The sequence below is a fragment of the Protopterus annectens genome, chromosome 3.part0 (assembly GCF_019279795.1).
Source record: "Protopterus annectens isolate FY-2018-M chromosome 3.part0, PAN1.0, whole genome shotgun sequence".
Lineage (NCBI taxonomy): Eukaryota > Metazoa > Chordata > Ceratodontiformes > Protopteridae > Protopterus > Protopterus annectens.
The window spans coordinates 1,486,090,575-1,486,162,663 of NC_056731.1; positions in this window are offsets into that span (position 1 = coordinate 1,486,090,575).

The window sequence follows — 72,089 nt, forward strand, 5'->3', positions numbered from 1 at the left end:
TTTCTACATTTACTGTTTTTAGTACATTTTCAAATTTTACCATTGTAACTTTTTCTTCAATACTTTTATTTTCTTCTTCAATTAGCTAATTTAACTGCCATTTATCTTTTATTATAATGTCACATATTGAAAAAGTTTTCAGCATGTGTTTTTTGATTATTTTCATAATTTCTTATTGTGCATTCACTAGCTCACCTTCTTTATTTTTCAAGTCTCTTATTATTCTTAACTTTTCTTTTGCCATGTTATTTAAGTATGGTTCTACTTCTTCTTTTCTCCCTTGTAGAAAGTATATTTGTTTAAATAACCGTTCTTTATTTTTTCCTTGATTCATTTGGTACAAACTTCTTTCTTTTTCTATGAACTCTTATCTATTATCTGTTATGTTTTTAAATACTTGATTATTGATTTCCTTGTATTCATCACTATCTTATAATATGTTACACTTTTGCCATTCTAGTACTTCTTTTCTGTATTTTGTTTCAAACCAATCCACCAACTTGTCCAATCTTCATAAAATTCACTAATGTTTATATGATCTTGCTATAATTGTATTGTATCCTTTGCATCCTTATTCAGTTCTGATTTTTTAATTTGTTCTATTCCTTTACCTATTTATATGTAATTTATGTTCCCCTAAATCTCTATCCATATAGCTAAGGGATCTGAGAATCATGTAATTTCACATCCTTGATGTAATATACTTGACCTGCCTGAAACCATAAAATAATTAATTTCCATGCTCAAATTACTTCTTTTATATGTCCATTTCTTATTGTGACATAAATACATCTTATTATTTTTAATTATGTTTGGGATATCTTTAACATCTGCTCTTTCATTTTGTCTATGTCTTAAATCACAGTTGAAATCTCCTATTACTATTATTTGCATGTTCATGCATACATAATCCAATATTTTTCTAAACATGATTTCTCTTTGCTTTTATAAAATATATGCATAAAGCATGATTATTCTTTACATTTGATTTTTATGTCTTATATCTAGTACTTTTCTTGCAATCATCACTATTGTATAATCAAACATTTCTATGCATTTTTCTATAAGATAGCTATACCTAAACAATTTTCACTACCTAGGTTCCATATTACTTTACCTTCCCATAATCCATTAATTTGTGTTCTTTCTTCCTCTGTTATTCTATTAGTGTTATGACATCAATATTTAATATTTTGCACCATTTCAATACTCCTAGCCTGTTTTGAATATTCTTTATGCTATTAACATTTATAGCTAAGATTTTCACTATAAAGAAATGTTTTTGTTTTTATCCTTTCCCTTTTTTATGTTCCCCTATGGTTACATTTTTTTAAATTTAGGCTTTCTGTCTTTCACTTTTACCTATAGAACTTCTTTTATTTCTTGCTTTGACCTATTTGTTTTCTTCTTCATAACTCAAGTTACTAATTTCTGCCGACTCATATCCTTCTCCTTTTGTTTCATTCATACTCTCTCTCACATTCATTCGTACATCTTTTTCATCCATGTTCTCATTTTGTGCCTCTTCTATAGTATCTAATGCTACCTTTTCCTTTTCCTGATTTTGTTCTACTGCTTTTTCTTGTGTTTGATGTTCTAAAATTATGCACCTCATCCAAGAGTCACATATCTTTTCACATTTTATACATTTTTGCTCACATTTCTTTGTTTCATGACCAATTTTACCACATACAAAACATTTCCTTTTATCACAGTTATTAATGAAATGATTGTCTGTACCACATAAAAAAAAAAAAAAAACATGTATTTGGTTATCTCCAAAACTTCACCATTACTTTACTCCCTTCCACATTGATTATATTAGGTAAATATACAATTTTCTCATTTTGCATTTTCAATATTACACCCCATTCCCATCCTCCAATCCATAAACCTCTGTTATTATATATTTCTGAACATACATGACATCTCTACATACCCTTTTTAAATAGTTCTGTAAACCATTTCTTTCAATTTCAGTTCAAAACTGTATAAACACTTTTTTTCTTGCTTCTCTGTTGAATGCATGTATTACATATAAATTCCTTAGTTTAATGCGTTTTTTCCTGTCATATCGTTCTATGAATTTTTCCATATATTGTGTTTCCTCAAAAAAGATATCATAAAATGTCTATAAATACAGATGAAAGCTCTTACCTCTCTGGGTATTATACCCAGTGGTGCTATGATACTGTCCCATATGTCATACCTGTCTAGTTTTTTTTATGCTTTGGTGATTATTCTCACTCGATAACCTTTTTTTTTTGCTTCTGTCCTTTTTGGGTCTTTTCTTTCACCCTCCTTTAATGTCTGTGCATACAATTACTTTTCATCTTTCTTCTCTTCCTGTTTTTCACTTGCCTGAATTCTGTCCATTATCTCTCCCCACAATGCTGCTATTTCTCTCTCAAGCTCACTTTGATCAGTTAGCTCTTTTAAATAGGCATCCCTCAACCCTCCTGATTGGAAGGCAGTAACAACACATTCAGCTACAACAATATCCGTAATGAAAAGATTATGTTGAGACACATCTTTGGAATCAAGCATTTCTACTCCTCCTTCCTATTCTTTCCCTTCACTCCCCTTTCTCATGTTACTATTTGCTTTTTGCTGTCCTCCTTCTTCCTTACATCATCTGACTTGTTCTTCATTATGTTTCCCTACTTAGCTGTCCGATTAACAACGCTTTCATCTTCTCTACAAACTGTAACATTTTCTTTCTCCTCCTTGCTTCCTACTTCTCCAAGCCACCTACAAGCCTGGAATGGAAGTCAGGAAGCTTAACAGTTAATTGTGTCCCAGTATGTTTGTTCAAAGAGTAAGGTTTTTTATTGATATATACATAACATATTATTTATATATTTACATTATTTACATCTATTTACAACTCTCCATACATTATAAACTTCTATTTAAGCATTCCTCCAACTCTTTTATCCAAAACCAAAAAGTTATTTTCTCCAGAATCTTTGTCAGAGTCCATTTACCATTGTATTTGATTTCATTTTCTCTCTCATTCCATATAGTCCATGAAACATAAAATATTACTCTATTTTCTTCACTTTTTCCTGTTTTCATGATCCATAATAACCAAATTCTATTATGTCCATATTTATTTTCTCAAATTTTAACAAACTTTTTACCCTATTATATTTACATATTTAGAAACTAAAGAAAGTATCTTAACTTGCAACATTTATTGTATATACTCTTGATAATCAATATCTTGTTATTGTATTAAAGCCAACAAATTTACTATTGCTGTAATTTTGTATCTCTATTTATCATGTATATGATGTGGAGCTTTTCTCCCCGGGCATATACTGAAAAATGACCTGCATCCAGTCAGAATTTCCCAGTAAACAAATGTAACTAAATAAATAAATAACATATTTCTTTCCACAAATTACTAATTCTTTCACATTTCAAAAACACATGCTCACTAGTCTCAAACTCTTCACATTTATTACATATTCTATCTTATTTTTTTCTTGTATGGCATATTTGCCTTAACCTGCAATTTTCTAATAGACAATCTCCATAAACATCATTACATTCTTTAATCTTTTATAGTTATTATATCTCCTCATTATGGCTTTTTTATTATCTATGTCTAAATATTTCTATGGATCAATGCAATAAAATGCTTTCATAATATTTAAGTACCATTGCTTTCTATTTTTTTCACATATTTTCTTTTTTATTTTTCATAACACAATTTTGTTTTGGTACTTTTTCATTTATTCATTCACAGTTCCTATAGTTCTTTATTTAACTTCAATTCCTCCCCACAGTTCTTTGTATTTATAACATAGTATCATTTCTATTAAGATTTTACTTCCCTTCATAATTCCTTGTAATACCGTATATAAAATTAAAGATGCTGCATGTACTATTGGGTTTATTAAATCCAAGCCTGCTTGCTCATCTTTCATATATAGAATCCCTCTCTTGACTGGATTCAATGTAGAGCCCCATATAAAATATAATCATCATTAGTTCCTTTTTCTACTTAACAGGAATCATATAGATGTAGCAGCATAAGCATTTTTCCTATTACCATAGTATTCAACAAATGTCCTTTTTTCTATATGAAAATCTATATGATTTCCAAAAATTAGTCATATCCTTTACTTCTTTGAGTACATTATTGCATTGTTTTTGTCTGTATTCACTCCTTCCAAATATTATTCCTAATATATCTATATATTTTTTCATTGAACTCAATAACTCCTATCATACCTTCAAAACCAAATCCTTTACTTTTCTCTTTATTTATACTTAAACCATTTTTTTAAATTTATACTTAATTTTTCATTTACTTCTTCTATCCATACTTTATTTTTAACAACTAGTACAATATCCTCGGCATAATTATACATTATTGGCAATTGTACTTCCTTCATCATTTTGTGTCTACAGATACTTGACATTTTATTAATTACCTTCACTATTACATTCATAACTAATGAGAAAATTACACTACTAGCTGGGCAGCCCTGCTTTATTCCACATTCTATTTTTATTTCTTCCCCAATCCAGCCATTTAGATTTAGTTTCACATAGTTACTTTCATAAGCAGATTTTATTACATGTAATATTTTTTACTTACATTATATCGCCTATCATAAGCTTCACTTCTGCATTTTTATTTATGATGTCATCAATTATTTCTCTTATTATCCATAATAACTCTTGACTTCCTTTTCCTTTCCTTCCAAATAAACTTTGGTCATATATTCTATCTATGTTTTGTAACCTTTTGTTATTATTCTCATAACAATTGTATAATCTGTATTATTCAATGTTATATGTTTTCAATTTTTTATCTCCTCTTTATTTCCTTTTTAAATATACATTTTATAACACTTGTACATATCTCTTTCTCTTTAATGCCATTTTCTAACCATTCATTCATAACTTCTATAAAAAATATTTTTTGCTATTCCTTCATTTCTTTATACATACCGTATTCAATTCCATCTAGTCCTGTTGCAGAATTCATCTTAATTTTTTTAGAATTTCATTCAATTATTTCATAGTTATTTTTTGTTGTAAGTACTCATTTATCTTCATTATTTAATTTTCACTTTTATGTATTTGTTTCATGTTTTCATCTCTTTTAACAAATAATTCCAATACATATTCTTTAATCATTTCATATGTTTATTTTTGTTGTCTTATTTGCTTACCTTCCTTATTATTTAATTCTCTTATTATTTTTCCTTCTATTATCAGTTTACTCAAATATGGTGCTTCCCCTTTTTTCTTTGCTTGTAAACAATATTTATATTTATACAAGTTGTTAATTTTAATTTCATTCATTTTATATATTTCTCTTTCTTTTTCATAAAGGAATTTTTCTTCCCTAATAAGTCTCTGAATGTTTCTTGACTTAATATCTTATATCTCTCGTTTTATTTTTTATTTTGTTCCTTTTACATTCTAAAAACACATTTTTATATTTATCTTTAAAATTAAGCCACCAAACAGTTCAATTCTCACAAAACTCGCCCATACTCATATGATATTTCCATAATTGCATATGTTTCTTTCTCTTCTAAATTGAATTCCTTTTCATGAATTCTCTTTATTCCTTTTCCTATTTACATATTTTTCATTTTCTTGTACTTTAACCCATATAGCCACATGATCTGAAAATCCAGAATACTTATTTTTTTAACTTTTAAATTATCTGATATAAAATAATCAATTTATGTCCTAATTTAATTCCTTTTGTAAGTCCTGTGGTTATTTTCCCATACACTTAACTTTACACTTCTCATAATTTCTTTAACCATTTTAGCATCACCATTGCTCTTATTTTTTTCTTAAACTACAGTTAAAATCACTCACCACTATAATGTCCATATTTACACAAACATATTCAAGAATATTTTAAACATAATTTCGCTCTCTTTTTTGTTACATATGCATATAAAGCTATAATTCTATACACATATTTCCATCTCAAGTCTATTACTATCATTCATCCTAGTTCCATTATGGTTACATCTAATATTTTAATGATTTCTTGACATAATATAAATATGCCTGAGTATGTTCCTTTCCCCATATTCCAAACTATTGCACTATTCCAAAGTTTTTCAGTGTGTGTTCTTTCTTCCTCTGTTAATAATCTGATATCTTCTAAAAACAATAATATGCACATCTACTGCAGCACACCATTGTAATATACCTATTCTCCTCTTAACATTTTCCATACTTTTCACATTTAAAGCTATGTTCAGCTTTTAAGAACAGTTAGTATAATAAAGTTTGTATCCCTTTCCTTTCTTATTTTCTCTAAGCATTTTGTTTTCAATTTTTTTTTTGATTTCATTAAACAACAAAGATTCCAAAGTGCAATATTAAGTTAAATGCAGTAAAAACAGCTTCAATGTAACAGAAAGGCAGGCGAAATACAGTTGCTAGGTATTCAGATGTGGAAAGCAACTATCAGATTCTTTTTATTTTTTACTGATTGCAAACAAATCTGTTAAGCATTAGTATATATTATTTGCATCAGTTTTGTTTATTCCACTCAACTATGTTTATGATTACAATGTGCTTTTTATTTGCCTATTTGGCCCAGGTTGTGGCTGAAAAGAGTCCTGAGCCAGTCCACTTAACCAACTAACAAATGTAAAATAAATAAAAGAAATGAAGGCAAGTCTTCTAAATGAAGCCATAAAAGTAAAGACAGTAACAATGAAGTGGTGGATCTGATAAAGCAAAGGTCTGATAGCTTAATCCTGCCATACCATGGTTGTCAGAAGTGCTCAAGACAATGAGTAAGACCTCAGGTAAAAAAACAGTAGCTAGGAATTTATTTATTTATTTTATATTTGTTAACCGGGGAAAGTCTGACTTGGAATGAGCCAATTTTCAGCATCGGCTTGGGGAGAAACACTCCAGACGCATGTCTTTGTAACATGGGAGGAAACCGGAGCACCCAGAGGAAACCCACATGAATGCAGGGAGGACATGCAGACTCAGCACAGAAGGTACCTCAGCCAAGTATTGAACCAGAGAACCTTTTGCTGTGAGACAACAATGCTACTGCTGCACCAAGAATATTAGGGACAGAAAGAGAGTTCCCTGTGGAAAATGTAGTTGCTGCAGATAGAAAAATCTTGATGATTGGATGGGAGATAGGAAATTCACCCCAGGGATCACGTCTGTGGCTTTGCTTGACAGGGGCACAGGGAAATCATTTTCTTGGGTGGCAAAAGCCAGGGTACCATTTGACTAGGCTTATATAGGCCCTAGGGCCAATAGCCTAGTACCTACCTATGAACCTATGACCCTATATGTAGTTAAAAGTTTTCATAATATTATTGGTAGAAAATATGTAGCACAGGGTAGCTATAGTTGTGAAACAGTGGGAATTGTTCATGCGTTGAAATACCTGTGTGGAACATTTTATATAGGGGAAAGCAAAACAGTATTTAGAACACAATTGAACATGTTAGGGATATAAAGAAAGTAGAATAGAAAGCACAGTGGCTACACATTATAAAAAGTATCATGATGGTAAAGTGGATGGACTACAATATGACAATGTTAATGTGAAGAATAAACTGTTCTGTAAGGAGTCAATTTTTATTTTAAAATATAATATCTTGGTTCCCAAGAGTTTGCAATGTGAATGTAATTGGAGATTTATAATTTAACTTAATAGGATAATTATATAATTATTTAATTGGATTGTTATGTAATTACTTTTGGTATAAAAACTCAGGAACTGTGGACGGAAGTGTCTACTCTTGAAAGGTTGTTTAGCTGAGGTGCTAGAGAGATTTTCTTTTTGTGATTTTACATAAATTTTACCTAGTTTCTGTGATGATTACTGGCCTTTGTTTTATATATATATATATATATATATATAGAGAGAGAGAGAGAGAGAGCACTTCCCTTAATAATGGATTCTAATGGTCTCAATTCATAATGTGTTATCAAAGGCAATGAGACAAGACTGTGTGTACTCACCCTTGATTTCTGTGTTAACAATAGATGTCTGGGGATCCTACCTCAGATAGTATTTTTCTTCTCTTGATATCTGACCTATAGCTCAGGAATTGTTTCCTCTAGCTGATTTGTATGTATTTTAATGTTATGGTTGTACCACACATGTGAGCCTTGCCAAAGGCAATAACCGTTCTGAAAAAAAAAATACCAAATGCCTGTGCCCAAAGGTGTATTACATTAAGTCAAACCTGTTTGTGTTCAATGGAGTATATAAGGATTTGCAAGTTATATAGAAATTCAACAAATATGGAGAAACCACTCTCACCTCAGGCAAAAGTAAGTTGATAAAAAAATAAAAAACTAACAAAAAGTTTTTAGAAAAAAAATAGATCCTCATTTTAAATCAGTTAGATACAAATTAAATAAAGTCCATTGATATAAAACCTATAACCTCTCCCCTTTTAGCAATATTAAAGGTAAGTAAGAATAGTACTTATCCCAAGCATCTGATTTCCTTTTAAAATGCCTTCCCAACATTTTCCTGCATAACAGAAATAAAATCTTCAGAAATTAGTGACAGATTTTATATGGGATTCTAAATCAACTCAAATGCCTGGAAAGAAAGTTGTAACCTTATTGAAAAAAGGAGGTTGAGTGTAACTAGTTTCAAATGCAATGTGCTTGTTACCATCTTGACTAATTTTTTGTGAAGCTGCCAAACTGTATATCCTTTTTGGGGCAGGATGAATGCCATGCAGCGCATACTTTGTAAAATTCATTAGATAAGGAAGATAGAAAGATATGCAATCTTGGGAGCTACATATGGTTTTAAGGAAAAAGAGTGATTAGGTCTACTACAGTGGATTGTTGTCACATTGATGAATGGCAGTGGAGTTTTACAGTGTCAGTTGCCAGCCCAGCCCCAACCTTCCACAGAGAGGCACTCACACCACGCACTAGGGGCCCAATTAGAGTGTCCAATCAACATATGTAAATCCTTAATGACTTGAACTGATCAACATAACACATATAACACATGGCATCTAGAGTACGTAATGAATGATACATTGTTTGGAAATTATCTATGTAACCACAATATAGAAGAGTGTGTGTTTGCAAGTTCTTAAGGGGATAACATCTGTGGTCACACTGAAAATGTTTTGCTTTGATCTATCTCTTTGCCAAACAGTTTGGCCATAAACCCATTTAGAATGAATCACCCCCCCGCCCCATTTTTATAGGCAAAACTGTCAATTGCTTTTAATTTCAAGGGAAATCACATTTTCTTTTTTATTAATTATGTGCTTATTTATTTGGTTACAGTTTGTTAACCAGGTAAGCAGACTGGTCTGAGGATCCTTTTCAGCATATATCCTTTTTGGCTTAAAATATTTTATTAAACAGTTACAAAATATAACAAGACTTGAAATATAATAAAATAAAATAATAAATTGAATCATATTATTTAAACATGACATAACATTGCAAATATTTATAGCATATGCAGAATGCCTGAGACCAAATTATTAATAATTAACACAAGGCATGTATAAAAATTCCAAAAACAAATTAGACTGATTATAAAAATTATGAGAATGATTCAGTGATGGATAATACCTTCAGTCAAGGATTATTCTTAAAATTGTTAGGGTAAATCCTATTCTCTTTTACTGCTGTTTGATTGTTGTAACTTTCAGAAGAATAAAAACATGTTCAAATTTTGATTCTGATGAATTTTTCCAGTGTCTTGTTATAATTTTCCTTGCCACAGCTAGAATTTCCAAGTTAAATAAGAAAAAAATATTTTTTTAAGTATTTATTTATTTGTTTGTCTGTTAGTTTGTTTCCAGTATATTAAAGAGAACAACCTCTATTTTAAATGAAGGTGTCATTCCATAAAGCTTTAAAAAACTTGCACCATTTACCAAAATTTATAAGCCATAAAACATTCATAAAACATATGTAACCAGTTAGCCTTAGTATGCTTTTACATGTCAAACATTCGGAAGTACTTTCTTATCTCATTCTGGCAACACTTACAGGAGTTAAACAGCTTTAAGCAAAATACATAAATAAATCAATAAACTCCAATTTAAGGTCCAAAATGTGTTTTTAATAGCTGAAAGAAGTTATGTTTTATTTATCTATATTTTGTTCATTTCAGTAATCCTATATGATACTCTTTAAAGAAAAAGAAAATCCAAAAGTTCACATTTAAGTGATAACTATCTTTAGCAAGTATTGAATGTAATTTAGAGATTAAATTATCAGACTTTCAATGTTTTAAATAATTTCATTAAAATGTTTAATCCATTTTGGCATCTCAACACATCTTGTATTAGATAGAAGAGAGAACTCATCTTGAATTGATGTTAAAACTAATGTGTATACATTGTATCATTATTATTAGTACTAAACATAGAGTGTGTAGATTTAATTGTAATTTCTTGATATCCTCAATAAAATTGTCAGCTTTTACAAGAGAAGTATGTACGTTGGTAGATTATTATTACTTTTTTGTTAAAGAGAATGGAGCAAAGGGATTCATACCAAACTCTATACTTTGGCTTGATCAATATCATTTTCTTAAATATTTTTAAAATTGAATTTGTATAATTAGAATTATATGGGGAATATATAGACATTTGAATATATTTACAAGGGTCTACTTCTAAAGACCGAACCAACGATTCCCCGACACAGAAATCACTACTTCTAAAACCTAACTCACTTACACACCCTGAACCACCCTAACCTACCTGCACCACTCACCTATCACACACCCTAACCCTACATCCCTGAGTATTGCACACTACATATTCCTCTTCCGTCTGTTGTGTTGTCGGTCATTTGATTTCACTGTCGTCGGTCATTAGAAGTAGACCCATTTACAAATATGAAACCAGAAAGGGTTATATGATTTAATCTTTCTTAAGAATGAAAAATTCAGTTTATTCACATTAAACTGGTGATAATACAAGATTTTCCAATTAGTTATGCAATTATTGTCTATCCAACTAAAAATCATTTTCATAATTGTTGCTTTTTTCATAGATTTCTGTGTTTGGAAAGATTACATCTCCAGATTTCTAATGTCTAAAATGATGATTTATAAGTGATATAGGTTTATTTGGATACCATAGAAAATTAATAAGTAATTTATTTATTGTGTTCATTTGTTTCTTATCAGGTGGCATTATAAGAGATCAACTTATACACAATATCTTCAGAAATAAAATAATTTTAATAATTTGTAATCTAACTTCAAATTAAACAAAAATTTTATTCCAGGAATTAATTAAATTAGTTGAAGAGTTTATTATTTTTTTCATAATTAAAGTTTATAGTCTCCTCTTTATTTTTTTAAAATATGAATTCCTAATTATAATAAGCTAGTACATTCTTTGCCTATCGAATAATAATCTGTATTTAATGAATCTGTCTTTTTGATACGATATTTAGATTTAGAATTATTAAAATGTAAATTAGACATCTTTTGGAATTTTTTTATAATTTTTTTAAGTTCTAATGTTTCAGAAGAATGTTTTTAAGTTAATAGTATATCATCAGAAAATAACATAATTTTGGAATTATATCTCTGATTAATCTCTAAACCTTAATTTTTTGTATTTGAATCAATAATGATTACAAGTATCTCAATAGCTAAATTAAATAACAAAGGGGAAAGAGGACAGGCTTGTTTAGTTCCTTTTGTTAAATTTATTAAATTTGATGCAAATGGACCTTACTTTACATATGCTTTATTATTATTGTAGCTAGATGTTAACATTTTAACAAAATAAGAAGGAAAATCAAACATATATAACACTTCAAATAAGTGATCCCAATCAAATAAATCAAAAGCTTTTTCTAGACTAAGTAAAGATTTAGCTTTCCTATTACTCATCACATCTATAAAAGTATTTAATCTTTTAATATTATCAGAAGTTTGCCTTTTATAAATAAACCTAGATTGATCTAAACTAATTATATTTGGTAAGATTATTCTCATTCTTTCTGCAAAGTAGATATACAAATGTTATAATCTACATTAAGCAATGATATAGGCCTATATAAAAACATTTCTGAGGATATTTACCATCTTTTATAACTGGAGTAATCAAGGAATAATTCCAAGAAGTTGGCAACTGATCTAGATTTTGTACATTTATCAAAACGTTATGTAAATTTGTTATAATTTTTTATGAATAATTGTATGATTCTGGTATAATACCATCATTTCCAGGGGCTTTATTAGATTGGACAATTTTTTTTATTAAGTTCTTGTAAAGATATAGGATTTAATAGATTTATTTTTTATGAAGATTTTTTTTTACTAAGGATTGATCAATAGTTGTTCTGAATATTTCTAATATATCAACAATGTTTAAATTTAACTCATCCAATATATGATTTTATCAGCTATTTAATATTATTGTTATTTGTTAGAAATGTAGTTATTTTTGTTATTTTATTATATGTTTAGGAGATCTTGAATAAGATGCTATCTTTAGGTTTTCTAAGGCTAATTCAATTTTATGAGATAATTCACTATAATAATTATTATTAAGGGTTTCTATCTATTTCTTAATAATCTAATTTTGTTCTCTTCTTTTTATACTTTCTTTTAACTTTAATTTGGTTTCTAACAATTCTTTATTCCATTATTTTATTTGAGTTTAAACCATGATATTGTCATACCATAAACATATGCTTTAAATTAGTCCCATACCCTTTTAAATTAGAATCAGGAGTATCAGTAAATAATAAAAAGTTGTCTATCTCTGCAAATAGCCATGTTTTATATTCCTTTATTTTGGTAATATATGCTAGAATTCTGGCAATATATATGTCAGTCCTTCAAATTATGTTTCTATATTTAAAACTAATGCATTATGATCTAAAAAAGGAAAACGTATTATATTGAAATAGATTATTTTAGATGTCATATTTTGAGAAATTGGTATGTTATAAATTCTTCTTTGAGTACTATATTTGAAAGAATAATGGGTGAAGTCTAAAGAATTTTTTATTTTTGAAGTTAAATGAGTCCTTAATATTAAAATAATCTTTCCTTTTTTTAAAGATTTAGCAATAGGGAGTAATTTAAATTTTCTACCTGAGTTGGATTCAGAATCATCTAAAAGACAGTTAAAATCACCATGCAGTATTAATTTTCTCTATAATTATTTATTATAAAATCAATGTGTTTTTAGCAGTTTAATCCCCATTTCAGGACACCAGTATCAATTGACTATAGTCCATCTCCTATCTCTATATTTTATAATAACTAAAATGAATAAACTATCTTTTTCTTCATGTTTAAATACAACTTGATTTGAAATACCCTTTTCTATAAAATAGTTACCCTACTATTTTGAGATTTAGAAGAAGATTGAGCTAAGGTCAGATATTTATTGAAATTCCAATAGTGATTATCATTTCTATAAGATAAATGTGTCTTGTGGAGGAATATGACATGTGATTTATTTAATTTTGAATATTTTAGTAGATTTGCCCTCTTTTTATTATTTAAACTGTTATTTAATGAGGGAAAGATTAATTCCATATTATAGTATAAAGAAGAATTTTATTAAAATGAAGTATATTAATGCTAAGAAAAAATAATTTGACAAGGTATAAGTTTGCATTTAATGTATACACACACACACACACACACACACACACACACACACACACACACACACACACACACACACACACACACACACACACACACACACATATATATATATATATATATATATATATATATATATATATATTTATATATTTATATTATAAACAAATGGGGTCTCAGGCAAAAAGAAAAAAAAAAGATTAATAAGAACAGAAAAATTTTCATTCCATAGAAACCTCTACAAATTCCTAGCATTCATCAGAAAAAAATCTCAAGATTAACTCTATTTAATCACCCAAGAAATAGGAAAAAAACTTTTTTATATCATATTGTGACAGCTCTGCAGTAAAATATTAATATTTTGGGAATTAAGAATAGTAGTGTATATACAATACAATGACTGAAAATGTAACACTCTATAAATAGATAATATCAGTGTATTAAAGCTAATACTTATATATCAGAATTTACAAATGAATGTAGTATTTTCCATATAAAATGAATATAGGACAATATTTTTAATTTTTACTGTTCTCACCCCCCCTTGATATAATTTCAACAGGTGCAAAAATGGCTCCCTATCACATTGTCGAAAGTTCAAATCTCTGAAGATGATATGGCAGAGATCATATTACCAAATATTTGAATTGCAGGTAATTGTGTATTGGGATCGCCATACAGTGCAGAAACTGGGATTTGCCATTTTCCTTACTGTAGTGCGATCGAGGAATTGGTATATTTAAGTTGTAGGGGGTGCAGCTGCAGGGGGGGTTTGCCTCCTTGCAAAAACGTACAGGTAAGTTGTTCTGTGTTTTTATTACTTTTTTGGCAATTCAAATCTTTGGCGATATGGTCTTGGCCATATTGTTTCCAGAGATTTGTACTGTCAGCAAAGTTATAGTGATCCGCAAAAACATATAAAAATATGCAATGTTATTACTAGCATAACAGAAACTGAAACCAAATAAAGTTATAATATTTTCCTACTTATACTCATGTGTAAGGGTATAAAAATCTGTAATACAGGTTGTCATTTGAACAATAAAATGTCAACCTTACAATTGCATAACTGAACAATATTGAAAGTAATGCATTGAATATATTAAATACAAAATTTTATAATTTGTATAAGATAAAATATAAACTATTGTTGAGTTATAACTTTTAATAAATTATTAAGAAAGTCTGAATGTATGCTATCATTATTACACCACTATTTTTCAGAATATCTCATTTACGACTGCATAGAAATGAGAATGAAATGAATGAATAAACTGTTGAAATACCTCAAAGTGATTTGGGTATATTGCAAAATCAGCTGACACATATTATCTGCAGTATCAAATAACTATTTGTTGTTAGTTAATAGTAATAAAAATGACTTATAGGACATGAAAACTCTGCCATTACCTTGAAGCCGGTCATTAAAAACATATTAAGTTAAAAGCACTTAAAAATTAAAGGAAACTCATATGTAACTTACATGTTCTCCATTTTCTAATAACACCATTTTGTGAAAATAAGATACCACATTTAAAAATAATACTAGCGCAGACTATATTTCCATACTGTATTAAATCTCAGTTAATTAAAAACTTTACTTTTTAGACATACCATCTGTTTTGAAACATGTTGTAGAATTCATATGTGCTTTATATAAAGCACTAACTGATAAACGTTCAATTTTGTTAAAATGTAATTATGTAATAGTTTATTATAAACTATAAATTTAAACATTTATACTAATATAAAAGAAAACAGTGCCATATTATTCTAATAAAGAGACTCCATAGAATATCAATTTATAAACTTATATCTAGATTATTTTTTAACTACCAAATGGCAGTTTACAAAGTTCTTATGTACAAATAACCACATCATCAAAAACATCCAATTGCAACTTTCCAAATTCTAATATTAACTAAAAAATACAAAATATCCATCCCCTCACAATGAGTGTAGAGCATCAATCTCAAAGCAACAAAGAAAAGTCAAAATCTTGCCTTGAAACTGACCATAAAGAAATAAATAACTAATTCAAGATGTGTCTCACCATCACCCATAAAACAACCATCACATACACATATTCTCATCCAACACACATTCCACACATCCTTCACAATCTGATTATCAGCTCATACAAATCCAATATATAGCATCACATCCCTTCTCTCTCCTCCCCCAATCCAATACAGCTCCAATAGAAACTGTGCTTAAACAAGTACATCAAGCATATCTAAATGGGGTTTTATAAAAAAAATGAAAACAAATCTGTAAAGAAAAAATAATTCTATTTATAAACAAAAAAATCTAATATACTGCCTTTATTAAATGATGGATGGAGTTAGGTGGAACTTGCCTTTATACATCTCCAAGAGCTTTGAAAACACATATCCAAGAGCTTTGAAGACACAACACCTATTCTTTAAAACCATATATGAAATAAACTTACTTAAATTACATTTAATTACTATCAATTTCCATTCAATCATAATGTAGATGGATTTCTAGTATTATCTGATAAGTGAAAAAGTCAAGTGTTGAGAATACAATTGACCACATCAATTATTTTACTAAGAGATTTATTTTATATTTTCTTAAATAGTAACATCCAGCAGTCAATGTAATGTAATGGTCTTCATAATCTCATCGGCATGGCTTTACATGGAAAACTTTCAAGTTTACTAATTCATTCGATTTAAATGCCTTTTCTGAACCAAGCTATGTTAATTGGGAAGAGCTGTGTATGCACTAAACAACAATAGCTTCAGCAACTCCACAACAGGCACCAGCTAATCATTCATAACAGAAAGAGAAAAAAAGCTGTTAATTCATGACAATACAAGAAGTCTGGAACTAAACAGAAACACACACCAGTGAATAGAAAGACACAACATTAAATCAGCCTGTAAATGAAAGAGAAAAAAACAGTATGAGACTTTAAAGAAAAAAAAAATCTCTACCACCCTCCTCTTTACAAACTCTTCAAGCCTTCAACTAATATGTCACCTAAAACACAATAATCTTATAGCAAAATCCTTCAGCAAAATCTCACATACAGACATGATGGCTCACAACAGAATGTGCCACACAGCTATATATATATTTAAAAATCAAAGCCTCTCCAAGTCTCACCCATATGTGGCACCTTATTACAAGACAACAAGAATATAGATGCTAAGAGTTAAAGAATATTAATTAAGTTAGAGGTGTAATACTTACATAATTTGCCACATAAATATGAGAAGCAGGAAGGAAGTGAAATCAAGAACTTGTAAAAATCCCTCCAACTTTCTGTCCTATTTGTATGACATTAATAGAACTACTAACAAAAACGTCAGTTTAATATTCAAAGGAAAAAAGCTAGAAGAGACATGTTCCTGGAGCCATAATTTGTATAAGTATAATATAAAAATAAAGCAAAAAAGACTTAGTAAATGCAAATACATCTAAAAGAAGAGTGAATGAGAAGAAAGAAAAGACAAATTTATAGAGAAAAAAGAAAGACGTAACAAGATTATTATATTAAAGGAGAGGCAAAATGAGAGTATCTTCAAATATGTGTAAAATATTGAACAATATGTTACGTATACTAATGTATAATCTAAGAAAGCAAATATAATAAAAACTTTACCTCATATGGGATAGAAGAGGAATGTTAATGCAGCAGACATTACTTTTAATGATACAATAAAACAGTATAGTGATAAGTCTTTATAATGTTTTAATAGATGAATATTTGGAAAGTCTGTTTTCTGCTTCTTTTTTAACATAGGACCAACTATCTTTTTCTAATATTTTTTTAGGGGTAGAATAATCCAGTCTATATCCTCTGTAATAGAAATGATGTTATTATTTTAAATGAGAGTGTTTCATCTATAGTGCTGAAGATTCTAGTACCAGAAGACAGTTGGGGTTTTGTTTTTGCAGGGAAGACTAATTGAGCTTTGATATTATTTTGCTTAAGAAGTTTGATTAATGGCCAAGTTTTCTTACTTACAGCCATAGTCTTAGATGAATAGTCATTGTCAAATCTGATAGTTGAGTGGACATGTTTTACTGGAGCTTTAGACTAAGCAGATTTTAACTCCAATTCTTTGTCCAAACATGATAAAACATAACTAGAATAGATCTGGGATAGACTGAATAGCTGGAAAGGGGTGTTTTCAAAATCGATCCTTGAGCTCTTTCTATGCCATATGACAAACTTTCCTGAATATTAGGGGTCTTTGGAATCCAAGCTGTTAAGAATTAGACCACATTATTTCCCCCTGACTATTCTGGCAAACCAAGCATTCTTATTCTTCTCTCGGTTTTCTAGATCATCCATTTTTTTTCCAATAACCAGAAATTATGATTTTTTTTAATGTTTCTGTTTGAGAGCCATTTTCTTTAAGTCTTTTATCTATGTCAGATAGTGCATATTCAAGATCCAAAATATTTTATTGTAGTTGTTGAAATAAGTCTTTAAGAATATTATTTTGCTTAACACTATTTTCTTTAACTTCCAAGACATTTTCCTGGAATCCATCTATTTTAATAGATACGTTTTGAAGAGTTGACATGGCTTGATGTAATTCCTTCTTAAGTGAAGAGTCTGTATGATTGTTTTTAGAGTTGCTCATCTTTCAGTATATAAGAATGCATTATCTTAAATTGTTTGACAGGAATTTATTTTTGAAAGACTCCAAACTTGAGAATAAACAAAAAGAGGTACTCAAAAAAACAAAAAATGGAGTTAAAAAATATAGTATTGTTTTTTTTTCTGCCAAATTTTATAATTTTATGCACAGCTCTGAAAAGAGCTGTTATCGACATGCCGTCTTGACTCTGCCTCCTGGGACATCACATCTTCTATAGTCCAGTTTGGGTTACTCTGGAGTAAATGACTGTAACTTTTGTTCTTTTGATTTTTACATTCAGCAGACATATACCATAAGATTTTTTTCCAAGTATTTAAATGTATATCAGAACAAACTATGTAAAACATTGAGATTAGGACCAGATCACAACAGTTTACATGATCTGGAGAATATTCTCTATATCACTTAATGAAACATGTTTACAGTTGTATTTAATCTGTTCAAGGATATTATATAGCCATATATTGGTATCCATACATTTCTGAATGTAGCAAGTGTTATACAGAAATGTTCTCTTTGGGTATCATGGGAATAGAAGTTTTACTATGTTGCTTCTCAAGTAACTGTCTCTTAACTCATTACATCTGAGTGACTCCTCCAGATGCATCTGCAGTTACCTCCTACTGACACTTGTAGGCATCAAATTTTCATATTTGCATCAATAATTCCAAAACCATGCTATGTACAAGGTTTTAAAAGATTTCAACTTAAAGCTTATACAGTGGCAAACTCAACTGCATTAATATTTGACTTTTATCTAGTGCATGTCAAGTGATATTAACTGTTGTTTTTATTATATTGTTTTATATAGATATCATGTTCTCATTTTTCCACATATCCCAACAACCAAGTAACACAAACAGAACTCCTTAGTCTCATAGGAAAACTCTCAGCTAGATGAATAAAATGCTGCTGACAGTATGTGTGTAACTTGAGTGGTTGCTGAGATTTTGTAAGTAGTTTACAAAAGATTACAAATGTAATAATTACTGTGTTTACTATGACTTATAAAATTCAGTTTAAGACCTAGGACCTAAAGAATACTATCACTATGAAAACTGTTTGTGCTGAAGAGTTTGCCACTTATACTTTTTTCATAACCTCTATAGTTCCAAAGATATGAACATTTGTTTGAAATATGATGACACACTTTGATTCTGTCAAAAGGCTTAGTCTCCACCCATTGGAAGTTACAGTGCAAACTTCCTGTTCTCCATTGGAGTGAATGAGTAAATGCATGCATTACAAATGTTGCATATACATAATTTTGACAAAATAAAGAATTTGTTAAAAAAATATGTAGCTAGGTACTTTGGCAAATTGATAATCTTTTTTTTGTCATCCTCACTCTGTCTTAATATAGTACTGTATTATTGGATTTTGATTACATCTGCAGTTACTTTCACTTTTAGAATCTGTTAGGTAAGCTAAAAGCTTATGTCATTGATCATATGAAGTCAGTAATGTATAAATGTCATGTGGAAGTTGAGACAAATCCCCAACCAGTCTCCAAAACACATTTTTTTTATTGGCTTATGATGGCTACTAGATCCTGTAACATATCCTGTTGTTAAGGTATTCTGAAATGTGTGAATGACATCTATATAAAGTGCTGTCACACTACTTCTTGAATTATCTCCTATTTTTAAATTCTGGTTGTATTTATCTAATTTGGGCATGGTTGGTTTATTCAGATTGCTGTGCTAAAGAATTGTTTGTCTCAAACTAGAAGGATCCACTTGCAGTGTCTGTGATGTTAAATCCCAAAAAAGCATATATTTCAAGACTTTTTAATTAGTTTAGACTAGGCAGAGCATCAGGTCGGGATAGGAAGAAGAAATTAAGTCATTAATCGGCAAGTTTAGCACATATAATTAAAGCAGATATTATGAATTTTAGTGAGAGGGAAGGGAGGGTTAGCATAATTGTTAAGGTATTTACCTCACAGACACAAGCTAAAGGATTTGATTCTCACATTTATGGGACATTGGCTAGACTTAAAATGGCCCACAAGGGCAGCAAGGCAATATTTATCTATGAGGCTATGAACCTATGGAAGTGACTATTGTAAACATGCTCTGTTAAGGTCATTCTTTTTTGTCAGTATTTGTTAGAAAGACTGAAAGATAAAGATGAAGCATATGATTAACAATCCAATATGTCTTGAATATGTGCAGTTTAGAAACTCCTTTGCAAAAACTGATAAAATTGTTTAATTCCAGTCTGCCTACTATTAGGACTGCATTAGATGTTATTATTTTGCAAACTGTGCTAGCAAACTTGCAAAAATGTAAAAAGAAGCTTAAAACTAAATATCTACCTAAAACGTGGATTTTATTTCATTGTACATTCCCCTACATACCTCTTTTAGGCTACTGTTTCCCCTACAATCACAGCCAGTGTCAATATTATTTGGAGACAATGCTAATAATCCATTTTTGCTTAAAAATACCTTTCTCCTTTATTTTCCAGATTTACTGAATTATATCATTTTCTAAGCATACTGCTTGGATTTGTTTGGTTTAAATAACCTTGTTTTGCATAATATGTTTCTCACTGTAAGTGAATAAAAAACGTCTGATTTCAAGATATGTGAAGAAAGCAACTATGTGCCTGTATAAATTACAAAAACAATATAAAAAGGGGATATATATGTCTTACACCCATGTTATTCTGTGGAAGAAAATAATATGCTTTGAAAATGAATTATTTCATCCCACATAAGGACTTCCTTGCAACTTTAACAGGGCAGCCAGAAAAAAAAAAGTGTCCTGACTTTACTCACAAGAAATGTAGAAGCATACCTAATCACATTATGAATCATAACTTTATTAGGCAGTACAGTCTTCACCCAAGGTATTAATTATTTAGCATTACGATCATTTCTATGCCTTCTGAACATTCCTGTGTAGTTTTAATCAATCCATTTCTGTCTTAAGTATTCAACATTGTCCATAACTAAATGTTGTCAATTGCACTAAGAAATGCAGAATCAAATGTTCTTAATTTCATATTAGCCAATTGCATGGAAACCATGGCCATGTATTTTATAACCTGTGTTTTCCACCAGTTCATATTCATCCAATTATCAGTAACCTTAACCATCTGGATATGCCCAACACAGACTATGCATGTGATAACTGCAGAACACAGCCCAATGTCCTTCCTAATGTGAGACCATAGCTTTTTTTTTACTTCATTTATTATATCTTCTCAAGAGAGTCTACTGCTAATGGCCAAGGAGCACAGCTTTCTTCTTTTATACTGCAACATCCAGTGTGGTATACTCTCACCCCTAGTAATGTGTGAGAACTGTTATCCCCATGCACATTTCTTCAACTCATCTAGGTAAAACCTTACCTGCATCATCAAGAAATTTCTTGTGAAATATTCCTAGGCCATACCCATTATAAAGGATCAGCTAACAGGTGTAGAATTCATAGGCCATAATGAACAGAAATCATCTGCTATCCCACAGGCCTCATTAGCATCTTCAATGGCATCACCCTATCAGATCACAATAAAATCCTAAAATCACAGCATCTGCATCATTCACCAGGGCATGACAGAGGACCAGAATCTTCTGTAGTGAAGTAATCTTCCTAAAGCCTTCCCCTCACCAAATAAGGGTATGAGGGGCAGTCTTTTTGGTAATTGTCAGAAATCTCAGGACTCACATTGCTGAGTCCTGGAATGTGGAGACTGAATGACCGAAATTTCAACCTTACATATACTAAATCTGAAGTTACCATTTCTTAGAATAATTCATTATCTCTGAGCTATGGTGATGTCAGCCTGGGTGTGTGTGTGTGTGTGTGTGTGTGTGTGTGTGTGTGTGTGTGTGTGTGTGTGTGTGTGTGTGTGTGTGTGTGTGTGTGTGTGTGTGTGTGTGTGTGTGTGTGTGTGTGGGTGGGGAGGGTTGCCACCAACATCAGGTGGTGCAGGGGACCTTGTCCATGTAAAAAGCATGTATAAAGGAGAAGACCAATGTTTAGTATTCTCTCTTCCCCTGTATTTTCTGTCCTTTTTTGATGTTTTGGACTTGGTGTTTTAAGTTCCAACATTTTACTAGGAACCAGTCAATACACTTTACAGGATCTTGGGTGAAGAGGCCTACTTTGCCTGAACAACTGTTTTTATTGCCTTAGGATAATACAGCTATGTTGGCCCTTATTATGACATTTGGTGTTTGAATAAAGCCTTGTTGAACTATTAATTGCTGGGACTTCTCCCATAAAAAGCCTGACACCCAGCCTGACTTCAAGAATCCAGCATCTTTTTCCCCTCTAAACCTGGCAGATGTATACAATTTACAGACTCCAGTGCGCTCCCTGCATAACACAAGCATCCGCCTATATCACTTTGACCTTTCTTACAAAGACCACAACAGGCTACCTTATCCTAGGCATGGTTCTAATTAGCGTAAGAAGGTACACCCATGTAGCCTTCATGAGCCAGGAACATAAGAGAAACACAGAAACACACCACCCCTACCCTATCAACTTCTAATGAAAAACTTCCAGTCAAGGTTGCCAATTCCTTCTATAGCTTCTATACAGAAACTATCCAGCATCTAGCTAGTCAATTATCCCCCAGCGACCCAAATCCAACTACTACTGCACCCAGTGCCTAATCTACCTTTAACTTCCAACCAGTCTCAACATTATTTATCCAAAAACTAATCAAGAAATTAAAACCAACTACCCTAGCTGCAGATCTCCTCCCAGCAGAGTACTTACAAAAAGCAGCTAATGCCATAGCCTACTCAATATCCATTCTGATCAATAGAACTATATCTAAAGCTTCCATTCCCTCCATCTGGAAGATATCCCATTTTATCCCACTCCATAAAGGAGGCAGCTCCACTGAGCTCTCAAATTACAGACCCATAGCCATTCTGTCACCACTAGTCAAAATTATGGAAAAATGCATCCATAGACAACTCCTGAACCATCTTACCAAAAACAATCTCCTAACAAACTCTCAACATGACTTTAGACCATACCACAGTACCACCACTGCCCTTCTCTCCTTCACTCACATTATAAATCAAAACCGAAACAGTAATAAACTTTCCTCAGCCATCATTTTAGATATTTTCAAGGCTTTCAACATGGTAAACCACCAACTACTTATACAAACACTGGAAACAATTTCCCTAGACACCCAGGTTATCCAATGGTTCCAAATTTATCTGAGTGGTAGACAATAGGCAGTCCTGGATAGGAAATGGGAAATTCACCCCGGGGATCACTTCTGTGGCTCTGCTCGACAGGGGCACAGGAAAACAATTTTCTTGGGTGGCGAAAGCCAGGATACATTTTTTGGCTAGGCTTGTATGGGCCCTAGGGCCGATAGCCTAGTACCTACTTATGAACCTATGAACCTATGGAAAGACAACCTATCCACACTTTTACCTATCGTGCTTTGAGTCCTCCAAGGCTCTATCTTAGGACCCCTCCTATTTTTCATATTTATTAATGACCTGCACAAGGTCATCCCAGATGCCACCCGTATTCAATACGCCGATGACTCGACCCTAATATTTTCGTCCACAACCCCAACAATGCCGCAGTCTTTATCCCAAAACACTTTTAATGCTGTTGAAAATTGGCTCCTTAATTGCTGTCTCATATTAAATCCCAATAAAACTAAGGTGCTGCTGTTGCTTCCATCTTGAAGGTCCACCCCCCCAACCTTCTCCATACAGTCCAACAACAGCACCATTATTTCTCCAGATCCCTCTACCAAGCTCCTAGGTGTAATAGTTGACAATAACCTGAAGTCTGACTTGCACATTAACCATATAATTAAAGCAGTTAATAAAAAACTTGCTCTCTATATAGGATTAAACCCTTCCTAACTCCCCTAGCTAGGACTGTTATTGCTCATACACACCTACTCTCTATGCTCCTCTATGCCTCCCCCTTATTCACAAACTTGAGTAAAACTGACAGAAATAAGTTCACTAGCTGCTATAATCACATTGCTAGATTTGCCACTGGTACACCCTATAGAATGCACCACTGCCTTAACCTTAATCTTCTTGGGTGGCTTGAACTACCTAACCTACTTCAAGTCAACCAACTAGTAATTGTCCATAAGATTCTCTACCAGTCCGAATATTCACCTGTTCTTAAAAGTCTTATCACTCCCTACCAGAATCTCAAGACACTCCAATCATCCAACAAAATGTTAGTGTACATGTTAAAAACTAACAACTCAGCTGAGGAAGCTCTGTTTGCCAACTCTGTTGGTAAAACATGGAATTCACTTCCTGCTGACCTAACTTCAGAATCCTCTTTAGCCAAATTAAAAAAAAAATCTTATACAACACTTTAAAATACGATGGCTATGTCCTTGCCTTACCCTCGTCTACCTTCTACCCCATCAACTGCGTGCCTAACGAGGACTTTCTCACCTCTAAGTGACTATATCTTATTCAGTTAATAACCTAATAGCTTTGTGTGAATGTGTGATGCTTAGATCCTTATAATGAATGTAAATCTGTATGGAATTTGTAAAATGTGATTTACATGTATATATGTAAAAGTTTTTGTAATATGTATGGATCTTTTCTCCGCGGGCCTCCCCTGAAAATGGACATGTTTCCAGTTGGACTATCTTGGTCAAAAATGTAAAATAAAAAATAAATTAAGCTAGACCCCCAACAGCTTGACTTTGCCAAAGACCAAATCTGCCTCTTGAATCTAGTTAACTTCTTTGAGAGGCTCACACATGCTGTTGATAGTGGTCATACTGTTCATGCAGTGTATATTGACCAAGTCATATCATCTGACATCATACCCCACGTGGCCACTGTAAGTTAGTTAAATGCTTTAAATACAGATTTTTATGTGATATGATGGATAGCTTAGTGGCTAAAAGACAGAACCCATATATGTAGTGTGGTGTGCCTCATGTTAAAGTATGGAAGTGACAAGTGGAATTTCACAGGACTCTGTACTGGCACTGCTCTTTTTTCAGCATTTGCTTCTCTGATCTTTAATTGAGAACCATCTAAGAATGCAGATGTCTGAATACAGGGTATTTTCAAGAATCCCTCTGATGTTGGCACCCTTAACACACAGCTTACCTTAGATGATACTATACTAAAATTGACTCAGATTAAACATGAAGATGTATAGTATAATTTTATATGGCTAAATATCCTTACCATTAATATATACTATAGACAATACACAGTCATTATATAAAATTGTAGCTGGGGGCCTGGAGACCCAGGATGACAGTCCCTGCTCCTTTGTTCATCATGTGGCTACACTTGTCAGAAAATCCTACTACTTAGCACAGATAATAGCCAACAATATATCACCAATACCTAAACATGTCATTGATCCCTTACATTCAGCACTAAGTAAACTAATTATAAAGTACTAAGCCACCTTTGGGATGTACCCAATGCTGCATGCTATATGACCAACAGGGTCTGTATTAGATCACCGACCACTTAAAGAAGAGAATGGTGATTAATCGACCCTATGTAAGCGAAGGCTTACAATCTCAAACTGTCAGAACAGCGATTTTTTTCCTAGGGAAAAAAATCACTGTTCCAAAACACATACACACAACACAAGCACACCAAACAAACAGCTAAAATCTTACGACTAACCCTACACTAAACTATACACACACCACTAACTATCCACTTACCTTAACCCAAACCCTAACCCAAAGGTCCGTCCGTATCGCAAACCCTAACCCAAAGGTCTGTCCGTATCGCACACTCACCTCACCCGCTCCCTAAACGTAACTCATCTAACCCACCCTAACCCTCATGTCCACACAATTGCACACATACCTAACCTGCGCCCTAAAACTAACTCACCTAACCCGCCCTAACCCTCACATCCACACAATCGCATACTTACCTGAACCTGACCCATAACTTTCCACCATAGCACTGAAAATACCAAAGCAACAGAAACAGACAACCAAAATATTTCCCTAGGAAAGAATTCGGGTTTCTGTTGCTTCGATATTTGAAGCTTTCACTCCATAGGGTTCGATATTAGAACATTCAAAGGTTTTAAACCTTGATGTTCTAATCTTGACCTGACCAAGGGTCTATATTAGATCACCGATGACTTAAAGAAGCGAACGGTGATTAATCGACCCTATGTAAGCGAATGCTTACAATCTCGAACTGTCAGAACAACGATTTTTTTCCTAGGGAAAGAAATCTCTATTCCAAAAACACATACACACAACACAAGCACACCAAACAAACAGCAATCCACACACATACACCTAAAATCTTACAACTAACCCTACACTAAACTATACACACACCACTAACTATCCACTTACCTTAACCCAAACCCTATCCCTAAGGTCCGTCACTATCGCACACTCACCTCACCCGCTCTCTAACCCTAACTCACCTAACCCGCCCTAACCCTCATGTCCACACAATTGCACACATACCTAACCCACACCCTAACCCTAACTCACCTAACCCGCCCTAACCCTCACATCCACAGAATCGCACACTTACCTGAACCCGACCAGTAACTTTCCACCACAGCGGTGAAAATACTGACGCAACAAAAACGGACAACCAAAATATTTCCCTAGGAAAGAATTTGGGTTTCTGTTGCTTCGATATTTTAAGCTTTTACTCCGTAGGGTTCGATATTAGAACATTCGAAGGTTTTAAACCTCAATGTTCTAATATAGACCCGATCAACAAATATCCAGTGGTTCCTGTCTTAGACACTCTTGAGGGGCAATCTGTGTCTCATTTACTGCTTCATTATAGACCCTGTTATCCTTGATTTATATCTAAGCAAGTCTAAAATCTTAGAAAACATCATAACCAGGGTCCCAAATCTTCACAAGCAGATATATAGAGTAGGATGGAGAGACAGATATATTACACAGTTCCTCCATCCTCTCTGTAATAAGCTGCATCTGCAGGTTAAGAAGTGAGATACAGTGTTACTCTTCAAACAAATGGATACCCTCAAATTTTCCCCAAGTTCTAACTTGCCTAGCCCTCCCTGAGAAAGATGGTATTATCAAGGCAATGATGGCCGGTAGAATAAATTGCCTTGAAACTCCTATGAATCTTATACAGTTACATTACGTATAGAGCACCATTATAGTAGTAGTAGTAGTAATAATGACTACTGGGAAGATTCTAAGAGCTCAAAAGTATGGCATGTGAACAAATAACTTTGGTTTTGCTGTAACAGGTCCTGCACAGTACATGCATGCCCTGGAAATAGTGTCTATGCTGTAGGTTTTAAACAAGTGTGGACTCTAAACCAGGTAGCTGCCTCTAATGAATAGAAGACATGAGTTGGTGTAGACCACTAGCATTGTGGGCTATCACAGTCCCTTCCAAATCTTTCTGTGAGAAGAATAACACGAGTTTATAGTCCAGCAACTTTGAACCAGTTTTTTTGGAGATTACTTTTCCTTCCTTCTTGTATGTAAAAGACATGACCGACTGATCAAAGATTCTGATGCCTTCGGTTTTATCTAGATAATATCTCACTCTTCTGTATTTACTAAAGCATCATAGCATTCCTTCCCCCTTGTTTTGAGACCTTGAAAAGAAAACAGACAGTTGAACAGAATGGAGAAGGAGAGCTTGCTACTTTGGTTTAAAGAAGGGGGAAGTCCTAAGGCTGACCCTGTTAATGTGAAAAAAAAAAAATAGAAAAGACATATTTATATATAAGGGTCTGTAGCTTTGAAATCCTTCAAGATGAGATGATAGCCAGGAACAGAGCAGTATTCTGGGTTAGGTAGTTAATGGAGGCTAATGCAGCAGGTTTCAAAGGAGGCTGTGTATTTTATTTTTTTCTGGTCATAATTCAAGTATCTTGTAGGAGCATCCAGACTTCTAGGTGGTTTCAGATATAGATCTCCTTTAAAGAACTGCTAACCAGGCTACAGTGGTGCACAATGGGGATCCACAGGTATGCAGGCTGAATGAGCTGAGAAATGTAGCTTTAAATAATTCTATGGCAGGTCTGATTTGAACAGCTCAGTTAGTCTTTTTTTTTTTTTTTCAATTAATAACACTGATGCTATAAGGAGGACCTGATTCTTGCTGGAGCAGGAGACAGAAGACTTCTTCTATTTGGCTAAGTAGGATTTCATTGTGGAATGCATCTTGGCTTTCTTAATGATAGTCAGCATATTCTCAGTGTACTAGTAGATGAAGGGCAAATGAACTAAATCATCCACACATTAGGCTGCAAAGACATCAGGATGAGATGGAGCATGGCTCCCTTGTCCTGTGTGAAGAGGTCAGATAGCAAAGGCAGTGTGATATTGTTTGATCATAAACAGATGAATGAAGAGGGGAAAACAGTGTTGTCGGAGCCAGAAGGTTGCCCTCTATTCTTTACTTTCTAGATATATCTAAGATGAAGGGGAATAGCAATGAATGATTACACAGAGAGAGGTGTTCATTTGAATGAGGGGATCTACTACCTAAGGTTCACTAAACAGTGCTCCAGGATGAAATGTTCTCAGCTGTGTGATAATCAGAGAAGTCTATCTTTAGGACATCCCTCCCATGTGTAATATGAAGTAAAACATTCCTGTTTTACATCAACTCATGGGGATCTGCATCTGATTTATTTAGTTGGTGATATACTAAGTTTCACTGGGTTGGGATGTAGACTACAGTTACCACCATCTAAGATGGAAAACTAACTCTAATGGAGTCATCTCCTGCCTGCACATGAGATGAGTGACTCTTCTTGTTTGTTTATCTCCTAGGGAGTCATATCCTTCAGCACAGGGGATAAGAGTGAGTCCCCATTTCTTGTCTATTTGCCACACTGCAATAGTATTCCATCTTTTCACTTGCAAGACCCCTTCTTTCCCAATAAGTTTGAAAGTTTTGTGTGCATGGATCAAGACCATCATGTTTTATAGTTATATGCCTCTTTCTGTGTTGGGTTCCAAGTGACATGCACCTTGAAGTTCCATTTGTGGGATTACCATGCTAGGTCTGAAGCATCTGTGATTTGTGTCTGATTGTGACATTCTTATTTAAAGGACACTACCAGATTCTGTCTGACCAGGTTGGGCCACCATTCTAGCTTTTGCATGATGCAAGGATCAACAGTGTTGGCACTGAGTACTTCTTAAGGACCATTAGAACTTTACTATATCCATCTTTGCCAGAAGGACTCATACTAATTATGGAGGCTATGGCACATAAACAGTTACCTGAGCTTAACTAAAGTCTCAGGGCCTGAAAGTACTGAGTAAGGGAATCTTCCTTGTCATGAGGAAGGTAAGCCAACATGCCTTCTGATTGCTGTACTATAATAAACTATCCAGGGGCATCATCATCATTGTTTTTGAAAGGGTGAGGTTTGACATTAGAATGTTGAATGGAAATCCAAGATTTTGAAAACAATCTATAGTGAACTGCACATCTCTTCCCATCTTCTCTTGGGATAGTTTTGAAATGAGGTAGCTGCCCAAGCAAATGTGAGTGCTCTTTGTATTGCAATAAACAATAACTGGAGCCTGGCACTTTGTAAATACCCTGGGCTCTGTAGTCAATCCAAAGGTCAATGAAGTAAAGTGAAAGTGGGAGCCCTACTTAAAAATCTGAAAAAAAACACCTATGGTGCCTGGGAACTTGTAGCATTGGTAAGACCAGACACAATTATTGTTTTGGATTGGTGGATTTGAGAATCCATGACATATTTTGTTTTCTTTAAGTCTGTAGCTGTTAGAAATTACTTGGCACACCCTTCTGAGATACTTTTCTGTCTTTTTTTGTAATGTGGGTTAGCATTCTTGCTTCCTTTTAGATGAATGGGTGGTTGGAAATGGCTAGGGTGAGGATTTGAGGAAATGAATAGTGTAGGGAGAAATCCTTGGGGGTAACAAGGTAGGAGCACCAGAACTCTTTTTCTCATCTCCCTGTCATTTCTGTTTGCATTGTTTCCATGTCTGCAATAGTCGGCCGAGATTTTGATGTGATGGGTAGTTCCTCTCATTCTTAAGCACGTGTGCATTACCCAGATGAACTAGGAAGCTGTACATTGGCATATTCTGGCAGCAATAGCACTTCAGCCAGTGATACCTCTTAATCATGGACCCCATAGCAGACACAGTAGAGACAGCATGCACAGCATCATAGCTTCATTTAATGGGGTACTTAATCTCCTGACTAGTAGTCTGGTTGAAGCCCCGTTTTTCCTTCATCAGATCATAAGGAACATTTTTCTTTTACCTGTAACTTAGGAGAGTACTGGGCGAATGAACTAATGCAGTACCCTTCTTTGTATCCATAGATTCCACCAATGGACCCACAATTGAATGTTTGCAAAATAATGTTTGAGATTCCTGAACTCTGTAAAACCCATCAAGCTTTTCTGGTGTAGAAGGATGTGTGAGAGAATCATTGCAGGCAGCCACAAAAGCCCAAACGCATTGTCATTAGCTAGCAGAACTGAAGGATTAGCTATAGGCCTAGGGCCATTCATGCCCAACAAATCATAATACTATTTATGAGTGTCTGATAACTTTTTTGCTTCTCATTTGATGTGTTCTTTGATTCTTCAAAAATAGTGCCTCCTAATGATATTTTTCTGTGTGGGAAAAGTAGAGGACACAGTGTCATCAGTATATATGCCATACCCTAAGCAGGAAGAAGTAATATAAGCAAAGTCTGATGTGTCCCCATCACAGTCTGAGAAGTCAGACTTCTTCCTTTGGGGAGGGTTCCTGAGTACCCTTAGCAGAAGGGATACCAGATAATGAAAGCTAATCAGCCCATAGCTACAAGTTCTAAAATACGTGAATGAACTCATTAGTTAAGGAGGTCTTTTCCTGGGAAATGCCCTATGTGGGTATAGGAACTGAGGCCATGGCAGTTACCTTAGGCACAGACAACAGCAGGGAGCTAAAAGGGGCATGTGACCTATACTTGGATTTCTAAGTCCATTTGGCTGGGCATCCACCCTGGAAGCCTAGGCCCATCAGCACATCTTAAACAGTGATGTCTTTCCTAGTTAAAACTGTCAGGTGATTGTCCTACACTTCAAGAATGATGACATGAGCTTTGGTAATGTACATCCTTGATGGGTCATCTGATCTAGGCCTACACAAGGGCATTCAGCTCAATGGGGTGGGCCATGATCCACAGTTATGGCAGCATCTGAAAGGGCTTTGCCAGAAGCACTGGAAACTTGTGCTGTCTGAACTATGAGTTACAAAAATGCCTCACTGCAATCCATATCCTTGAATTTTGTAGGGATGCTGGATGCATTGCGTCTGTCTTCTGAGTGCCAGACCTTCTCTATTTTAAGTCATTTTTTGCATTGTCTACTTATAGAGGATGGCCAAGATTGGGATTGAACTTAAAGAAATCATGGCAGCATGGGTTAATGCCTCGAGTCTCTTCCTGTCTAACATTTCCTTCCTGTAATCATTTGGGAATAAAGACCTGGCAAACAATACAACTTCTAACAATCTGTTCATGTCCTAGGCACAAAACACAAGAATTATGGAAAGTGTTAAGTAGAATTTGTCTACCACAAGAAAATTCCCTTCCTTCATAAGAGTAGGCATACTGTAAGGCATTAATTGGTCATCCAGCTTCCTAAGCAGTAAAATACAAGTGCCTTTAGCAAACAAGGACACTGAAGAAAAGGTTTTCCAGAGCTGCAGTTATTTGGACTGAGCTCTGGAGATGACTAAATGATGCCAGACTACATATGCCATTCTGTGTTCATTCAAAATGTACTGCAGCAAGAAAGATCTAAGATGGTGTAGGCAGATACCAGCTTTATATAGGGAATGTACAGATGACCCTAAGGGGTAGATGTCTGCTCAGCCTGTAGAGTGAAGTGTGTTGAGTTGTCCAAAAGTTGAGCCTTCTGCTACAGAGGTCCCAGTAGAAATAACTATTGCAACAGTTATGTATACATAGAGCTTTCAGACCTCTCTGCTTGGCCATACCCCTCCTAACCATATGTCTGATTGGCATCTGTACCCTCATTCTGCTAGAACTCTGGCCCCTTACCATGAGCCTTTCCCACCTATCATTTCTAGTAGGAGGTGAGCCAGGAAAATATATGTTTCCAAACTCAAACTGTGTAGTTATAATATTGGGGAAATTAAATGAACATCCAGAAAGATAGACATTACTTTAATATTTTTTATGTAAGCTATAGAGAGTTATTTTAGCAAAATTGAAAACCAAAAAGTAGACTACTGTAATTACGTAAACGTTATTTTACTTACCTATTGCTACATTTATTGTTTTGCCCTTAAAAATCACAATAAAACAGCTTGTGCATGTGTATTAGGGAACTTTTACTGAAAATGGTATGCTCATATACCAGGATTTCTTTTATCTCACTTTATAGCCTATTTATATTCTTTCTGTTCACCACAGAGCAGCGTAGTGTTATGAAATGTTTTTTTACAGATATCTTGTACTGCAGTAGATTACTTTTAGGTGACTAAAGAATGCAAAAGTACTGCATTGATTTCTTTCTTCCTTTACTCTGGCACTCGGTGATATTTAGGATATGTTTTATATGCCAATAGACTGTATTTCTTTACAGGAGAATAGATATTTTAGCATTATTTGTAAAGAGCTTTTGACATTCATAACATTATATTGTGATGAACAGTAAACCATGCTCACATTTTATTCCATAGGAGGTTGTAGATACAAATGCTGAGGCCATTTTAAGGGAATGGAATTTAGATGTGGCATATAGTACTTAGCTTAAACAGAACAAAAAGAAGAAAGCATTTTGAAAACTACTATACAATGCACTTTAAGAAGAAGGCACAGCTGCATCAGGCATAAACTTGAGTTTAGAATTTGACAGACAAGATGTATTAATTTCAATTTCAACCTAATAAATACATGCAACATGTGACAAAGCAGCTCTTTTTTTTTTCTTTCTGAAGTGATACTTGCTAAGATGGCTGTATCTCTCCAGCTCACTTTCTCCCAGTACCTCCCATATCTATGCATCCACATACCCATTGACTTCATATGCTGGCATGCGGTGTGAACCATCCAACTCCATACCTGTTATCGGCAGTAACCCAACATTAATTTTGAAGTCAATGGTACAATGACTGACCCTTCTTATCTCCTCCAGGATGGGTAAGTTAGCAAAGGTTGCTCACCCCCACCCTATCCTGTCGTCTTCTAGTTAATCAAACTCAGATCACTAAGACTGTCTTAACAACTGCAGTTACACTTTCTTTGAATTTCCATTTTTAAAATGATCCTTCATGGTTAGGATTACAATCATAGAGACTTTAAATAAGCCCAATATGCTTTGCTCCTTTTTAAATTTTTATTGAAACATTCACCTTATAAACTTTATTGAAGACATATATTTTGCTGCATTTATGTACACTTTGGAGCTACTGGCCAGTTTTACCCACATTTTATCACTTAGACACACAGATAACCCACATCCCAGAGTCAGTTTCTTTTTGACAAAGCAGTAACATTTTTGTTTTTCAGATTCTTGGGTTTACTATGATTAATCTCAACTCATCTCGTATAATTGATGAACAATTATTAAAACACAAAACATATAATCACGGGGTGTTGCTACTTAACACACTGACACTCAAACATTTGCAAGCTGCAAAAACATGTATTTTTTGTAGTAGTGTAAGCCTCCTGCACCCACTCAGCATACATGTAAGCCACCACACTCTGAAATATATACATTCTTATTCTAGTACTGCACTTACTCAGAGGAGAGGATGGAATGCAACTCGTCTTCTCACTTTTCTACGAGTTTTCTCTGAGTTAACTGTCATTACAGTATGCCAGTGACCCTGTAGTGATAACTCTCTGAGTGATGAATAATAGGTCACTGAAAAACAGTAAGTTTCACCAGAGTTTTCCCTTGATATACGCAAGTTTGTTGATATTATCAAAACAAATACCCCTGGAGTCAATAAACAATGTGTAGGTTGCATGCAGAGCCAACAGAGAGTGTTTTTGCCTATGTGATATTGCTCCTTCCGTGACATCATGCCATGCATATTAATGATGTGCAGCATGCATAAGCAAGGTTTCGAGGCTCACACTAGTATTGCTGACTGCGGAACCTCTAATACAAAGGTAGGTCATACTGCTCAACCTTTTAGTGCAGAAATCTGGACAAAGACTAAAATAATGGGGAGACAAAGACCCAGAAATAAGGACAGATGTACCATATTGTCTTATAAATGTAGAAAGTAGGTAGAATAATAGGATTTGTGTTAGCATGCATGTTCTGAAGGATATGAAGTATGAAACTGAAATATATGTCATTATGTATTGACTTCAATCTTCAGTGATTTCCTAGTAAATCACACATTTTACAAGGAATAGTTCAAAAATATGATGCAAACATCTGGACATTCTGCAAAATTCTTGACAGTTGAAAGGTATGGTGCATATAGCATTCCTGTGTAAGGTTGCTGGCCATGAAAATGGATTGTAAGGCAGCATGGCAATTGTTTTTCCCTTATTTGAGTTTTCTTCATTAAAATTTGTTTGGGGTACTGCCATAGACTGATTTTCTTCATGTCAACTATATCTCCATTTTTTTATGAGGCCAGTGTTTGTGAGATGCACTGCTTAACACAATTGCATTTGGCTGTGTTCATCTGGTTTGTGCGAAGTGCAGCAGTGCAGAAACAGGAGGAATGGACCACTCAGGTTGCTGACTTGACCCAGACAGCCACAAACATAACCTGGATGCATTCAATTAATACTATTGGCCATCACACAAACATGGTAAGCAGCATTGCATTGTGATTAACAGTGAGAACTTTACAATGAATACTAAGATACAGCATATCATGTCACTAACCCTGTGATAGCAGGTGTTAACTGTAGGTGTGTAGTGCAGATGGTCCAGAGTTCTAGTACATGGTGTGCAAATTTTATTTTACTGTTGTGAGATTGCAGATTACAGAAATGAAGTGCAACACTACAACATACACAATTGTTTTCTGAACATTCTTGTGGCAATAGCTGTAAGTGTAGGAGAACTGTAGACATGGCCAGTTTGACTAGCACATTTACCCAAGTGCCTGTATACCAAATAATCTTGAAATTGCACAGCTTGCTACTGTTATACATCAATTAACATTGAGCAGACATGGTGCCTGCCAGCTGATACCCTCGCCTACCTTGTTTGAGTGATGGTAAGTGATGTGCAATGTTTTCAAATGTTGCAAAACCAAAATGTGCGCGCTCTCAGTAAGCATAGAGCATGCAATTAATAGGAAAACAACAGGATACAAAATGCAATTGGTGCACAATGCTCATTCTACATTGAGCTTCAGCTATGGGTAGACATGTCTGGTGTTGCTGGTGAGGGAGTACACTTCTGAGAAAAGAGGTGGGGTTTTCAGATGTTCAAAGTCTTTATTGAACTCCTAGTTAAGGAGCATGGACCCCATTGCTGCAGGGGGACTATTCAGGCTCAGAATACAAGTCTGAAGCCTGGAATAATACTGTCAGGGCTTTGACAAGTGCTACAGGTATCCCCTACACTGGTGAACAATGCAGATATTATTTTGATGACCTCCAGAAGAGGAAGTGGGATACCCTCGACCATTGGATCAGGAAATTTGTTATGGGAGACACCACACCGATGTGTACGTATCAATTTCAGTGAGTAAACATAAGAGTTAAAAGCTGAATATAGTCAAGACTGGTATTGATAATGGTATTCTTTTCTGCTTTTTTTCACAGCTGCCACACTGCCACACTGCTACATAGTGAGCCTCAAATATGAGGTAAACCTCCAACAATTCATGCAAGTAAGGCCAGGTGCACTGCAAAAACACCAATTAATATACACCAACACACCAGCCAGCACTCCCACCACTATGGTGAATAGATAGTTAATAAATAGCACAAGTCCTTATTATGTAAACATAACTTTTTTTCTGCCATAACACCATACCAGTTTTGGCTTAATTAGACTTCATCAGTACTTCAATACCAACAAACAATGTTACAAGACTTAAATACACACCCCTCGCAAATGATTGGCCTCCTACAAATTCTCATTAAGTTCAAGAGGGAACAAGGCTCCCAGCCTAATAATCCAACCTTTCTCTTTATTATTTAACATTGTTTGCCAGCTTCCTTTGTTGTCCCTGTTTAACACAATCTTATCAGTAATAACAAAATAAAACATTGCAGTTTTGTGTTGTAAAATATGTTTATATAAAGCATTGGATCCTCTGGCACATCTAATGTCACTAAGATGTTCAGAAATCCTGAGTTTCAATGAACATGAAGTTTGTCCAACATAACTGATTATTAAATCTGAAATTATATTTTCTGGGCAGACGTGATCAAGAGGGCATTACTTCTAGATTCAAGTTCAAGCCCTCCACTTTTGCACCCCCCAGTAACAAATTTGTGGCCAGCTTTCAGCAACAGTTGTTGATGGAATTGCATTATACGTATCATGCTCATTCTATCATTAGGATGTTGTTGTTGTGTCTTTCAGCTTTTCCCAGTTAAGGGTCGCCACAGCGGAACTCCGGTCTGCTAATGATTGGCAGTAGATTTTTACATGCCAAGTTGCTGGTTCTGACGCACAGCCTTCAACGAAGGTACGCCCATTCACTCATGTCTCCACACAGAAGACGCTCTAGCTGAGAATCGAACAGGACAACGTCTTACTGTGAGGCGACAACGCTACCGCAGCACCACCACTGCAGTCTCATTCTATCATTAGGACAGCCTGCCATTCCACCTTAATTAAGTAATTTATCCTCATTCTATCATTAGAATAAATAACTTAATTAAGGTGGAATGGCAGGCTATGAAAGATTTGGCTTCTAATAAACAAGTTGTAATTAATAAGGTGGATAAAGGGGGTACTGCAGTTGTATGGGACTGGGCCATGTGCTATGCAGAAGCCCAAAATCAGTTATCAAACCACCGATATTATCAAATAATGTACTTGGATCCCACTTCAACATTTAAGATGGAAATGAACAGTATTTTTGAGGTTAGCAGTAGAGGAGGGTATTATCTCCATTTAAATATTTCATCAGTTGGCAGTACAGGATCCTATGAGACAGTATCTTTATCTTTTACCTACGATTCATAAGAATCCAAATTGTCCACTTGGTAGGCCCATTGTTTCTGGTAAGGGGTCTTTGACAGAACCATTATCTGAATTCCTTACGTATTATTTGAAACCTTTGTTGGAAATGGTACGATCTAGAATTCAAGATTCTACTGAATATTTGAACATTATTGAATATATGCAGTTAGATCATGGTTGGTTATTTTCAACACTGGATGTGAAAGCTCTGTATACTAACATTCCTCACTGGGCAGGCTTGTTTGCCTTAGAATATTTGCTGAATAGAGCCTTAATATATAGCCCGCGTTTTAACACAGTCATTATGTTTAGCTGAACATGTTTTAACAAAAAATGTGTTTTATTTCAGAGAGCAATGTCATTTGCATATTAGGGGTACAGCTATGGGTGCATCATTTGGGCCCATTTATGCTGACCTCTTTATGGGTTTTATTTCAGCACAGATAATTTATGATGCGAGTCCCACAATATTTATTTATAGTCTATGGACATCTGGAGATGTTATTTGGATGATTGTTGGTTGGTCTGGAGGTCTGATTTTACATATTTGTTGGAGTTTGCAGAATACCTTAATGATAATAAATGGGGTATCCAATTCAGTATACATCATGACCCCAGATAGCTTACATTCCTGGATGCCTTAGTTATTGTTGAGGAAGATGGGACTTTGAGTAGTCATATTTTTATGAAGTTGCCCCATGTAAATACTCTTTTTCAAGTGAGTAGTTGTCACCCCCAACATGTTATAAGAAATATACCAAAATCTCAGTTTATGAGATTAAAAGGAATATCTTCTTTTGAATCGGTATATAATGCTGACATTCAGGACATGGGGAGAAGGTTTTCTGACAGGGGATTTAAGCAATCCGATATACAGAATGTCTAGGATTCAATAAAGAAAGTTGGCAGGGAGAAATTATTACAATACCAACCAACAAATGATTTGATTGGGACCCCCCCCCAGGCTTACCATGAATTTTGGTTGTGATACAAGTTTTTTTTATGGATCTGGTTCAAAAATACTGGTACATTCTACTGATGGATGTTCGTTTAAAAAACTTATTACCTGGCTGCTGGTTTAGCTTAGTGGTATGGTGCTCTGACTGTAGTGCACAGAGTTCTGGGTTCAAGACTTGGTAGTGAAATGCATGGCTGTAATACATTTTGGTGGGTGGTTGGCATAATGGTTAAGGTATTTACCTCATAGACAAAAGGTGCAGGGTTTGATTCTCACATGGGGTAATGGCTAGGCTTAAAATGGCCCTCAAGGACAGTTAGCCTAGTGCTAATCTATGAACCTAATCTATGTCTTTTTTCTTTTAGAAGAGGCAAGACTTTGAGTGCATGGTTTAATCACTATAAAAAAGTTAATTTAGATAAACAATCTTTGGGACAGTTGACTTTAAGGGGCGCAGTAGTGAAAGGTTGCCCTCCATGTGGTCATTGCAGTTTTTGTAAATATGTTCCTAAGGCTGGATGCTTTTCATCTTCTGATGCATCAAAGATGTTTTAAATTAATATTTTTGGGAATTGTAATACAGACTGGGTCATATATTTGGCCGCATGCAGTTGTTCAGCATTTTATGATGGACAAATTTCGCGTTCATTGAAACTCAGGCTTTCTGAACATCTTAGTGACATTAGATGTGCCAGAAGATCCAATGCTTTATATAAACATACTTTACAGCACAAAACTGCAATGTTTTATTTTGTTATTATTGATAAGATTGTGTTAAACAGGGACAACAAAGGAGGCTGTCACACTATGTTTAATAAAGAGAAAGGTTGGATTATTAGGTTGGGAGCCTTGTTCCCTCCTGGACTTAATGAGAGTTTGTAAGAGACCAATCATTTGCAAAAGGTGTGTATTTAAGTCTTGTAACATTGTTTGTTGGTATTGAAGCAGTGATGAAGGCTAATTAAGCCAAAATCGGTATGCTGTTATGGCAGACTAAAGTTATTTTTACCTAGTAAGGAATTGTGCTATTTATTAACTATCTATTCACCACAGTGTGAGGAGTGCTGGCTTGAATATGAGGTCCCATGCTGCTCATTTGTTAAGGATGCGAAAAGCATGTGGTATGTATGCATCCAAACAGTACTGTTCTAAATAATAATAATCATAATAATAGTAATAATTATTTTAATAGCAATTTAGCAACATTAAAAGTTAAGGATGGCTTATTTGTAATTTAATGCAGCTGTATCAAATTAAGCATGTGTATCTCAACTGTAAAAGAAAGAGTATGCATGCCTTAGTCTGTAGCACAAAGCAACATTTTCATATTCTCAAAAAACAGTGAGCATGCATCTCTAAACTGTAAAAGGAAAGCATGCATGCAGTACTCTGTATGACAAAATAATAGTACAGTATTAGAGAGTAGGCAGCTGATGTGGGTTCGGAAAACATACTTCTTAAATATACTTTACTCTTAGGTTTTAATTATTATTTCAATGTAACTTCAGACCTCTTTACCAGTGGCACATATGGCCTGATGTAAAATGTAATCAGTATAACTGGAACATGCATATAGGCAATATATGCACACATCAAGGATTACTGATTGCAGGCTGTACTATAATCTACCTCTGTTATGAACTGGGTAGTCTTAAAAGAAATGAAGAAATGTGTTAAGAGTTCATCATGTTAAAAGTAAAGGTAACAGAACGGAATCAAATAATTGCACCAATGCTTTGCATGTCACATATGAAGTTACTAATATTCTCCCTTTTTTGGTATCACCGCAACTCTTATCTTCTCTATTTTCCCCCTACAGCACAGAAGGGTAGGCCTGTCCCATGGGATCCTCCTGCCCCCACTCCACTGGCTACAGCACCACTGCCCAGTGCGACAGGTGTGTGACAGGTCAGCACCCCCTTTGTTGCCCCTGCACTACCTGGCTCCTTAAGTAGTTCTGCCCTGGAGGATAAACCTGTGGAGCCATCTGGGAGCATTGGCAGAGCTGGTGACTTTATCACCAGAGAAGAACTGCCAGGGATGGTGCATAGCATTGTGCACTGCACAATGGATACATGCCTATGCCAGATGAAGTGCCTGTTCTCCATCCTGGTTCAGAACCCATAGGAGATGCAGTCATCAGGCACTGCAGCCAGTAGTGCAGTGAGGTGACACGGACAACAGTCCACTAGCTGAGGACTCGATTCTTACTGTCACCCAGCTTGACATCCATGGGACCTCAATTTCCCCAACCTCTCCCCAAACATGATTTTCAGCCAACCCTTGTGTCCTTCACCGTCCCTGTCTCTTGTCTGGTTTGTCTTGTCTGTCTACAATTGCTTCCTCACCTACCCAACTTACCTCACCTAGACATTCCTATATCCCATCCTTATATTCCCTCCTCTCTCTCTCAAAAAAAAAAAAAAGTAGACACCTGTCCCACAGGAAAAAAAAAAAGTCCCATACATAGCTGTTTATTTTGCACATATGTCTTCATGACACACTTGATTCAGTCCAATTGGCTATACAATATGATTGTGTTGTGGTCACTCCTCTCTCTCTCTGGAAGTGACAGTCCAAATTCAGCTAATATTTTGCATATATGATCATGTTTTATTCTTGAAGAAATAGTTAGCTATGGTTCTTTACTACATCTCTCCTGCATATTGCTGCCTTCCTTTCACTTTGTTTTTCCCACTGCTTGCTCCCCATTTCAACACTTTCTGTCTTCCCCATCTCTTTTCTTTAAAGAATATTGCACGATTGTGTGCATCGTGCACCAACACAAAGCAACGGTGAACAGCAGCAATACAAGTAAATGCATTTAAAAGTATCATACACAGTTGTAAAGTTACTACTTAACACCTGTATTTGAACCCAGTAACATCTGCCTCCAACAGCACTGCATTACACATCCTACTACAGAGTCAGTTAGGTAGCAGATGTATTTTATACAATCAATAGTAACTAACACAGGTTAACAAGGCTTTCCCTTTATACTCCCTCATGCTTGCTTCCCATATCAATACCAATGTCATATCTTCCCCATTAATTTTGTATGAAGCATCATTGCGTGATTCCCAGTACTGTTTTATCAAGCATTATTGTGTGATAGCCATTTAGTTTAATAAAGCATTAGTGCATGATGGAGCGCAATGGTATGCATTGAACAACATTATTAAACAATGGTAATACAAAAGTAGCTCAATGTTCAATGTATTAGGTACAACTATATTCAGAATCAGTACCATCTGACCCCAAAAAGGAATGTATTACTGCATTAAAGGAATTAATACCTGCAGCCAGACACTCAGTTAAGTAGTAGGTGTATGCAACAGCAGTTAAGTCTGCCAATTGGTATTCATTGTCTAAAATACAACTCCTACATAAGTGAGTCTGTAGCACCATCTGTTAATGCATTGACCTATTCATTTTTGGTGTCAGATGGTACTGGGTTTGATTCCAGGTATATGTAACAGTTTCAAATTTGTTTATGTGTAAATCCAAAATCTGAAGTGTGATAGCTGGCACAGAGTCTCTAAAGTATTGCTAGATGGCAGTGGTTTCCAATACAGCTGTATATAACACTTGTAACTGTTTTTTGCCATAGCTGCACAATAGTGAGCGATGCATACCATTGTGCAATTATGCTTTTAAGAAAAGAAATGGGAAAGATAGGAAAGTGGGGAAATGGGAGCAAGCAGGGGGACAAACAATGTGAAAGGAAGTAAAACTGTACAGGAGGGATGTAGGACAGAATAGCTATCCATTTCTTCTACAGTAGAAAATGTTCAGATGTGCAGAATATTAGCTGCATTTGCAGTGTCAACTACTGAGACAGGGGTGACTACAACAAAATCATGTTGTATAGCCAATTGGACCAAATCAATTGTGTCAAGATGGCATGTGTGTGAAATGGAGAGCAATGTATGGGACAACATTTTTTTAGGACAGGTGCCCTTTTTTTTGAGAGAGAGAGAGAGAGAGAGAGAGAGAGAGAGAGAAACATAGAGGAAGGGACATAGGTATGGCTAGGTCAGGTAGGTTGGGTAGGTGAGAAAGCAATCACAGACAGACAGATAGACAGGATATATACAAGACAAGACACCGGAATGGTGAAGGACACAAGATGTGGGTGAACACCATGGTTGTGGTGAGGGTGGGGACATAATGAATCCATGGATGTCAAGCCTCAGTGAGAATTCAGTTATCACCAGCTGGACTGCGATGACTGTCACCTCAATATGCCGCTGGCTGCAGTCACTTATGTCTGTGTCTCCTTGTGTTATTCAGTACAATGATGGAGAGCAGTGACTCCATCAGCGTAGGCATGCACCAACTGTGTGGTGCACAATCCTATGCACCAACCCTGGCAGTTCATTGCAGGTGATAAAATCACCACCTCTGCCACTGCTCCTGGAGGGAACCACTGGCCTATCCTGGAGGTCAGAACTACCTGAAGGGGCAAGTAGTGCAGGGGCAGCAGAAGGGGTGCTACCAGGTTGCATCCCAGACATGCTGGGCCTTGGTGCCTTAGGTGGTGTAGTTGGGGCAGGTGGATCATGTGGGGCAGACCTATTTGACTGTGCTCTGGGGGAAAAAAAAAAAGATATGGCTTGGGGTGAGAGAAAAATAAGGGAGATCATTACCAAGTTCTTATGTGACATGCAATGCTTTGATACAATTATTTGACTCTATTCTGTTACCTTTGCTTTTGACACTACCAATTCCCAACAAATATTGTTTTTACTGTTAAGACTACCCAGCTCATAGCAGATATACAATTTACTACAGATGGCAGCTAGCAATCCTTAATGTGTGCATATATTGCACATATGCTTGTTTGAATTATACTGATTACAGTTTACAATAGGCCATTGGTGCCACAGCTTTAGAGCTCTGACATTACATTGCAATATCGATGAAAATTTTACAGTATTGTTTATTTGGGAAGTGTGTTTTTTGAATCCATATCCTCTGGCTACTCTCTAATGCAGAACTGTTGTTTTGTCCTCCAGGCGAAAGCATGCATACTTTCCTGTTACACTTGAGAGATGAATGCACATTTTGGTACATTTGTATAATAAAGCTATAAAGCTGTATTTACTTTTAATGGTAAACTAACAGTATTGTTCAAATGCATACATACCACATGCTTCTCACATCTGTGCCAATCTAGCATCATGGGTTTGTGCATTAAGTTTTCAGTCTGTGAAGACTGCGGAAAAACAGAACAGAAAACAATTACGAATACCAATGCTGACTATATCCAGCTTTTAACTCTTACAAGTAGTTTCTGTGAGTGATACTTACACATCTTTATGGTGCTTCCATTCCTATATTCCTAGATCCAATGGTTGAGGTTATCCATTTTCCTCTTCCAGAGGTCTCTGTAGTGATTCCTACATTGTTCACCAGTACGGGGATACCTGTAGCACTGGTCAAGTCCCGGGCAAGACTATTCCATGCCTCCACTTGTAATCTGAGCCATGGTGGTCCTTCTGTAAAAGCCTGGGCCCATGTCCATTCACTCAGAGACAAGCAAACACCATAGACTCCTGGACAACCCATTTTTGAATACTGAATCTCAAAACCTCTCCACAAACACCTGCCATGCCTACCACAGATCAAGATCAGTGTAGAATGATGTTTTACTGTCAATTGCAGGTATCATGCTTACAGAGTTTGCACTTTTGGTTTTGCAACATTTGAAAGTGTTGTGCATCACTTACTATCATGCAAACATGGTGCTCAAGGGTGTACACTGTCAGGAAAGGTGTTTGCATGATGGCCAACATTCTTAATTCATTACATCCAAGTGATGCCTCCATGTGCATCTGCAGTTATCTCCTACTGCCGCCTCTAGGCCTCAAATACTGCTTGTTCATATTAGCATCAATAATTCTAAAACCATGCTATGTATAAGATTTTAAAAGATTTCATCTTAAAGCTTACACAGTGGCAAACTCAACTGCATTAGTATTTGACCTTTGTCTAGTGCAGGCAAATACATATTAATTGTTGTTTTTACTATATTAATTTATATAGATATAATTTTCACATTTTTCTAAATATCATAACAACCAAGTAACACAGACAGAATTCCTTAGCCTCATATGAATGTTCTTAGCTAGTTGAATAAAATGTTGTTGACAGTATTTGTGTAACTTGTGTGGTTGTTGAGTTGTTGTAGGTTATGTGATTTGTAAAATTTGTTTTATGACCTAGAACCTAAAGAATACTACCACTATAAAAATAGTTTGTGCTGAAGAGTTTGCCATTGATACTTATTTCATAACCAGAAATATGAACATTTGTTTGAAATGTGAGGACATAATTTGATCCTGACAAAAGGCTTAGGCTCCTCCCATTGAAAGTTACAGTGCAAACTTGCTGAGCTCCATTGGAGTGAATGAGCTAATCGAATGCATCTGGTTTATATTTGCAGCTGTCTGGGTCCTGTCTGCTACCTAGTGGGCCATTCAAACAGTTTCTGTACTGCCACTCTGCACACAAACCAGATGAGAATAGTGAAACACATCTATGCTAAGTGACGCATCATGGAAACTGTGCCCCCCCTGGAAAACAAATAAATAAATACATTTTTAAAAAGTAAGAAAGAGTTGAAATGAGGAAACTCAGTCTATGACATACACAGTAGAAAATGTTAGTACACATGAGATATATCTACATAGGTCTGGATCCCAACTATTATTCCATTGCACCTTCAGAAAACAGGATGGGTACCTTATCCAGCTTTGTCACACAAACAGCTTTGCAGCAAAACAATGAAGTAATTCCTCACACAACCAAGTGCAACTGAATGTATACTGATCAAGACATAAACTGATATTTATACATTTATTATATTTATTATATTTGGATGTAGTGCACTTAGTGATCACACAGCTTGTTATGATTATTCCTTGCAAATATACAGCTCTGTCTTACCTTTCTGTGTTTCTTGGTCATTCATCAGTTCTCTTGCCAGTACTCAGAGACTTGCAGTATGTAAATCAATCAATATCATTTACCTTAAAATGTGTGAGGATATTAACTGGGAATACTATGATATGCAGCTGCCAACAAATGAAGGGCAGGTTGAATGACTCAAGCAAGCATAGATTGCTCTTTATTTTTTCGGGGGGGGGGGTAAAGGTGAGTTCCTGTTATGGCACATGCAAGGGTACTGTGTTATTTTGATGGGAGGTGGACCCAGGCTGAGCTACTGTTATGGCACAAGCAAGAATATGTTGCTGTTGTTACTCAACTTGTTTTGCTTCCTTCCTGTTTGATCTTTTCAGGGTTGTGATGTCAGAAACTGCAATGTGTCTCATTACTTTCTAACTTCTCTCTGTTATGATTTCCCATTACAAACATATGGTGCTAAACTGAGGGCATGCAGTGACCATCAGTACTTTGGAGAGGTGTGAATGTCTGAATCTTAGCAGTTGCAACTCCACAAAGGTGGATGTCATTTGCTGTTCCACTTTTTGCTAATACTGTGCGGGGAAGCCTATCACCAGTAATAAGAACTAGAAAACCGACCCAGGAAGTGACACAGCAGCTGGAAAATAAATCCTTTATTAGGCACAGGCACCACACTTAGAAACAAGCGCTTTTGCTCTGTATAATACCAAGCTTTTTCAAGTTGTTCTTGTAACAATGTGGTCTGAGTTATATACAAAATGCTAAAAACCACGTGGTTCAATCAAATTAATTAGCTTGCTTTGTTCATTCCAACGGTAATAAGGTTAAAATTCATCAACAAACAATAAAACACGTATTATAAATATTAGCAACATAGGCACAACCATAAATGGAATAGAATAAACATTTAAAAATATGTATACAAAAATATATATTTAAAAATATGTAATACGTAATGAATAATAAATAATAAATAATAAACTTATTCCAAATAAATGAATGAAATGAATAAAAATAACTGTCTAATGACTTGTATGAAAACTTCAGAAATTACTTCTTAAAAAATAAAACCAAGCTCCACAATTAATTGTAACTTGTCTTTCTAACATAAACTAAAGATGTGTGTATGGATACACAAATACCTATTATTAAAATATCACCAGTAATGTCTGAATCTTAGAAGCCTGAGGCCTACTACTTGCTAATGGACACATACAATTTAAATAACTCTCTGTTGTCACATGTTATGTCAATTTCTGTACAAATCTCCCATCTTTTACTTGCTTACTGTACCGAGTGATAAAATACAAGGACATGCCATAATATTATTATACAACACAGTACATGTTCAGGACTTATCTTGTAAGTGCAGCAGTTGCCACAGTGCTAGTTCTGGGCTGACTGTGATACAAGCCGTATACAGCCATTGCATGGGGAGGTAGTGGCTGTGGCTCTGAGTTGAGGCCGGCAGTGGTCACAGGGTTCCTGTATTGTGTCCCTGTCCACCCTATAGCACTCTACAATGTCCATGTCATATATGTTGTGATAAGTTAAATGTGGCCTGTAAACTCCTCTCCATCTTGGCCTAGGTTTATTGGCAGCAGCACTACCTGCAGTGTGTAGCACATACAAATGGAGTTAAGCAGCAGCAGCTCCTAACATTCTGTCTGTGTAGACTTTCTCAGTCTATACTCCACTACTTTTGAAATCCACTGGGAAAACCAGCATGGAGCCTACGTGGTTACTTCATAACTTGGTGAATAGCTCCATCAAATTGGTTGATTAGCATGCAGTTCAGATGCTTATGGTGTAATTAGCATCTCTGAAACACAACCTAGACAGATGCAATCTATTAATAATCTACTCCATTATAAAAAAGCAAATGTGTAGCTAGCCAAACTGATGGAGAGGATACTTGCTACATGTTCAGAAAAGCAAAAAAAGCAAAATATTTCCAAAACTATCTTTGCAGAGGAGTATTGAACTCCAGCAGGTATGCTGTTGATTTGTTACCTACATACTGCATATGCTGGAATATAGTAATGAATAATATGAAACAAAGACTTTTACACTTTTAACTGTATGCATTAGTTAGAAGTGCACTGGTGGCATGGGCATGTTTATCAAGCCATTTCAGAGGTACACATGGTTGACAATACATGAAAATAGAAAGGTGTGTGATACATATGCACAAATGTTTCAGAGACAGGTCCCTTGAAAGCACTTTTAGCATTTCAAAGATGTTTTACTAGCAAAATGGTTCATTTTCCTGTTGTTTTGTGGGTGTGGGAGCAAAGAAAAGTTACTGTTATGTTGCAAACTAGAATGGGCTGTTCTTTGGGGAGAGGTGAACAGTTGAGTTACTTCAATGGCACATACAAGAATATGTTGCTCTTGCTACTCTGCTTGTTTTGCATCCTGCCTTTTGTTAGTATTTCAAATCTGTAGACTGTTTTATATTTTCCAGTAGGTACTACTGACTACCTCCCTTTACTGTTTTATCTGGAAATAATATGTGATACTTATGTGTATTATCATTCTGTTGTTCTTTAGGACACAAACAATGTCAGTGAGGCAGACACCTCCATTCAGTGAAGCAGAAAACAATATCATTGTTCATAGTCTCCATCAACATGGGGCATTTCTCCTGGGAAGGGGTCAGTCCAATATGCAACTAAGGCTACAATTATGGTAGCAAATTGTTGCCAACATCAGTTCTGTTGGCAACCACAGCCAGACATATGGACAGATGTGCCACAGGGCCACTTATTTGATTACCCCTGCACAGAGGTGGGCAGCTGCTGTTGCCCAAGACCAAATGGTAACCTGGGGGTGGCCTGCTACAGAGCCACCTCTTAACCCCATTGAAGAGTTCCTGGTGAATATCCTCCAACATGAGAGCTCACAGCAGAGTGCAACACTGGATTTTCTTGACATCGACACCACTCTTTCTGAGTTCCAGGAGGAGCTTCCAGGTAGGCTTTGTTATATGACCAGTTGAATACAGTTGTATACAAAAACAATTGAAATAAAAGTTACTTCTGTGTCATGTGTCTTTTTTTTTGGGGGGGGGGTTGAAGATTGCTACAGTGATAAGCTCAGTTTGGAGTTGTCAGCCATGTTCTTGTTGAATGTACAGTTCATCTAGATATAGAAGAATACATGTATTACTCCCTATCTTACTGTTAAATGTGATGACGTTGCCTTTACCTGTTGCTTAACTTATTTCAGAACCATCAGGAATCCAGCATCATATGCCTCCTGTAGGTGGTAAGCCAAATAAATAAAGTTATGTCAGTAATGCAGATCAATTTAAAGAAATATCATAATGTGTCATTTTAGCCCTGTTGTGTGTATTGCTGTACTGTCTGTAATAGTAGAAGCATGTTAGTTGTTTAGCATTTTTTTGCACCATAGTACTGTGGGTATTAATGTATGCTTGTGTTTCTTCCTTTATATCACAGGTGGTCATGACAGAGGGAGTGTGGGCACTCTGCCACTTGATTTCAATGTCTCATCAGACACTGATGATGATGGTGGCAAAACTGAGACATGCTTGTGGGGTACAAAGGTTGAATCTGACACAGAAGTTGACATCCAGCTACCCCCTTCTTTTTCCCCAGGCACAGGCAGTAGGCATATGTCTACCCAGTCCAAGAGCTGGATAGGTGGAAGGCAAGCACATTGATCAGAGAAGTGTGGCTACTGCAGCTTCAGTGCCTGTTGACTCTGGCTGTAGCCAAAGTGTGGGTGAGGTGCCATGCAGGAGGGTAGATAAGGGTGTTCAGAGGGAGCCTACTGTCCCTTCTCCACCTTGTGCAGGTGTCTCTTCCTGTGTCACTCAACATATGTTTATGGCCATCATGGAGGCATAGGCACATTCAGAAAGATACTCCGGACAAAGGCTCAGTGTTGTAGATGTGGCACAGGCTGACATGCATGACTGCCTTTATCATGTTGCCGATTCACTGTATTGGATGAATGACACTTGGGAAAGAGAAGGGTCTGTGATGGACCAAGTGGTGTCTGTCATGTTACGAGCAGTGTCTGTGATGGAGCATCTGCTGTGAGGGGAATGGTATCCTCATAGGTGTAGGTCAGCCACAACATCTGCTGATAGCCAATGTGACTGTGCTGATCACACTCCTGTAGTGGCAGTGGTGGTGAGTGTGCTGTCTACAGTGGGGTCATGATCCTATGTGTTCCTGTGAAGAGAGCGCATCCAGCAGACATCAGTCATGTTCATGTAGCAACACTGCATCTGACCATGGATGTGGAGGTGCCAGTGCAACCCCTGGCAGAGCCAGTTCTCATGGTCATGGGTGATAATGATGAACTGCCAATTCTACCATGCATGGCACACACTTGTCCAACATATCAAGATATAGAAGTAGCACTGAGCTTGGCTGTGTTCATGCAGGCTCTCACACACCACATTCACATGGAGGACCCCTACAGACACATACACAACAGTTACATGATTTAACCTGCCTGCTTCCCTTTCTTACTGACACATACTCACTGACCATTTGTGTAAGCCTAGGCCTCCTGCTTCCCGACATAACACCCTGTGCAAATAGTGATAACTGTGCCATATCCCTGTTTTCTCTCTTTTGGATTCAGAGATACAAAAAGCTTTGTGTCTGATGCACATGATGCATAGCCTAGTATATCTGCATTTCTGTTGTTGAACTGATAACTGTACCTGCCACTTATATTTGCCTTGCCAAGTTATACAGTGGATAGCATTATCATGCCAGTACTTTCTACTGTATTCTCTTGTAAGGGTTGTGAAGTCAAGAAATGCAATGTGTGTTACTACTTTGTAATTTTTCTCTTTAATGATTTTCCAGTACATATGTAAGGTGGACATCATAGGACATGCTATCACATTCAGATCTCAGGATTGTATGACAGCACTGTAGTCAAACTCATCAGAACAGTAATAGAGTTTAATACTCTGTTTTGCATGAACCTCACCAGACACATGCAGCAGCTGGACAGACCATAGAGCTTTCTCATCAATATAAATCAGGGCCTATTAACCATGCCATGATGTATGTGGATAGATTAAAAGACATGTCATTGTAATCTGTCTGGTATTAGACTCAATTGCTAACTGTTGTTCTAAGCCTCTTAGTTTTAGTTTAAGCACTTGGGCTTCAGGTCAGTAGTTTTATTTGAAGAAGTTTTGTAGTCCACATCTTGTGGGAGGAGAGGATAGCATCTGCCCTTCACAAATTGCTGGTCGAAGGCTTATTGTGCCTGTTATTCTAAGTGTCTTTGTTCTGGTTTAAGCACTTTGGCTCCAGCCCAGTTATTTCACACTAGGAAGGTTTGTGGTCTACACTCTTATGGGAGTATTCTACTGGACTGCTGCTTTATTAATTTTTTTGTTTGTTTTTTCTTTTGTTTTGCTGTGGTGACTGCAACTTTCTGCATTTTGAATTTCTAGTACGTCTGCATTTTAAAGGATAGCCTAGAATGAGGCTTGCTGAATCTAGACTGTTTGAGAACATTTGAACACTAAAGCTCTCTTATATTAGGAAGGCCCCCCCCTGCACCCTTGTGGCAGAAGTGTGCAGCTAAGGACCCATCTGAGTTGGGAACTGCTGGAATAAGGCTCAGTCTTGGGCTTTCCCTTTGGTTACTTTTTTAAAAATCTTTTAACTTTGCTTGTATTTAAGAGATGTGTTTGCACGGGTTTGCACTCAGTTTACCGGAGCTGCTCAGAGGTTGTACTACTGCCCTGTGAGCAACTCAGTTGTGCACTGTGAAACATTGATGGAGTTATTTACCACTAGCCCTGCATAGAATAGCTGTTTTTTGTTAGTCTTACAACAAAACCTGGTACATCTAGCCCACTCCCCAATAGTTACTACAGTATATACCTGCCTTAATGGATGGGGAGTTTCCCACCATTTCTCCAGCCAGCCTGATTGGCATGAGTATCGTGAGGTAATGTAGGAATTGCCTGATGTATACTGACAACCAGTTACTTCTAAAGCCAACAAATACAACATGTGACAGCTGCATATATACTATGAATTTGAAATCAGTTCTCTCACATAACAACGGACCAGATATCAAACAGGTTGTCAGCAAACACACACTTCACCTGCTGCACATAACAAGCTCACAACACATGTACCCACATACACAGAGGTACTCACTAGAAGCCTACCTAAAGATCAGAGACCTTTCAAGTGCAAACCTACTGCACACACTGCAGATCCAAAAGAATCCACTGCACATAATAATACACACAACAGTGTCTCAACCAATAATCGCCTCTGGCAAAACACCTCAAAACCAAATGTCTTGGTCACAGGCAACTCCGTTGTGAGGCACACAGATGTCCCACTCACCAGGCTGGGCAAAGAAAAGGTCATGGTCGGCTATCTATCAGGTGCCAGGATCTGTCAGATCATGCACTCACTCAAGTATCTCAGCAACAAATGCCATTATGACTCTGTTATAGTCCATGTTTGAGTGAATGACTTGAGATGTACCTCACTGGACTACATGAATGAAACATGACTGAGCTCTCAGATTATGTGTCCCAGGCAGGTATGTTCCTAGCCATAAGCATTATTCTTCCTTCACCCAGGATGATGCCTCAATATAAACAAAAATGATTGACTTCAAAAATTGGCTAAGCTTCTGGTGTCAATCCAGGAGGATCCAGTATCTGTCAGCCTCAGAAGATATAGTCAAATGATCATGCTACTTTGCCAGAGAAGGTCTTCTCCTGTCACCGATTGGCTTTTGATTACTGGCAGAGATACTTGCCTCCCCATAATGCCTTTTTAGGCAATGTCATAACAACAAAATTCCTCATGCAAAAAAATCCACTAAAGACAAACTCAAGGTTATGATGCCTAATGGTAGGAGTTTAAATCAGAAACTGCACTGACTGGAAGCACTCCTTACCCTGAAAGATGCTGATGTCTGTGCAGTCGGGTCCCTATCAGTTCAACAAAAAATCAGTTCAGAGAACAGCATTTTTAGTGCCCTTACATTGAACATGACATTCGTCAAACTGCTCTTACTGAGATTGCGGTATAGTGATGATCGGGAAATTTGCCATTTTCCCAGTGTAGTGCGATCTCGGAGTTGGTATACATAATTAGTTGGGGGGGTGCAGCATCCTACATGAGTGGAATTTGATGAATGGCATTTCTGACAAAATGCTATTCGTTGAAGTGTCACTTCGATTAAGTTATGTAGACCCATGCAGTCATGGTTCAAGACCACAGAGAGTCCCTGGACATGCAAGGCTACAATGGATTTCACATGTTCAGACTTCAAAACAAGCAGGAAAGAACCAAAGGCAGAGGCGTATCCATCTTTAATAAAGACAAATACACCTCAAGACTGGTCAAACAGTATGACTCCCTAGAGCTACTCCACGTCTAACTAACTGTAGGTAAAACCCCCTTCCACATCATTGTTACCTATAGATTCCCCACTATGAACCACTAAAACCACTCTGCCTACCTGGACCTATTTGAGTCACTCACTATGCAAACAGACACCTTGGTCAAGGTTGATTGGGAGTCATATATGAGCACAAACACACTTGCCCTAAGGTTCCTGGACTTTGATAATACAAATGCTCTAGAACAGATAGTCTGCACTCCAACAAGGGGCTCAAATGTCCTAGATTCAGTACTCACTGCACTACCCCCTGTATGTTGCCCTCCCTGGTAAGGTCTGATCAGAAATGTCTCATTCAAAGTAATGATTATACCTGAAGCCCACTCAAGAACAAACAGGATTAAAAAAATTCTGCAAAACAAACTATAACCTCCTAAGTGATGGCATAAATAGTTTCAGACCCCCTGCTACCAATGTCAACAATGACTGCTATACAAAGGAGTTTACAAATGCCCTGTATAAACACCTATACAAATTTATAGACTCGGCAATACCCGAATGGATCAAGATCCTCACAAAAATACAATGCACTCTGGTGGGCATCAAGCATAATTAGGTTATACAGCAAGAGGAAGAAACTAATGTCTAAGAACAAGAGGGAACTGACTCAGGAGACGAAGGACACGCTTCACAGCTTGAACAAGCAACTTAGATACCTTGCAAAGTCCTTTAAAGCCAATTACAAAGCTAAACTAGCATTCTAGCAAAGGTTAGTCACATGGCATTCTTTAGCTACATCAGAAATCTAAAAGGGAAGGGCCAGCTTTGTGCGAAACTAGTAGTGGATGTTGCCACTTATATGGACCCTGAGGACATCACCAACCTGCTAGCAGCCAGATTTGGAGCAAACTTCACTCCCCCATCCCCGCCTGACATACCACAAAGCATACCTGTCCTCTAGCTAGTATCTCCAAAGAGCATGTCATAACTGCATTGTCCATGGCCAAAAACACAGCTTCTGTGGTACATGATAACATCCCTGGCTGCCTATTAAATGGTCTAAAACAGGACCTAGAAGAACCACTTGTCACTCTCTTCAACCACAGTCCAAGTACTGGCTTTGTCCCAGCAGAGAGGAAAACAGCAACAGTAATTCTCTTGCACAAAGGGGCCATCAACTGACCCTGGGAACTATAGACCCAAAAGCCTAACCATCCTTATCTGCAAAGCCATGGAGAGAATCATCATGGCCCTAACACCCAGTTGACTGCAATGAGAACAGAACCCCTACCTCTCTAAGGACACAGACTATAGAACACAGTACTTTATGTAAGCACCACAGCACAAGACTTTTACATGGCTGTAGGTCAACTTAGAGTGGATGACATCAGCAGTTCATGTTGGGAAGAAGAAGTTGGGAGGAGTTCCTCAAAGGGATGTGTAGGCAGGTGCAAGTATCAAAATACTGTCAATGTATGGGATTGGGGCAGTAACTGGAGGATACACACTTGCTCTTCTGGCTAGACACACACACACACACACACACACACACACACACACACACACACACACACACACACACACACATACTTGCCTGCAGTGAGAACAGAATCCCTACCTATCTAGGTACACAGACTACAGAACTCAGTACCTTATGCAAGCGCCATGGCACAAGTCTGACTTTTACATGGCAGCAGGTGAACTTATAGTGGATAATGTCAGCAGACCATGTGGAGGACAACAGATTAGGAGGCCTGCATATGCACATACATTCGTAGGTTCATATGAGGCCAGTAGCCAACAGCACCAGGCTGTGTAAAAGCCTAGCTGTTTAAAAACACAAGAACACTTATTGAGCTTACTTGGATGTCTGAGTTTTAGCAGAGCAAGGTTGTCAGCACCACCAACTGGTCCTATCCATCAATATAAGAAAAAAACTAAGTAGTGAACACATATAAATAAAATAAGTGTTTGCTGTCACATGTTAAGTTACTTTCTGTACAAATCCACCACTGATTGCTTCATTACTTAACCAGGTTAAGAAATATAAGGATATGCTATAATATTATTAAAGAATACATTCTTAAGGTCAGGACTTACCTTGCAAATGCACCATTTGACACCATTTTATTTAATTCCTAAAATCTCCTTGTCTCTACTCACATGATATTGAAGCACTCAAGAAAGACCAGAATGTAGGCTACATGGATGTTTTATAACTTGTTGAATAGCTCCACTATACTGAAAATCACCTGCGTATGCTGCAATTTGTGTAGAGCAGAGTAGGTGTTGTAACTTTAAGAAGCATTTCAGAGTGAGGGCATGTGCATATAAATAGAGCACATGCAGGCAGCAGTGCCATTTTGAGAGAACAGCCAGAGTGTTAACATGTATGAGTGCAGTAATCAGTTGGTTCATAAGTTTATTTAAGTTTAAGTTACTAAGCCTCAGTCCTGATGTGTTTGTATATAATAAAGCTGCTTGAACCGAACTTACAATTGTTCGTCTGTTTTATCCTAACCAGACAAGCGACATGGTGTCAGAACCTGAATACAGAATGCAACTTCTCCAAGCCATGAGGTGCAGAGCTAACGATGAAGGTACATTGAGCAGATTGGGTGATAATAGTGTTCAAAAGATTAAAAATGCCAGCAATGAACTTCAGGTAACCAAAAACTCGCATAAATGATTTTTTTTTGTAAAGGAAACAATACAAAGCATTTGCAAAGCACAAAATGAATTATTAATCAAACAAGTAGCACAGAATGCATTATTAATCAAACAAAAGGCACAAAATGCATTACTGATTAAACAAAATATTCAAAACCACGATATTTGATAAAATTATCAGAAGTACTTATGAGGGTTTCAGAGTTACTTCCGATTTGCATAACGAGCACGTTAAAAGTAAAACAATCACAAGAAAAGTATAACAAGCATGATAACAGGTCAAATGGGCATAACAGATACAATAAAAGTGCAAAATAAGCATAAAAAAGTAAGGCGGTTGTATGTTTTTTTTTTTTAGCAAATGATCATGTTTTAACATGATCTACTATTTTGCATTGACCAAAGCTGCTCAAAGTATAACTACAGTTGTTTGGAGCATTTCAGAGTGTGCAAAGTGCTTACAGTGTGTGTCTTATTACAGTACAAGTTTACTGTATGCAAAGTACAGTTATTTTGCAAAGACCGGTCAGAATACAGTTGTTTCAAAAAGTTTCTAGTGCTGTGTACATTTTATTCACATAGTGCAGTAATTTCAAAGTGTTTCTCACACTGTACAGTTATTTTGCAAAGTACAGCCATTTCAAGAACTTTATTGTGCTGTGTATAGTTCATTCACAAAGTGCAGTAATTTCAAAGTGTTTCTTACACTGCTAAAGGGTGGTTTCACAAAGTATATTGATTTCTAAGTGTTATTGTGCTACAGAGACTTATTTTACAAAGTACAGTTATTTCAAAGAGTCTGTTATGCTATTGGGCATAATTACAAGTTCTGGCATATATGTGTGTATGTTCATACATAATTCCAAGGGTGTTTATTACTGTGCGTTGATATGGCAGCTGCATTTTGCAGACCTAGTCCACTTGTGTTTGATCATAATATTGCAGAGAATTGGAGAGTATTTGAGAAGGAATACGATATTTTCATACAACCAGCTTTTTCTGATAAAGATGCACATACAAGGGCATTTATTTTGCTTAACTTAGTGGGGTCAGAAGCCATTGAAAGACAGCATTCATTTGTGTATGCACCAGCGGTATATGCAGGAGAAGTGGAGAACAAGCTGAATCAAGGGAGGACGCTGAGTGCTTGAAACAGAAATTTAGAGAAATGTATAACTCCCAGACAAATGTTACATTGGAGAGGCACCTATTTTATACAAGAGACCAAAAGCCAGGAGACACTTTTGCAGCTTACATCACTGACTTGAGAAACAAAGCTAAAACATGGTGATTTGAAAGACGAGTTGATAAAAGACAGGCTTGTATGCGGTGTTAATAATGCTACAGTGAGAAAGAGTTTGCTTCATGACAGTGATTTAATGTTGAGCAAAGCTACAAATATTTGTCAAATACATGAGCTTACAGAAAGGCACACAAATATGCTTGCAAGTGATAAGAGCATGGTTTAAGCAGCTTCTAGAGCAAACATAGACAGCATGCAGCATATGACTAGCAGAGACATGCCTAAGCACATAGCACCTGCCGCCCCTACAGGATTTTCAGGGAGAGCCCATAACCTTCCAGCAAGTTCAAAGACTAGCTCAGTAAAATGGACATGCTCAGTGCAGCACAAGTGTGAGTCAGCAAAACCCACGTCAGGTTTTATTGCTAACTTTCATAATTGTGGTGCCAATCATGAGTCCGAAAGAGAAAAGTGCTAAGCATTTAGTCAGCAATGCCACAAGTGTAAAAAATGAAACCACTTTCAAAAGTTTTGTGAATCAAGCAAGCATCACTCATTTATTAAGAAAGGTCACTCAAAAAAAACAAGTTGATCATATAGAAAGCTGCAACAAACTCTACTTTCTATGTAGATGGTGTATCAGTGTGCTGTCCTGATCAATGATAAACTCACAATGCTCAAAGTAGACACTGGTTCAAAGTGCAATGTTATGTCAGCAGAAACATTTGCTAGAGTAAGAGCTGGTGTACAACTTAATTTGGCTAATTGTGCGAAGCTTGTTGCATATGGAGGTGAAGAGATTCAAACCGAAGGCTCAGTAGTGCTTTCATGCTATTCAGCTGGGAACAGTTACAGCTTGCAATTTTATGTAGTCAGAAGACCTGTGCAGTCATTATTAGGTCTCAGAGACAGTTTAAGAATAAAACCGCTTTCCTTTACCAAAGAAGTCCATCATGTAAGCACAAGACCTAGTTCCAGTTTCACTGATGCTATTTTCTCAGAGTACGCTGATATTTTCGAAGACAAGCTAGGCAAACTTCCAGTTGTGTACTCCATGAAATTAGATGCAGAGGTCAGTCCAGTGGTTAGACCAGCAAGAAAAGTTCTGATAGCTATGCATCGCAAAGTCAAGGTCCAGTTAGATAAAAGGGTTCAACAAGGTGTGATTTTCCCAGTCCCACAACCAACTGAATGGGTGTCTTCCATGGTAGTTGCTCATAATAAAAGCTCAGATGAAATCAGAATATGTACTGACCCAAGAGACTTAAACAAAGCATTAAAGAGGCCCCATCATCCTATGCATACAGCTGTGGAGGTCGGAATTCAGTGAATTATCAGCACCTTTAAGAGAGATGACATCCAAAAATGTTGTCTCGTCATGGTTGGAACAGCAGAGAGCATTTGATGACCTTAAACAGAAAATTAAGTACACACAGCATGAAGCACAACATACACCATAAATTTTCAAAAAACAAGTCAGGAACTAAGCGAATAGCTGCACCTTCTTTATTATACGCCTCTTCTGGTATCTCAGCTAAAAAGCCATCAAGGAATAACATCATACACTACTGCAGCCCTTTTTAAATCCCATCAGTTTTATATGCAAATAACCTAAAATTAATTATATTCATTAAATGTCCCAATTTAATTCCAGATTTAACCCACCTGGATGCAAGGTTCCTAAATTAATGATAAGTTTTGCTTCCAACTTTAATAACCTTTGAATAAATCCCCCCCCCCATATTTTACGTTATTAGTTTATTTATTATTCAGATGTCCATATTTATATACATGTCTATGTAGTTGAAATGTGAATGTGAAATTAGAAATGCTGCTATGTATTAATGAAGATGGTAAGGTAGTTATATGTTGTTTGTCTTTTGGCTTTTTCCCAGTAAGGGGTTGCCACAGCGGAACTCCGGTCCGCTAATGATTGACAGTAGATTTTTTTTTTTTTTTACAAAACGCCGAGGTGCCAGCTCGACACCCAACCTTCAATGAAGGCACGCCCATTTATGCAGGCATGTCTTTTGGGCGGTACCGAACCATGGGGAGTACATACAGACTCCACAGAGAAGGTACTACCAAGCCAAGCCGAGAATCGAACGGGAGAACCTCTTGCAGTGAGGTAACAACGCTACCGCTGTACCACTGTGGCGTGGTAAGGTAGTTATATAATGTATTAAATAAATTTATTATAGATTAAAGTAAGGAATGTTTATAATTATGTATTTAGTTTGTGGTTTAGGGCAAACTTGTTTTTTTGTACAATGTGTTCAGTCTTCACTTTCCTTAAGGGAACTATATCCTTAAGCTTGGGTAGGTCACTTTTATTAATTAAATGTTTGGTGAATTAGATATATTTGCATATAAAATTGATGAGATTTAAAAGGCTGCAGTAGTGTTTGATGTTATTCCTTGAAGGCTTTTTAGCTGAGGTACGTGAAGAAGTGTGTAATAAAGAAGGTGCAGCTATTTGCCAGTCCACCTACATTGAGATACTATGATGTCCACAAACCAGTAATTCTTTTCTGTGATGCTTCAAAGTTTGGTCTTGGTGCAGTTATTCATCAAGAGGGCAGACCAGTAGCCTATGCATCAATAACTCCTACCCAGACTGAAATGCAGTATGCTCAAATTGAGATGGAACTTTTGGCAATTGTGTTTGCACGTTCGAAGTTTCATGATTATATTTATGGCCAAGCTATCCAGATTGAGACTGATCATCAACCTCTACTCACTATTTTAAAGAATCCTATGCATACAGCTCCAGCAAGAATGCAAAGAATGATGCTCAGATTACAAAAGTACACTTCAAAATGGTCTATACTAAAGGTAAACTTCTTTATCTGGCTGATACCTTATCCAGATTGCCGGGAAATACCTCAGAAAAGCTTGACGCAGAGAATTTTGACTTCAATGTCACGGATGTGCATAATTTTTCTACCACAAGCCTTGATGAGCTAAGAGATCATACAAAGACTGATCCAGTTTTGTAAAAGCTCAACCACTTCATCAATGTTGGATGGCTGTTAAAGCAGTCTTGTGTACCAACAGAAGTGCAACCATATTTTCCTTACAGCTATGAGATGCTGATGGAAGATGGTATCATTTTCAAAGGTCTTAAAGGTATTGCTCCTACTTCCTTACAACATGAGTACATTCAGATTTTTCATTGTGGCCAACCAGTTTCCAAAACTACCAAAAGAAGGGAGAGAGGATTAATATTTTGGCCTTCTCTGTCAAAAGACATCGATAAAGTGCATTCGTCTTGTTCAGTATGCAATAGTACTACACTGCATTTGCAAAAAAGCCACTTCACCTAAGCCAGATTCCTGAACTGCTTTGATCAATAGTAGCCACTGACAATCAGAATTTCTTAGTGTTGGCAGACTCTTACTTAAACTGGTGTGAGATCAATCTGCTACCTAACCTAACATCCAGTGCTGTTATTACTAAGTTGAAACTTCACTTCTCAGTCCATGGTAGTCCACACAAAGTTATTTCTGACAATGGTGCCCAGTTTACCAGTCAGGTATTTCAAAAATTTGCAAAAGAGTGGAACTTTATCCATATTACTAGCAGTCTGGCATATCCACAGTCAAACGGCCTGGCTGATTGTGCATCTCAAAGTGCAAAGCAATTACTAGAGAGGTCAAAGTGTGACAATACCAATATCTTTTTGAATTTGCTTAATTTTCGGAAATATACTCTGTGACAATTTACTTGGCTCGCCTGCTCAGAGACTTCTGTCTAGTCAAACCAGAACAACCCTGCCTATCAGTTCTAGTTTGTTGGTGCCTAATGCTAAAATCACCAGAGCAATCAAAGCCAAACTATTTAAAAAGCATTCCTTTCAGAATTCCAGTTATGATAAAATGAGCAGATTTTTTCATCCATTGAAAGAAGGAGAGATAGTGAGGATGCAAACCGTGAAAGGTTTTGATAGAACTGGCTACGTGAGAGGTATATGTGCCGAGCCAAGATCTTACTTAGAAGAATCTGAGGGTGTAAAATACAGAAGAAATCACAGGTATCTTCTTCAGGTATCTGAATCAAGATCACAGCATTGTACCTGTGATACAAACTCTATATCTCAGAGCAACCCAGACAATGTTCCTGTTTAAGAACATGTCTCAGTACCTATTCCCATTCCTGATGATGTCCCAGATGTCCCTGGAGCTGAAAATTCATTAAAGACACTCCCTGCTGCTACACCCAATTCTAATTTTATGTCACATGATCAGGTTGTATTTCTAGACCTGGACATGATTGTTTTATTTGTATTTAGTTCTATATGATTGCATGTCAAATAATTAGTTCTGCATAATTGCATGTCAAAGGATCATTTCTGCACAATTGCATGTCAATGAATGTTGTCATTTTCAGTTTATGACTTATTTTTGAAAGAGGGTGGATGTAGAACAGAGTGTGTGTTATAACTTTAAGAAGCATTTCAAAGTGAGGGCATCTACATATAAATAGAGAGCACGTCCAGTCAGCAGTGCCATTTTGAGAGAACAGAGTGTTAACGTGTATGAGTGCAGTAGTCAGTCTGTTCATAAGTTTATTTAAGTTTAAGTTAAATAAACTTAAATAAACTTATGAACAGACTGACTACTGCACTCATACACATTAACACTCTGGCTGTTCATAAGTTTATTTAAGTTTAAGTTACTGAGCCTCAGTCCTGATGTATTTGTATATAATAAAGCTGCTTTAACCAAACCCACAACTGGCCGTCTGTTTTATCCTGACCAGATGGATCATAATTAGCACCTATGAAAGAGATCTGCTGCTATACTGAATATATCAGCTCTGTTGGTGCTCATTAGTGCATGATGCACACCTATGCGCCACTGTGTGCGCCGACACTGAAATAAGGCAAACACAGTTGATCTTGTTATTACTTTTCTCCATTTCTGTGATAGCAAGCAAACATGCAGCTCAAAAAGTGAAGGAAAGGTTGGAGACCCTGTACTAGAACTAAAGACCTTCTATACTGAAGCCCTACACATACACATGCACGTGCTGCCACAGGAATAGTTGTGTGACAAGCACAGAGAAACTTCAGTTCATTCCTTCATTTCCCATGGATGCACTATGCGCTGCATTGCCCAATGACACAAATTAAAAAATAAATTTTAACTTAAAGTCGACAGTGATGATACATTTTAACAAACAATTCTTCTTCTTCTGGCTTTTCACGGTTAGGGGTCACCACAGCAGATCACCTGTCGCTCATGATTGGCAGTGGAGTTTTACAGTGTTGAGTTGCCAGCCTGGCACCCAACCTTCCACAGAAGGCACACACATGCACACACTCACACTTAGGGCCAATTTTGAGTGTCCAATCCACCTACAGCATGTCTTTGTGATGTGGGAGGAAACCGGAGCACCCGGAGGAAACCCACGAAACCACAGGGAGGACATGCAGACTCAACAAAGAAGGCACCCCAGCCAAGGATTGAACCGGAAAACCTCTTGCTGTGAGGCAGCAATGCTAACCGCTGCACCACCATGGCCACCCTACATTTTAACAAACAATAAAGAGGATGAAACAGAACATGTGAATTGTACACTGTTTACATGCACTTTTACACTTCACAGACCTATATGTACACATCTGTAATTTTAACCTGACACCCCCAGATGTCATCATTCAGTGTTGCTATCCGTTGAACAGGAACACTGTGGAAGTGCCTACATGAAGTTAACATCCCTAAAAGATTACAATTGTTTGCAATTCAGCAATTCTAATGAGCTTTGACCTCATTTGCATCTTCACCATGCTGACAGCCCTGAATCTACACAGCTGGTAACCATATAGTTAGGGAAACTGAAAAGGAGCCCAGTGTTGTACACTTAAGGGAGGGTATTAATTCGGTGTATATCTGCACAGAGGAATGCAGTTTTTGATACAATTTGACTGTATTCCATCAGATACATACTGCAATTATTTACAACTACATTCTTCATTTGGGGGTAAGGGTAGCAAAGCTGCATTTATGTCATTGCACTTAAAAAGGAATTGTTGCTATTGTTAATGTAATCTTCTTGCATCTGCCATGTCAAAATGTTATAATGTGTGTGGAGTTACATGTTACGGTTTTCTCTGTATAAATCTCTGGACTTTTACTTGATCTTGTTTCTGTGTAGACTCCTTTCCATGACTGTATTCAGAAAACTTTTAAATAGATGGGCAACATGAGTACAGATCTACATGGTTGCTTTACAGCTTGTTGAATCTCTCCACCATGTTGATTTGCTTCATTAGTATACAGTTCAGCTACCTATGCTATAATTTGCATGCCATGGAAATTTCTGTGTTTGCATGTGAGTGTGCACCGCTACGCAGAGTTAACTGAATCTAAAACTATACATGGCTGTGTGCAAATCACAGATAAAATAATTATGTAGGCTTTATTGAATCTCTCCCCCCATAATTTATTTACTGGCACATATAACTGTACTGCTGCTAGACTAAATTTACTAAAAAAGCGTATTACTAAAAATATAAGGTGCAAGATTTGTATAAAGCAATGCTTTTCATCCTTTTTCTGCTGTGATTTTTAGGATTGCTATTCTAATTTTCCGTACTGAAAGTCTGAAAAAATATGACTATGATAAGACTTGCTTTTGTGTTATCTTCAGAGCAACACTATTTGAAGACATGAATATGAACATAATATATAAATATAGGTTCTGAAAAATTCTACCTGGTTCACTAACTGCACAGCTTTGTTCTACTACGCATTATATGCTGGTGCCTTTGCAGGATTATCTTGTTACTGCATGCAATACTTGTGTGCAATTCCAAATAATGTGCATTGGAACATTTTGTCACTAATGGACTGTTTTGGTGAACACAGAGGAAAAGGGATATTAGGAAGAATTATTTGTTAATTGCTTGACTACATGTTCTAGATGGAGCAGACGGAACTGGTGTTCTGTTTTCAATTGCCCTGTTAAAAGATAAGCAATTGGTCCATTACTGCTCTGAGTCAGTTTTCACTTCCACAAAGTTCTTACAGAAGGAAAACCTTCTAGTAGTTATATTGAGCCACAGTTAAACAGAACAAATACCCAAAACTGAAATATTTCACATTTACTTCTGGTGATGTCAGGTTAAACTAGCCTGCTTTAAAGATCATTGTAAACCTCAATTTAAGATTTACTTACTTACATGTTATTGCATTTTCTTTTCACTCAGCAAAATACTTCTATGAAGATTTAATGTCTCTCTCTCTGCACATTGGTATGACAGAAATCCATAACACAGAACAGTAAAAATGCAGCTACATAATAGTTGAGCCATTTCTTCATTTCTGTTTTAACCAAAGAAGTCTGAAAGTGGTACTGAGAAGTATGCATAATGTAACTTTCATCCAGTAGTTACGAACTGGGTTGACCTAACAACTACACTCCCTGTCTTTGATGTTCATAATGCTCAATATATGATAATAATTTTAAAATAGTTTAAAAGGAAATGGTCAAAGTACACATTTGAGAAAACAGATTAATAAGAGCACTGAATTATTTTAAAGGCTGAAATGTGTTTGTAAAAAACAAAACATGTTAAATATATTTTTTCAGTAAATATTATATTATAGTTATGCTTTTCCCGGTCTCTATTCCTTTTCAAGTTTCTTCTAAAATTTCAAAGACTGCAATTGAGGGTGAAAACATGGTAGTAGTATGCAAAATATGATACTGTGGAACTGCTAGTATACTAAATATGATATTGTAGTACCTCTGAGTAATTTAAGATGCAGTGACCTTGAAGTCAATTGGTGTTGGTGTCATGACTTCTTCCCCATAACATCAGGGGGCTGTGGGAGGGGTTTGCTACTTTTTTAAATACTTTAATGGTATTATAGCCAGTTCTGATATGCCACACAATTTTTTCTGTTTGCAATATGTATCGTGATTTGTCTTACGCTTTTGATAGGGAGCCCTGCTTTTCATCTCCAGGTGTTCTGTGAGCAAAGTTGCATGTGAACATTTTTGAAGTGAAGTTTGGCTTTTTAAAGACATTACTTGTCAAAGCTTCTGATTTACTTTTCCTTGCTTGTCAAAATGAGTTGTGCAAACTAATCATATTATGTTTCCCCACAGCTCTTTTTATAAGTAACATCTGAGTGATATTCCTAAACACATGACACAAAGCATTCTAATGAAATGGAGATGAAAGGTTGCACCACAGCAAAATGTCACTGCAGAAGTGTGTTGAGTACAAACACAAGCACACATGCTACACATAGTATATATATGTAGAGTAAATGTTTATGTTTTTTGCCTTGGAATGCAGTTCACAGAATAATGCTATTTATGCACCAGGATATCAAAGATCATGTCTCAGAGTGGAAATGTATCAACATATCCATGTTTTGCCTGTGTCCTGGTTATTTGTACACAAAATATAAGGTCTAAAAACTACGATGTTGAATGTAAGGCTAGGCTTAAGACCCTCACAGAACCTATTCCCACATAGAGTTTTATGGAATTTCTAGAAAGGATAGGCAGCACACCATGCATCATAGCTAATGTGATAGCATCTACTTTGGCAATAGCTGTCATTCATTAAGCTGTTTTTCATCTCTGTACTAAATGCACATTCGTGTACACCACTCTCTAAGCTAGATCATCTGGATCATTTGGGAAAGGGATGCACAGATCTTGGAAATCACAAGAAACCATTGGGGAGTAATGGCGGTATATGGTATAAGTAGCGATCAACACAATATCCCTGCAAAAAGTATGGCAGTGACAATAATGTCTATGGAAAGAATCTTGCAAACCAGAGACACTCTTAGGACGATACATACATCATACTCAAATATTTCAGCAGATTTTCAACTGCATAAACATCAAAACAGGGTGTATAATTATACATTGCAGACACAGGGATGACAGATATTAGGAATATGTGGCTTCCACAAAGTTTGAAATCTGTAAAGCACACTTGAAACAGTGGATGCCACATACATTGTGATCCTGAACCCAACCACTGATGATATACCTATTTATGTTTAGCTGCATGGACACTAGTCTATAAATTGTCAAGTAGTATGTGGTCACAGTTGTCATATAATAGATGCATGTGTATGTCACACAGGTAAACAGCATGATGGCAATATGTGGCACTCTAACACTCTGTATCTAACACTCTGTATCAGGCTTCTGAAAGCAGTCTAATCCTTCACAGTTGCCTCATATATGATACTGAATCCTCAATCCTGTCCAGCTACCACAAAACATCACAAACGTCACAACTAGCATATAACAAGGATCAGAGCAGGGGCATGATCTCATTAAGCATGTTTTTCCCACCTCACAATGAGATTGCAATGCTTGGATGTCTCAGAAAGAATCCTACAAAGCTCCTCTACGAAGGCTTCTCAGACATTTATAGATGCGTGCTGCATTCTACATAATTTAGCCCATATAATTCTGGCAACACTACTTGCAGAGGCCAATATCATGATAATGTGCCGCCATCCATGAGGACGTGCACAATTGCAGCCATAGAGTAGGGCCCAGCTGATGTGTGGCACCATGATCTAACTGGTCTTTGGATAATTATGTAAGAACACATTTAAAATTGATGTTGTATAAATATATTGACAAATGCAAGCATATCATGACAAGGGAGCTTGATCTGTAAAATAATGGAACTGAATGGTGCAAGGAATAAGAACTGCCTGTCATGTTCTCAAAAATGCATATTCAAAGTGATAATTGCAGAATCAGATGTCCATTATGTCCTCCCCTGATCTTAGAGAACAGTAGGAGTGCTCTGTATGACACTAACAATACTTGGCTTCTCCATTGCTGCATGCACAGACATTAGGAGTACACTAGGCTGGTAAGGAATGATATGCACTTCTTCTATAGATACATGTCAAAGTATCAGCAACAGTCATTTCATATTCTTTAAATGATGAGCTCACATACCCAGTGGTCTCACAAAAGGGCTTGGAAATGGTGACCTTTAAATAATGACAGGAATGGAAGACATTGATTACATTTTGTGATGTTAAACTGTCAGACAACTGTTGTATCATGGTTGTCATTAGCTGCACCACCTCACAGACAATACTGTTCGTACTGTGAACCTCATAGCACAGTCTTGAAAACCTAGTGGTACACCTGTACAACTGATTTACAGCAACAGCCTTATACCAGTAGTAAGGAAATCATTCTATGTTGTGCAATTTATAAGCAAGGGTATGGCATATAGGTCCAAGGATGTCAATTTCCCGGTAAACAAATGTAAATAATAAATAAATAAGTAAATTGTTCTGCTGTACTTGTTCCTCATCAGACCAGTCATTGAGTGCAATGCCCCCTTCTGCATGTATTTGACCAGGCATATGCAACAATTGGATTGCCCACAGAGGCCCTTTACAAAAAAAATGACAGGACATGACCAACATGTCCTACATGGAATGTCTCAAAATCCTATCCCTGTACTCAGTCTGCTATTGACTACAGAGAGGAGATCTATTACTGGCTTACAAAGGATCCACTGATCACATTCTGATGGTCCTTTGCACATCCAGAAAACAAATAGCATCAGAATTACCAGTTCTAGGAATCTAAACCTTGCTTGGAGCATAAATAGGACATGTTGGATGGATAGGGATGGGTCTTATTGACTACCTCTTCTCTGGAACAGGCTTCCCATCCATGTAAAGCAGAAGTCTTCCCTAATCTAATTCAAGTGTAACTCTGATCAGTGGATGGGGAATCAGAAATTTATCCCTGGTCTGGATACTATATCTCTTCTAGACAGAGATAGCCTGTACAGACTTGACTGTGCATACTCAAGCTTATGTATACACCTTAAAATATCCATAGGGTACAAAACTTGTCAAATACATTCAGAGAACATGGAGAGCCTTAAAAAGCCTCCCCAGGTTCTTTAGTGTAGTAATCACCTATAAACTATGAACCTATTTCTTTTTCCATCCTGTTGTTGTCACCATACCTAGAAGTTACACAGTAGACAGTCCACAATGTGGTTTAACCTAAGCAGTGCAATAACTGTCCAAGCTTTGTATTCTGTGTTTGCCTGCAATAAACAGATCTGTATGCTTTTTAAGAGTCTCACCTGCAATGACACCCGCCCCAGCTGTAGCTGCCTGCCCATCACAATCTTCCCATTATGGTGAGATCATAACATGTCCAACTGCAGTTTTATAGCATTGCAGACTTCACCTCTCGTGTAATAATAGTATGTTTTGAATCAGATGACCATCCGCAAGCCATGGACTAGGTCCACCTGAGGGGCCACTAAGCTGACCTGAACCAGCATTTGTCCCCATAGCTGACATATCAGTAGCCTGTGTAACTGAGCCACAGTACTCAGTACAAACAATATGGGCATTCCCACATACCTAACAGTCAGACACAATGTGTGTCCCTCTCTCTGTCATCAGATGTATAAGAAATCCCAGTATTAACCTCAACATCAGTAACAGAAGACTCTGTTGCTGAAACAAGCTCAGCCAAAATGCCAGCAACAGTGGCATCAGCCTTGTAAGCAGCAAAGTAAGAACTCAGTTGCATAGCCTAGGTTCTTTTTAATTTGGGAAGTTCTCAAATCTCTGTTCATTATGACAGACATGGCACAATGAGTTATGACATAAATATAATAGTCAGATATGTAGGAAACACATCTACCAAATCATAACAAAGATACAGTATTTAAAAACATACACAGTGGAATATGTTGTTGTGGCTTGGATCTACTTAGACATACCCCCTATCTTTTTCACCTGCAGGTTAAGCACAGAATCTCTACCCGAGTTCATAAAAATATGCATGGAAACCTTCACTCTGTACAGTGCAGATACAATATAAATGAGGCTCTTACCTGCTATCCAAGATACACCCACTTCGATGCCACCAGCAATCCCACTGACACTTTGTCAAGTAATGGCAGTGGATGTGTCTTGTCTGTACTACATTATATACCTTCTGGCAGTATTATCCCACTCTCATGTAGCAGACAGATATCCTGGATATTTTTCTGAGGACTTCCCATTACATCGCTGACAAACATCTACTTGCTTTGCTCAGTTGACCATGTCTTCACACAGCATTCACATATTTGGCAAGCTTGGCTCACTTTCATAGTGCTAAGCCTTAATTCTCAACACAGCCCATCAGAAGTCTGACACCCGTGCATGAAGCATTCAAAAAGAACCTCTGACTCCTACTTGGTGAAGTTTGCCTTACACTTCCTTTCACTCACTTTTCAAAATGGAATAGAATATGAGAAACAAATACCACATTCAGGATGAGCTATTCAAACAAGGTAAAGTTAATAATTCTAAGAATAACTTTTACTTAATAACACATCAGTTAAGTAGTTTAGATAAGGTCACAAAATATAGCCTCACATTTACAACAACAAATGTATCCCCAAAAAATATTACAACATACTACAGTAATAAACCAAACACATACCTGTTAAAATAAATGACTTAGTGATTTAAGGACCCATATCTCACATGCATCTAGAGAGCTGATTACATAGATTAGTACTTTACACCTGCAGCTGCACTTGTGTGGAACACTTTACAAACTTACAGCTTTTGAAAGGCAGACCACACATAGTACTTTTGTTACGATGTAAGTTAACCACTGTACTGAATTCACAATATTCAGTGCCATGATTTAGCAGTTCTTATGTGGGGAAATTATTTTAACAAATCATGTAAGGCAAAACACAAACATATACGTTCAGTTAAAGAAGTTATTTCTCACATGTAAATTTTCCTTGACTGTGAGCTTCAGGCAATTGTTGCCCAGCCTGTCATCAGTCAGAAATATATACCTTATTAACTGACTGGCATTAGGTATTAATGACATATACAGTTAAAACTCCTTTTGACAGAGTAGTAAACTGTTTATCAGATGATAGAATAACAGAGTGTTTGATGGCTTACAAATGTGTCAATTATATCTACAGAGATACTGGTGTGTACATACACAATCCCTGTAATAGTGTCCTTGGTTGCACAAATTATATATATTTGCAATTGTGCAATTATTTATTTATTTATTTTTTATGTATACTGCACTACACATTTTTCAGAAAGTCCTCCATGAATTAACAAAAAGCCCTTAAGTTCATGAAGACATCAGGCATTGTAAACAATAGTGCAGAGACAGGAAAACAACAATGTTGATATAGTGCACATAACATTATTGATAATATTTTGGCAATATATATATATATATATATATATATATATATATATATATATATATATATGTATATGAGAATCTCCACATTATCATAACTGTCATTTTCATCTGAAGTCAGCATCTAATGCACCATGAAGACCCACAACACTGGCATGAGGCATGAAGGAAACATTGGTATTTGTTCGACATATTGTATCTCGCAAAAGTGAACTGTTAGGCAATATACCACTGACTGATATAGAGAAAAAGGGTGTGGCAAGAGTATCCTACATATCTATGAAGAGCTATGTCAGGCCACAACAACAGAGAGTAGCACCTCAATCCCTGCCCACTGGAAATGAGAAGCATGTCAACACAAAGTCTTACCTATGTCAGGGATGGTTTGCTGTGACTTCCTGGAATCTGAATGCATCATTTTGAGTTGCTTGTTCTTTACTTGCTCAGGTTGCTGGTTCTCCAATTAATGTATTCTCATTGAATGTTGCAGCAATGTGTAAACAATCAAAGTGATGCTGTTTATTGTTGTCAGATGTTGACATATAGAAAAGAAAAAGTGATCACTATTTAGTTGGTTTAATAATGGTCAGGCATTGTCTGAAGTGAATTGAAGTGACTTTGGAGGTCTTTTCTCCACCTTCAAAAAATTGTTCACAGTCTCCATAAATTCATATGTGCAGTATATATATATATATATATATATATATATATATATATATATATATATATATATATATATTCAAGGGACTAGGATTTGTGCTGAAATATTAAAGCTTTTGTGTTTAGAGCTTCTGCATTTTGGAGTAGCAGAGAAGGCCCCTCAGAAACAGACAACTCACCTACAGAGACTTGGTAGAAGGGTTATAGCCAGCACCAATACTAGCTGAGTGGCTACATACAACATCTGTTTAAGAAAATGGCTGTAATATGTATGAGTTGACTGACTAAGACACTGTCATTGCTCCTAGAAAACCCTTTTATTTATCTTACTGCAACACAGTGCTACAAAAGAAATAGATATCAGACATTAACACGTATTTTTCTGACATACCTATATCATGTACAAGTTGTTGATTTCCATAGCACACTCATATGAATGAATGTTATGCTCCAGACTCACATACCGCATATGTATTTTAGAAACAAATCATGACTGTGTGCTCTCCTGCATATCAGTATATTGTGAGAGCATGTGAACATGTATCCCATGAAGAATGCATCATAATCCAGAAGAGGAGGCTGAAAGAGACTAGTTTGGCAGTGCAATGACATTATTTAGGAAAGGTTAGCAATTTCTTTATTAAATCATTTCATTTTTGAAATATCAATAATTCATGACTGGATGTGGTTTACACAGGACTTACCCATGGCTGACTTTGATTAACCACACAAGGCCCTTGTGATCAAACCAGGTTAACCAAGGGTAAATCCTGTGATACCCACACCCAGTTGTGGATTTTTGTTATGATACAATTACATTATCTAACAAAGAAATTGTTTTCCTTATATAAATAGTACAATTCAATAAAAGCACTTTAGTCATTTTCAACCTTTTTAGCTGAGTTCTGATGTAATCTGCATGAATATGGCACATACATCATCCTATTTGCACAGTATGCCAGTGTGTGTGTGTCTATACGCATGCATGTGTAATGTAACTCTTAGGCCAGAGTGGCTGTTTTATGATGCTAATGGGCTTGTATTTTAGTATCATGTTAATCACATCCTGTACCTTTCTACACTGCTTCATTTCATGCTTGTGAGGTCTAGAATCTCACTTTTATATAGGGGTTATTTTATTTATTTATTTATTTTTTATTTTATTTTATTCTTTAATTATTGGATGTCTTGTACTGATCCTGACCAAGTAATATACTTAAATTTGAGTTTTAGTACATGTACTACTATAAAGTGTGTTTAATGAGTGTCATGATTACTGATTCCTATTTTCTTCCATTTCTTTTTATTATTACTTTTTATGCAGACTTAGTAATGTAGTAATGCATTTGTATTTGAGGGACGTGACTGGTGTTTGACTTGTATTGCAATTAATTTACTATATATATATATATATATATATATATATATATAGAGAGAGAGAGAGAGAGAGAGAGAGAGAGAGAGAAAATGAGAGAATGAGACATAATATATTACATACACACACACACACACGTATATATATATATATATAGATATAGATATATATATATATATATATATATATATATATATATATATATATATATAGTTACAGAGAGATAAACATTTAATACAGTGTGCATTAGCTTTGTGCCATGCCACTCTATTTCACAAAGTA